Source organism: Pistacia vera, unplaced genomic scaffold (genome assembly GCF_008641045.1).
Source record: "Pistacia vera cultivar Batoury unplaced genomic scaffold, PisVer_v2 Contig860, whole genome shotgun sequence".
In the NCBI taxonomy this organism is placed as follows: domain Eukaryota; kingdom Viridiplantae; phylum Streptophyta; class Magnoliopsida; order Sapindales; family Anacardiaceae; genus Pistacia; species Pistacia vera.
Window position 1 is genome coordinate 54,712 of NW_022196735.1, and position 72,089 is coordinate 126,800.

The 72,089-nt window shown below is 36.8% G+C and overlaps 3 non-coding genes across 3 annotated transcripts; 2 read left to right on the forward strand and 1 right to left on the reverse strand.

Moving 5' to 3' along the window:
• The first annotated feature begins 26,590 nt into the window (after positions 1-26,590).
• LOC116118868 lies at positions 26,591-26,697 on the forward strand. The gene has a single exon (XR_004126233.1). It is a non-coding gene; the product is annotated as a small nucleolar RNA R71 (small nucleolar RNA).
• Positions 26,698-36,695: 9,998 nt separating this feature from the next.
• LOC116118865 lies at positions 36,696-36,802 on the reverse strand. The gene has a single exon (XR_004126230.1). It is a non-coding gene; the product is annotated as a small nucleolar RNA R71 (small nucleolar RNA).
• Positions 36,803-44,918: 8,116 nt separating this feature from the next.
• LOC116118869 lies at positions 44,919-45,025 on the forward strand. Its single transcript, XR_004126234.1, has one exon. It is a non-coding gene; the product is annotated as a small nucleolar RNA R71 (small nucleolar RNA).
• Positions 45,026-72,089: the final 27,064 nt, after the last annotated feature.

A 72,089-nucleotide genomic window follows, 5' to 3' on the forward strand; every position in this document is an offset into this window, starting at 1 on the left:
TAGAGTTTTCCATGATTGCTTGGATAAGTTCCTGGTGGTTTTTATATGTGACATCCTGGTCTATTCCAAGACAGAAGAAGAACACAAAGGGCATTTAAGATTCGTGTTACAGAGATTAAGGGAGAAGAAGTTGTATGCCAAATTCTCCAAATGTGAATTTTGGTTAGATCATGTGGCATTCTTGGAGCATGTGATTTCATAAGAAGGTATCCCCGTAGACCCTAGCAAGACTGAAGCAGTTATGGAATGTACGAGACCGAAGACTATAAGGGAAGTCAGAAATTTCCTTGGGTTAGCAGGGTATTATAGAAAATTTGTGAAAAGCTTTGCTAAACTGGCTTCTCTACTCATAGCTTTGACAAAGAAAGAAACCCCATTTAGATGGAATGAAACCTGTGAAAAGAGCTTCCAAGGATTGAAGAGCAGATTGACTACTACTACTCCTATCTTAGCCCTTCCAGAAGATAGAGTAGATTATGATATTTATATTAATGCTTCTTATAATAGTTTGAGGGTGATATTGATGAAAAAAGGCAAAGTGATTTCTTATGCCTCTCGTCAGTTGAAAGATTATGAGAAGAGGTATCCCACTCATGATCTCGAGTTACCAGCTGTTGTTTTTGCTTTGAAGATCTGGAGACATTATCTCTATGGGGTGAAATGCAATATATACACATATCATAAGAGTTTAAAGTACTTCTTCACTCAGAAGAAGTTAAATATGAGATAGAGAAGATGGCTTGAACTAGTGAAGGACTACGAGTGTGACACTATGTATTAACCAGAAAAAGCTAATGTGGTTGCAGACGCCCTCAGTAGAAAAGTCTCCTTAGCCTAGTTAACATTTCAAAAGCATCTATAGTGGGAAATCATAAATGAAGGGTTAGAATTGGTGATTGAAAGACTATCTAGTATTGAAGTTCGGTCTACACTATTGGAGGAAATTAAAGAAAAACAAGCAAATGATGAATTTTGCAAAGGAATTGAGCAGCAAATGAAAGATGGCAAAGAATCAAAATTCAAATGGGTAAATGAGATCCTGAACTTCATAAACAGAGTGTATGTTCCCCAGAATAAAGAAACAAGAAAGAAAATTCTAGAGGAAGCTCATAGTACACTTTACTCTGCTCATCCTGGAGGTATAAAAATGTATCAGGATTTGAAGAAAGGGTCTTGGTGGCAGGGATGAAGAAGGATGTAGCTGACTATGTAACCAGATGCTTAGTGTGTCAGCAAGTTAAGATGGAGCATCAACGTCCGTCAGGGTTGTTGCAGCCACTCAGTATTCCTTTGTGGAAGTGGGAGGATATTTCTATGGATTTTATCATTGGTCTTCCCAAAGTACAAAAAGGTTATAATGCCATATAGGTGGTTATTGATAGACTAACTAAGTCTACTCATTTCATTCTAGTGTCAGATAAGATTTCCTCTGACTAGTTGGGTCGATTATATGTTAAAGAGATAGTGAGATTACATGGAGTACCCAGTACTATTGTCTCAGACAGGGATGCCAAATTTATGTTAGCATTTTGGTGTAGCATGCATAAGACATTGGGTACTAAAATTAGCTTCAGCATAGCCTATCATCCTTAGACTATAATGCCTCCATTCTCATAAAAACATGCATAGTAAGAGTACATGTAAAAATAACATAAAAAGTTGGGCCCAAAGTTTTCTTTTATTGAACATATGTATTCTTTATACAAATATATACAAGATTTGTATCATATGCAAAACTATCAAAATAGGGTGGATAGTGTAGCCATTTCTCTTCGTGTGCCGATGTCCATCCGACTGTGTCCTCATCTAGAACCTGCAAAAACATAGGGAACAACTGGATGAGCACAAAACAATGCTTAGTAAGTAAACCCATTTACTCAAATATCCCTGTAACTTTCTCTCTAATTCTTTCCCTACCATTTCTATTGACTCTTTCTCTTATACAACTATCTATTTTCTCTTTCTCATAACTCTTTTATACTAACTCTCTTTCTAGTAAGTCACGGCCCCATCTTATTTTAGGCATGTCTGGGACTCGCTCCCACTCCCTGTGACTTCTACTCATTCTAGCCGATCGGACTTGGTTATGCATGGATTCGGAACCTTTGGCCATGTGAGTGCATAGAATCTCTCGGGTAAACTCGGGTATAGCCCTTATCCGCATGTACTCTACGGGCTACACCACTTCTCTCTCTGATACTCTTGCCGCTCTCTCTATGTGGCGTACATGCGGGAATACTCTAACCGTACTCACAGGTTCCCCATCGCACAACCTACTCTATTCTCTTATTTAGCACTACACTAGCTTTTACTCTATAGTGCTCATTCTCTCTTTCTCTTTACTCTCTTTTCTAGTGCATAGATAAGGCATAGTTAATGCACATAAATGACTCCTACTCATTAATGCATTTATGAAAAGCAACTATGACATGCAGCAACAATTAAGGCTTTCTACTCTTATTTATGCTTCTCTTGAGCATTTTATCATTCAACTCATGTGCATAAACAACTCTACTCTAACTCTAACTTTTCTCTTTTCTTTAATCATCCAAATGGGAGGAAACTCCCTCATAAACTCTAAATTTCCTGTCAAAAGAAAAACACTTCCATAAGCTTGCTCAAAACTTCCTCCAACTTCAATCAAACTCAACCCAACATCAAGCAAATAAAACACTTCTCATAACTCAATTTATGGGTATTACTCATTCATAACTACTAATCTCATTCATCTCATACAACAAATTTAATGAATACACACATATATATAACTCTACTCAAAAGAGTTCTTAACTCTCAACTTAGGTTGAATTTACTTACCTTATGGGGAAATAGCTTCTTTAACACTTCTTCTTTCCTTTGGGATCTTGCCTTTTCTCTACAACTTATCCAACAACCACAACATGAGACTCTAATCAAAACATAATAAAACTCTCATTTAAAGCAAGAATCCTTACCTTAGGATGCTTTAGATTAAAACCCTACTAAAAGTTACTCAAAAAGGCTCTTGGAAATCCTTGGAAGATTGAAGCAATTTGAGAGAATTTGGAGAATGGAGGAGGCGGTGGAATGGGAAAATGAAGAGTTCTCAAAGACTAAACCCCCTTAAATATCTCTTAACAACTCATTCTTCCCATTTTGCCCTTGCTCTTTCTTGGAAATTCCATCCATATCCTTTGATTCCTTACAAACACACCCGTATACTAACATATTCTCCATGAAATTTCCTTACATTTTACCCCCCACTTTTCCTACTAATTAGGGGTAAAATGGTAAAATAGTACCCAAGGGAAAAAATATCTAAAACTTAATAAACTTTTCAACCGGCACGTCGCTGCGGCGAAGAATCTTCCTTCGCCGCGGCGACAAGTATCCTTCGCCCCGGCGAGCCCTGTAACATCAAAAACCTTCTAACTTTGACTAAATCCAAGGCAAAAACTCAACATATCAACACAACCTAAGACCAACCAACCACTATTCACAAAAACCGACTCAATTAAGAGCGAAGAAAGAAACATTAGCAACGTACCTCAAGTGGGGCGTTACATAGACTGACGGGCAAACAGAAAAGACGAATCAGATATTGGAGGATATGTTACGGGCTTGTTGCATGGATTACCAAGTAAGTTGGTGCAACATTCTTCCATTGGTTGAATTTGCCTATAATAATATTATTCAAGCAACCATTAAAATGGCACCATATGAAACCTTGTATGGAAGGAAATGTAGATCTCTATTACATTGGGACGAAATAAGAGAAAAGAATGCATTAGCTCAAGCTCTCGGTCCAAAAATGACACAAAAGATGATAGAAGATGCAGAGTTAATCCGAGAGAGAATGAAGCAGGCCCAAGACAGACAGACAGACAGAAGAGCTATGCAAACCCGAAAAGAAAGGATATAGAGTTCCAAGTAGGAAACAAAGTGTTTGTGAAAATCTCTCCTTATAAGAGGGTGATGAGATTTGGAAGAAAAGGGAAACTTGCTCCTAGATATATCGGTCCATATGAGGTATTAGAGAAAGTGGGCAAAGTAGCTTATAGACTTGCCTTACTAGCTAGTATGGACCAGATCCATAATGTTGTCCATGTTTCCCTATTGCAAAAGTATGTTAGTGATCCTTCGCATATACTACAAGCAAATGAAGTGAAGTTAAAAGATGAACTAGTTTATGAAGAACGTCCAGTTCAGGTTCTAGATAGAAGAATTGAAGAGCTTCGAAATAAGAAGGTGTCGCTTGTTAAAATACTGTGGAGGAATCATAATGTAGAAGAAGCGACATGAGAGGTTGAGCAAGATATGAAGGAAAGATATCCAGACCTCTTCAACTGAATTTCATGGACGAAATTCTTATAAGGGGGGATGATTGTAAACCCCGCATTATTATTCCAATGCCCTAAGGTATTAAATTCTACCCTTTCAGGTAATTTTCTTTTTTTGAATGGAAGGGTAAAATGGTCCATTTGCATGAATTTCGAGATGTGGCCATTATAAAGTGTAAGGGGTTATGTCATTGAAGAAAAATGAGGGTAGAATGGTCATAAAGTAGATTGATAGGGTTAAATGGCTTAAACAGTAACTAAGGGTATAATGGTCTTTTCACACAAATCCATATGAATTAAGTATCTATAAAAGTTTAGCAAGGGTAAATTAGTCATTTACCTAATGGGATTTCTTAATTACCAAGTGTTTAAAAGAAGTCAAATGACATTAAATGAGTGCTAATCATTATGTTGTGGTGGAAATGACCAAAAAGCCCTTATATGAAAAATTTATGCCAAATGACCCTTATATCTAACTTTTAATGACCAATCACAATAGAGTAGTAATAAAATAAATATCTATAAGGTTTTAAGAGAGAGGAGTCGGCCTTGTACACCGCAAATGCATCATCTTCTTCTTCCTCTCTCAAATCCACCATAAAAGACACTAATCCAAGCACTTTCTTCTAAATTTTTCTTAGGGTTCCAAGCAAATTCTTGAAGGAGATCAAGATTCACCATTAGGAGATTCAATTTGAAGGGTTAAGGTAATCCCTAAAACCCTAGCTTGATGAGTTTGAATGTATTAAAGCAATTACATGAGTGTTAATGCTTGTTATAGGTGAAGGTGTTTATTTGGAGCCAATGAAGAGTGTTTCTTTTTCAGTTTTGATTGCCAAGGTAAGGGGAAAACCTTCTTGTTAGGAAATGATCAAACATGGCAGCGGAAAAACAAAAACATTTACAACAACGGATCGTTCCTTAGAACCAAGATCAAGGTACAATTTTACAGTTTATATTTTAAATAAGAATCTGCAGATTTTAGTTTAAAGTTTAAGAAATCATACGCTCGTTTGGAGGCTCCTCCAACTTGTCTCTGAACGTATTTCGCTATCGACCCAAGTGTAGGATCGAACCGATGTAGTCCACATGAAGATAACCTCAAGGAACTAGAGAGGGATTTGCTAGATCCTCTTTAGCCTTTAAAAACCAAGAAGAAATCAAAGTGTATTTGATTTTTAGCAAAAAGCAAAACTGTTGTGAGAGAATGTTAAAGGGGCTGGAACTTTAGTTTAATATCATTGAAATGAATAATCTTTTTTATTTCACAAAGTGTGCACTTATATAGTGCACACTTTAACCTATTCCATCATGGAATGGGCTTGGGCTCCAACCCAAACACCCCTTGCATCCAAACATCCCTTTAAGATATTTTAATTCTAAGTTATATGATCTCAATTAAATTCAATATATTATATATATATATATATATATATATATATATATATATATATATATATTAACATTTGACAATAATGATAATTTATTAAATATATGCGAACACTATTTAAACGTAATCTCACTTATTTGATTTTAACATCAAATTAATAAAGGCTACGACCTCAGAAAATTAATTGCACTGTGAAATTACCAAAATACCTTTTGCCTAAAAAGACGAAAACGCCCTTCTTCTAAAGGTTCTTGAATTATTCTTTAGTATCGCGATTAACACCAATTAATCGTCTCACTAATACACAGACCAAGATTGGCCCCTAGCAAGGCATCATGGCCACCCGATAGATTCAGATTCAACGAAATAGCTACCTGTCAACGATATGGTTACCGTACAATCCAATCCTTTCATCATCCATTATCTCGATGAGATCGAGGCATAGAAATAGTGTCAACCTTTGGTTACTCTCGATATTGTGTATTCAGATACTAGACCAATGACCTGTATTATAAACTGGATAAAGCAAAAACTTAATCCCACTGTGGCCATAGTTTTAGTGTCATTGCCATTTACTAAATTGCGCCGTGAGATAACTTCTCCCATACCCAGGAGTGATGAATCCTTTGTCTATCCACCATAGTCTTGATACACTCCTTGATGCAGGCAATCACTATCGTATTGACAGCTCTGAATAGAACTGCGTTAGGCTAGTGTCAAACTACACCAATCGGTGCACAAGGCGCTCCGGTGATCTCAAGTCTAAGGATCACATGCACCGCCATTCGTTAGAGGATTTTTTCCATGGGCACTGGGGTTACCATCCATATGGAATCCTTTGGTGGGTCAGTCAGTGAACTTGACTACACCAAGCACCTATGTGTTGCACTAGGTTGTCACCAAACAATCTTGACAAGTGAGATTAGTCACTATCTTTCAACAGGGTCGTTCAACACTATGATAGCCTTGCCGTATTATCTGTGCCCTTTACTTCAGAATAATACTAGGGCTACGGACGTTTCTAGAATGGCCCACCATATGTGCTCATAGGGTTCTCACTATCAAGATTTGAAACACTTGGTACCTCATCATGGTTCTACCGTTCTAAGGACATATACCAATACATACAATGATGATTTACGTGATATAGTATAAAATGCCTTTTATTGATCAATGAACATTATTACAAAGAGTCAATTCTACAATAATTGATTGGCTCTACGGCATCTACTCTAACACTCCTTTAAACTATGTTATCAACACCTAGGGTTAGTAAACCTTAATTTTTGTTATGTTAAGTTGATGTATAAAGTTATGGTTTGTTTATGTATTGTGTGAATTGGTGTTGGTTGAGGTTTATGTTGGGAAAGGAAGAGGATATTACCACTTAAGAGATTTGTAGTTGGACGATGGTTGGCACGTGTTTGAAAGTGAAAGGGAGAGTCTTATGTGACTTTTATGACTTGGTTTGTGTTTGGGAAATGCTTGAATGATAATTGAATAATAGGCATGCAAAAGAATGCGGCATCAACCTTCCAAATAAAAAAAAAATTCCGAATTTCTTTGGAAATTCGGTTAAGGCACTAAATAAATCCTATAGCCTAACATGAACAAGAACGGTAAAAGACACATAGTGAAATTCCTAATGTATCATGAAATTTTAAGCGAATTAAGAAAATGAGAAATATTAAGAAAATATTCATGACAAGGAATTTCACTCAATTGACTAAAGATTTATGAAAGTGGTCATGGGTATATGCTAGATGAATGAACGTTATGAATGAGCGTGCCCATAACTTAGCTATAAATGACATGTATGATGAATGCATATGTAATGTTTATGCATGTTAAAAGGAGATGTTATCTCTTATGAATGCATTCTAAATGATAACATATATAGCCTAGTTTAGTTGACTTATAGAGGATTTACGAAATGTTAAAGAAAGGTTTCCATGAGTCTCTTAAAGCAAAAGGCCAAGATTAGAGTAATGGTATATGAGTTCCATGAGTCTCTTGAGGCGTAAGGCCAAGACCAAAGTAATGGTATATGAGTTCCATGAGTCTCTTAAGGCATAAGGCCAAGACCAGAGATATGGTATATGAATTCAATGAGTCTCTTGAGGTGTGAAACCAAGATCAGAGTAATGGAAATTTTATGAAAACCATGAGTCCTTTGAGGTGGTAATTAGGAACAAGGTAATGGTTCAAATGAATCTGATCGGTTTGTAAAGATAAACGAAATGTCAAATACCTAGATAAAAGAAATAGGCATGTCATGTTTGTAAATGTTGCATGAGTCATATATGTTTAGTGTTTTAGGATGTTTTAAATATACTATGACTTATGTGTATAAGAAATTCAATGTGAATATCATGACTATGATTTATGACATTGACAATGAATAATATGTTGTGAATTTATGAACGTTTTGTATGTGTAAGAAATCCATGAAACTTAGAATAGCCATATCCCCTTACTGAGCGGTTAGTGCTCACCCCACGATGTTTATATGTTTTGCAGGTAAGGATTAAGGCATGAAGCTGGGAGAGGATTCCGAGGGACGCTATGAGCATGAAGGGATATTTTGATGATGACTATTGAATGATTTTGCTAGTATTTAGTGTAGTAATTATGTTCATATTTCATAATGTACTAAATACGTCCTTGTTCTATAATGGAGTAAATATGTTTGTGTTAATAAAGGAAATCAAATTGCTAGTATAGTTTGTAAAAGTGTGTATGTTCTAGTAATTATTACTATGGATTTCATAATTTACTCTAAGAAAGGAAACTATATTATTTGACTTGTACAATGAACTTATTATAGTTTAGAAATTAAAAAAAAAAAAAAAATTTTAAACTACAAGTTTATTTTTTAAATAGGATTTTAAAATAAACTTCTTTCCTAGGCGTGCGTTTTCTAGGTTCTCAATGGCCAAGGGATACTTAGGAAATACCCAGCTAGGGAGGGGTGTTACATGCAAGTTGCAAAGGTCCATTTATGGACTCAAGCGAGCTTCAAGGAGTTGGAACATTCATTTCAATGAAACCGTAAAGGAATTCAGTTTTATCAAGAACGAAGATGAGCCCTATGTTTACAAGAAAGTAAGTGGGAGCACAATGACATTCCTAGTGTTGTATGCTGATGACATACTTCTGATCGGGAATAATATATCAAACTTGTAGTCGGTAAAGACTTGGTTATCCTAGTGCTTCTCCATGAAGGACTTAGGAGAAGCAACCTGCATCCTTGGAATAAGGATATACCAAGATAGATTGCATAGGTTGCTCGACCTGAAGTCAGAGTACACATATAGACAAGGTACTGAAGAGATTTGTACGTAAATCGATAAGGTAAATGTAGTGAAAAATGAAAAATTTTCCCATCAATTACTTGATGAACTCCAGATCAGGGTTTGATATGTATATATTTTACATGCTTAAATTGAAATAACACAAAACCATACAAGGATCATATCATACCAATGTTTGGAGGCTCCATCAATATCTCTGGATGTGATCTCACTACCGATCCAATTGTAGGATCGAACTCACATTGTCCACACGAAGACAGTACAACAGAGACCAGAGATTGGTTTTGCTAGAACCAATCCTTGGCTTTAAGGAATTAAGGTTTGGAAGGATGAAGTGAAGAAGAAAGGAAGAGAGGAAAAAAAAAAAAATTCTCTTAAAGTTTTTCACTCCACGACTGAATAATGAATTCTCTCAATGAAAACCTATTTTGCTTTTCTTTATATAGAAAAGGCAAATATAATTCCACCCCCAAAGTTTAGCAACAACCAAAACTTAGGTGGAATCGCACAGAGGTCCTTGTTTAATTATTTAGTTAAATATTAATATTAACTTCAATAACTAAATTCATAATTTTGCTAAATTATTCCAATAAAGTTGGATACAGGCTACAACCTCAGTAAATTTAATTACACAGCAAAATTACCAATATTTCATTTTGTCCAAAAGACAAAAATACCCTTCCATAGTTAACCATCCTTAAACTATCTCCTTAGTGTGTGACCCATAGGCTCCTCATCATACTGATAATGATTAGTAACGTGATTGACACCAATCAATTGTCTCACTATACACAGACCAAGATTAGCCCCTAGCAAGGCATCATGGCCATGTTAGAATAGATACCCTAGAACCAATCAATTATTGTAGAATTGACTCTTTGTAATAATGTTCATTAATCAATAATAAGAGGCATTTTATTCTATATTGCGTAAATCATTATTATTGCAATATGTATTGATATATGTCCTTACAGTGTTGAATGACCCTGTTGAAAGGTAGTGACTGATCTCACTTGTCAAGGTTGTTTGGTGACAACCTAGTGCAACACATGGGTGCTTGCTGTAGGCCGATACACCGCAGCAAGTTCACTAGACTGACCCACCAGAGGATTCCATATGGATGGTAACCCCAGTGTCTATGGAATAAATCCTCTAACGAATGGTGGTGCATGTGATCCTTAGACTTGAGATTACCGAACCGCCTTGTGCATCGATTGGTGTAGTTTGACACTAGCCTAACACAGTTCTTTTCAGAGTTGTCAATACGGTGGTGATTGGCTGCATCAAGGAGTGTATTAAGACTATGGTGGATAGATAGAGGATTCATCTCTCCCGGGTACGGGAGAAGTTATCTCTCGGCGCAATTCAGTATATGACAATGACACTAAAACTGTGGCCATAGTAGGATTGAGTTGTTGCTCTATCTAGTTTATAATACAGGTCATTGGTCCAGTAACTGAATACACAATATCGAGAGTAACCGTAGGTTGATACTATTTCTATGCCTCGATCTCATCGAGATAACATATGATGAAAGGATCGAATTGTACGGTAACCATATCATTGACAGGTAGCTACTTTACTGAATTCGAATGTATTGGGTAGCCATGATGTTAGTAAATGATCCATATACGCAGCGGAAACAAAAAACTATAATACGAGGATCGTTTACATGAGCCAAGATCAAGGTTATAATTTTACAATTCATATTAAAGTAAAATCTGTACAAAAAAAGGTTAATAATGAGTTAAGAGAATCATACGCAAGTTTGGAGGCTCCACCATGTTTGTCTTTGAAAGTTTTTGCTACCAACCTAAGTGTAGGATCGAACCGACGTAGGCCACACGAAGACAATCACAAAGAACCAAAGAGGAATTTGCTTGATCCTCTTTGGCTTTAAGATTAAAGAAGAATGAAATCAAAATGAATTGATTTTAGGCAAAATCGGTTTCTGCCGTGGGAGAGAAATGGGGCTACAGTGTTTGTGTTTTTCAAGAGAATGAAATAATGAAAAGTCTCATCATTTTACAAAGAAACAATTTTCTTTTATGGTAAAAATTAGTTACCCTATTCCAATATGGAATAGGCTTGGGCTCCAACCCAAACACCCCATGTTACCAAACACTCCCAATTAGATATTTAATTTTTATTTCATCATTATCTCAATTAAAATAAATTAATATATATTTAATCTATATATTAACATTTAACAATAATGATGATTTAATTAAATATATGTGAACACATATGTAAACGTAATTTCACTTATTTAATTTTTCTAATTAAATAAAGGCTACGACCTTCAACAAATTTAATTGCACTGTAAAATTACCAAAATACCCTTTTGCCTTAAAAAGCCGAAAACGCCCTTCCTTCTTCTTGGATCTTAAATTATCTTCTATGTGTGTGACCTATAGGCTCCTCATCATACCGGTAGTGTATAGTATCGAGATTAACACCAATTAATCGTCTCACTGTACAAAGACCAAGATTGGCCCCTAGACAGACATCATGGCCAACCGATAGATTCGGATTCAGCAAAGTAGGTAACTATCAACGATATGGTTACCGTACAATTTGATCCTTTCATCATCCGTTATCTCGACGAGACAAAGGCATAGAAATAGTGTCAACCTTCGGTTACTCTCGATATTATGTATTCAGTTTCTAGACCAATGACCTATATTATAAACTGGATAGAGCAACAACTCAATCCCACTGTGGCCACAGTTTTAGTGTCATTACCATATACTGAATTATGCCATGAGATAACTTCTCCCGTACCTGAGAGTGATGAATCCTCTGTCTATCCACCATAGTGTTGATACACTCCTTGATGCAACCAATCACCACCGTACTGATAGCTTTAAATAAAACTGCATTAGGCTAGTGTCAAACTACACCAATCGGTGCACAAGGTGCTCCAGTGATCTCAAGTCTAAGGATCACATGCACCACCATTCGTTAGAGGATTTGTTCCATAGACACTGGGTTACCATCCATATGGAATCCTCTGGTGGCTCAGTTCAGTGAACTTGCTGCGGTGTATTCACCTACAGCAAGCACCCATGTGTTGCACCAAGTTGTCACCAAACAACCTTGACAAGTGAGATCAGTCATTGCCTTTGGACAAGGTCATTCAACACTATGATAGCCTTACCGTATTATCTGTGCCCTTACTTCAGAATAATACTGGGGCTATGGACGTTTCTAAAATGGCCACCATATGTGCTCATAGGGTTCTCACTATCAAGATTTGAAACACTTGATACCCTCGTCACGGTTCTACCATTCTAAGGACATATATCAATACATATTGCAATAATAATGATTTACGCGATATAGAATAAAATGTCTTTTATTATTGATTAATGAACATTATTACAAAGAGTCAATTCTACAATAATTGATTGGCTCTAGGGCATCTACTCTAACACATGATGCCTTGCTAGGGACCAATCTTGGTCTGTGTATAGTGAGAAGATTAATTGGTGTTAATCGTGATACTACACACTACCGGTATGATGAAGAGCTTATGGGTCACACACATAGAAGATAATTTAAGAGCCCGAAAGTTAGAAAGGCGTTTTCATCTTTTTTGGTGAAAGGGTATTTTGGTAATTTCACAGTGCAATTAAATTTGCTGAGGTTGTAGCCTTTATTTAATTTGTTAAAAAAAAATAAATAAGTGAAATTATGTTTAAATATGTGTTAGCATATATTTAAATAAATTATCATTATTGTTAAATGTTATTATATATATATATATATTAAATATATATTAATTGATTTTAATTGAGATAATGATGAATTAAGATAAATATCTAATTGGGAGTGTTTGGAAACAAGGGGTGTTTAGGTTAGAGCCCAAGCCTATTCCATATGGGAATAGGGCAATTAAACTTTACTATAAAAGAAAAAGGTTAATTGAAAAAGTTAAGAGATTATTCATTTCACTCATTCATTGAAAAGGAGAAAAACCTCCAGCCCCTTAAACACTCTCCCACATCAGAATGGTTTTTGCTTAAAATCAAATTTCTTTGATTTTTCTTCTTTGCTCTTAAGGCTAAAGAGGATCTAGCAAATCCCTCTTTAGTTCCTTGTGATTGTCTTCATGTGGACTACATTGGTTCGATCCTACACTCGGGTCAATAGCAAAATACATTCAGAGACAACTTGGAGGAGCCTCCAAACGTGCGTATGATTTCTTAAACTCTATATTAGTTTTCTGCCTATTCTTATTTTAATACAAATTGTAGATTTGTACCCTAATCTTGGTTCTATGGAACGATTCGTATTGTTAAAAGTTTTTGTTTTCCGCTGCGTAAATGGATCGCTTCCTAACAGGCCACTTGATAGATTTGGATTCAGCGAAATAGCTACCTGTCAACAATATGGTTACCGTACAATCAAATCCTTTCATCATTTATTATCTCATCGAGACTGAGGCATAGAAATACTGTCAACCTTAGTTATCCTCAATATATTTGTATTCAGTTACTAGAAAAATGACCAAAATAATAAATTAGATTGAGCAACAAATCAATCCCACTGTGATCACAGATTTACTGTCATTGTCATTAATTGAATTGCGCCATGAGATAACTTCTCCCATACTCGAGAGTGATGAATACTCTGTCGATCCACCATAGTCTTGATACACTCCTCGATGTAGCCAATCACTATCGTATTGACAGCTCTAATTAGAACTGCATTGGACTAGTGTCAAACTACACCAATCAGTGCACAAGGCGCTTTAGTGATCTCAAGTCTAAGGATCACATGCACCACCATTCGTTAAAGGATTTGTTCCATAGACACTGAGGATACCATCTATATGGAATCATCTGGTGGGTTAGTCTAGTGAACTTGCCTACTGCAAGCACCCATGTGTTGCACTAGGTTGTCGACAAACAACCTTGACAAGTGAGATCAGTCACTATCTTTCTACAGGGTTGTCCAACACTATGATAGCCTTACTGTATTATCTGTATCCTTGGTCAGAATAATACTTGGGCTACGAACATATCTAGAATGGCCACCATATGTGCTTATAAGGTTCTTACTATTAAGATTTGAAACACTTGATACCCTGGTGTGCTATCGTAGGCAACCAAGATTAAAACCTAAAAACACATGTAGTAATGTGAGTCAAGATCATTCCCACGGAGAGTGTCTAGCCGAATTTAATGTTATGTGAACCAGTATGGGGGGGTTTTGATATAAATAGAAATAATTTCAGGAAAACAACAATTCAAATTAATCAATCAATCAAAATAACAAACCTTGGTCTAAGTCAACATCCACCATCGGAATCTTACAACTGATCATCGATGCAAAAATAAATCAATTCATACTTTGAGTATTCACCGTTAGAACTATTTTCCTATCTCTCCTTAGTTGTAGGAACAAGCGATCTAATTAATCTTACTACTAAACAACCCTAGACAAGCGCTAAAGATTTAATCTAGTGGCAGCCTTAAGACCTAGAGAGATTGATGAAGCTAAACAACACAAACACAAGCGGTTGTATTTAATTCAATCAAATGTTTCTTCTTAAGACTTAACAAGTCCTGACGCAGCAAATTCTTAAACCCTAATTGCTTCACAAGTTAAAGGGATCAAACAATTACGGATTTGATATCTAACTTAGTAGTAGATTGCAACAAATAATAAACTAGTAGGCCTCCTAGTAATTAAATGCAACAATCATGACAATATGCATAGAAGAACATCCAATACTCAAAACATAAATTGAACACTAAAAAATTAGATTAGATCTCACAGTTTTATTGACTCCGAGGTCTCCGTTTCCTTCGACCAAGTTCTAAAGGTTTAGCCGCTCATGGCCATAATCAAAACTCAAAGGAAAAACAAATTCCAGAAGAGAGAAGAGAGAGGCGTGTGTGATATATCCCAATCTGATCTTACTTTAAAAATACCTAAATTCGAATTCTAATTCTACTCAATCTCCTCAAAATATTCTAATATCCTAAAGTAACATTTATCCTAATCTGATTAATTGGAAATAAAATAATAAAGTCCTAAAATAAAATAGGAAAGTGGTGTTTTCTAGCTGTAATTTGCGTGCAACAGGTCTTCAAATCTTCCAATAATAAACTGCCTCTTTATTGCATGACAAGGCGGAATGTTCCAGAACGTCGGCAGTGCAGGTGCGTAAATTTCAAGCCCGATTACAACCTTGATGCTGCACGTATCTCTCCAAACTAAAAAAATAACATTGTGGATCTCTTTCTTAGGGTTCCACAGCATTTTGAATCATCTCAATCGGAGCTCGGATGAGAGAGTTATGCCCAGATTATGAAGCGATGTCAAAACTGTCCGAATTCACCTAATTATTTCCGTTTTGCATTTAACGCCTCCATTTGCATCCTAAATCAAAATAGAATAATAATGAGTACATTTAGGCAACAAATAAGTATAAAATACTAGAAATTAAGGGGAGTAAATATGACATTTTTCATTCTCATCATACCCTCATCACGGTTCTACCGTCCTAAGGACATATATCAATACATACAACTATGATTTACATGATATAGTAGATAATGTCTTTTATTGATTAATAAACATTATTAACAAAAGTCAATTCCACAATAATTGATTAGCTCTAGGGCACCTACTCCAACAATCTCCCACTTGCACTATTGCCAATCATCCATGTATATAACATCGAATGACCCAAGTGCCCATCATACTTCTACTGCAACAGAAACTTCAATAGTGGGTTAGTACGTATTCTGCAAATCTGCACATTCTCTTTCTGATCGATCTCATAGATCAAATTAATCAACTAAGTAAGTGTTTGGATTACTGGTGAGACCGTGATTCCTCAACCATAACAATGGCTCCATTGTTATCGCAGTAGAACTTTACAGGATCAGCAATGCTTGGAACCACATCAAGTTCAGTAATTAACTTCTTGATCCAAACCGCTTACACGGCTACATTAAATAATGTGATATACATAGCATCAGTTCTAGAATCTGTTACAGTACTCTAATTTGAGCTCTTTTAGCTCATTGCAACTCTATTGAGACAAAATTTCAGTGAAAATCATTTTATCCATTTGGAAAATACCATCACAATATCTTCTTACAGTGAGCTCATCTTCCTCTCCATGATCCAAGAACATATCCTTAGTCCTCTTTAGGTATTTAAGGATGTTAATTGACACTCATCCAGTGTCACTCACTTGGATCTAATTGATATCTTCTACAAGTGCTAAATGCGTATAAGAGATCAATCTGAGTACATATCATCACATTGCTTCTTGGATCCGATTAATATCTTTTGCAAGTGTTTAGTGCACATGAGATATCAGTCTGAGCATACAACATGGTATCGCTCAGTTGGATCTGACGGATATCCACTACAAGTGCTTAATGCACATTAGACATCAATCCAAGCATATAACATGGCATTGCTCACCTGAATCCGATTGATATTCACTACAAGTGCTTGATGAACATGAGACATCAATCTGAGCATACAACATGGCATTGGTCATTTGGATTCAATTGATATCCACTACAAGTGCTTAATGTACATTAGAAATCAATCTGAGCGTACAAGATAGATCCACTTGCTGAAGCATGTGGGAACCTCTTCATTCTATCTCACTTATTGTGTGGTTTAGGGCACATATCCTTAGAGAGATAGACACCATGTACCATAAGAAGAAATCCCTTCTTGGATTCTTCCATACTGAATTTGTTTAGTACCTTGTCTATGTACTTTGACTTAGGCTAAGCAACCTACCCGATCTACCATGATAGATCTTTATTCCTAGAATGTAAGTTGCTTCTCTTAAGTCCTTCATGGAAAAGCAATTGGATAACCAAGTCTTTACCAACTACAAGTTCGATATATCATTCCCGATCAGAAGTATGTCATTGACATATAACACTAGGAATACCACTACGCTCCCACTTACCTTCTTGTAAACACAAGCCTCATCTTCGTTCTTGATGAAAAACCAAAGTATTTTATGGCTTCATCAAAATAAATGTTCCAGATCCTTAAAGCTTGCTTGAGTCCATATATGGACCTCTGCAACTTGCATATCTTATTAGTTTGCCTATCAAGAGCGAAACCATCGGGTTGTGTCATGTACACATCCTTTTCAAGGTTTCTGTTCAAGAAAGCCACTTGACATTCATTTGCCAAATCTTATTATCATTAGTTTGTCCATCGAGTTGTGCCGTATACACATCCTCTTCAAGGTTTCCATTCAAGAAATCCATTTTGACATCCATTTGCCAAATTTTACAGTCATGATATGCAGCAATCATAAGCATAATCTAGATGGATTTAATTATGGCAACCAACAAAAGGTTTCTTCATAGTCAATGCCATGAATTTGTATGAAACCTTTAGGAATCAATCATGCCTTATAGGTATGCACCTTGCCATCCATGTTAGTCTTCTTCTTGAAGACCTATTTACACCCTATGGATTTTACCCCTTTAAGTGAATCCACCAGAAACCATGACTGGTTCTGGTACATGGAGTCCATCTCAAATTTTATGGCTTTAAGCCATTTAACGAAATTTGGATCCGAGACAACTTCATCGCAGGATCTGGGTTCATTGTCTTGGTAGACCAGTAAGTCACCATGCTAAGTCATAAGAAAACCATCTTTCAAGCTCACAATGTACTTTTCCAGATCTATGTAGCTCCTGTGCTACCTAAGGTGGTTCACTTTGATCCAAAAATTGTTGAGTAACCTCCTCCCAATGCTTAACCACCTCATGTGGCACATCATCCCGTCCTTTGTCTAATGTATCTTGTGGTTCTAGAACTTCATCGAGTTCTACTTTTCTTCTACTAGTACTTCTAGAACTTCATCGAGTTCTACTTTTCTTCTACTAGTACTTCTTAGAAAATTCATTTTCTAAGAAGACACCAATACTAGCGACAAAATGTTTTGTGCTCTTATGGATGGTAAAAATAGTATCCTTTGGTCTCTTCAGGATACCCCACAAATATACATTTGCAGGATTTCGGGACTAGCTTGTTCGAAGTCAATTTCTTGACATAAGCTTCGTAACCCCAAATCCTTAGATAAGACAACTAGGCTTTCACCAACTTCATTGTTCATATGGAGTCTTATCTACAAACCCTAATGGCACACTGTTCAGTACGTGAGTGGCAGTCTCTAGGGCATAACCCATAACTATGTGGGTAGACCACAAAAAACTCATCATGGACCTAATCATTTCATGTAAGGTCCTATTCCTCCTTTCAGATGCACCATTATGTTGGGGTGTACATGGTGATGCATTGATTTTACAATATGCAATATGTAGCAAGTGCACTAGTCGCAACAAGTAATAGAATGATGAGTAAAGTATTGTTCCCACGAGGATTGCATGTCAAGTACTAATTTTCCTAATTTGTATCAAGTTGGAGCAAACGAAAAATGGTTGGATTTGCAGGAGACAATGAAGTTGAAGTTAAAAAAAAAACTCACAACGTAATTTAAAATCTAACTAATGAAATCAATATCAATTCAAGAAAATATCAATTAAGACAAAGTGGTTAGGGTTTTGACTTCACTAGGATTTTATGATTTAATCTACAAATTTTGTTGCTTCCAAGTTCACATGCAAGGATTATAAATCGGACACCTTAACCTGTAAAACGTACATTCTCAGGCTATGTTTTCCTACTTATCCCTATTAAACTTCCGCACCTAACAAAATGAAGGTTAATAGTTCTAAGACTGTTAAGCTAAGTGGAATCCTAAATTGATTTCATGGATCTTCGAACCTATCTCTAGCGTTAAATCAATCAATGGTATTTACTCTAAAAGGCTAATGCATGATTCACTTCTCGGTCTCATCATGCTCAACAATTAATTTTCAATTAGAACAAAAATAAATACACAGTCCATGCAATAGAATATGAAAGCAACATCAATTTATTGATTAGACATTAAAATCCCAATTACATCAAAACCCTAACCCAAAAGTGAGTTAGTTCATACTAAAAATAAAGCAAATCAAAATAAAAGCTGTAAAAACAGAGTTTAACATGATGGAATAACGAAAAGAGAGTAAATCTTCCCTATTTGATGAACCCAAAAGGCTTCCAAGCATCAATTTCTCTCCTTTTTCTCCAAACATTGTCGAACCCTTTACAAAATAACTAAGTCTCTCTTAAATAGTCGACCCCTAAACCCTAAGACTCATCCCATACAATTAAAACACACAGTTTTAATAAATTGAGCATCGAGTTGGATTTAATTTCACTATCTGACCCGAGACTTTATCGCCGTAGCGAAGAATAAACTTCACCGTGGCAAACTTTTCTGAACTATTATGAAATTATGAAACTACCCTCGGTTTGCTTCTTTGCTTGAATCTTCAATCTTAGTGATCTCCAATAGGAACAAGCTTCATAGTGCTTCAAATCCTCATTAGAACTTTCCCAATTCTTGAAATTCGCTTAATTCTAGGTCCAAAAACTCAATTCCGCTCAGTGTTTGCTTTACTTGCACGTTTTGGCCTGAACATAAAATATATGAAATAAAGTTGCAATTCAAGCACAAACTTAAGAAGAAGTATCCAAAATCCAGCCAAAAAGCATAGATAAAACAATATAATCCTAGGATTATCAAATACCCCCAAACTTAAGGCATGCTCGTCCTTGAGCATGAGGCACACAATTCGACTGAAGAAGGACAACTAACAAACAGAAAAAGACAACAAAATTGAAAATGAAATGAGAGAATTTAGAATCAAAATCAAACACAAAGAAATGGCTAGAATTGATACAAGTCTAAAAAATTGTTGAAACATTATCACGAGAAAATGCTTAACACTCCAAGAAGTTATAAGTTGATTGACAGTCTTTCTCTATCGGCCTCCTAAGTAGGTAATCCCCATTTCAGTCCACCTTTCGACTCCCCGAATTATTTTATGCAGAAATGCAAAGTTTATCAAATGGTGGTAGACTCCATAAGCCTACGTATCAAACTACTCTCCATTAATGTGGACTAGACATCATTAAGGATCAAAAGGTCTTTGCAAGCTTGTAACATTAGGCTCGGTTAGTGGGCTCCAAGGAAAAGGATAAGACAAACAAAGTAAGAGAACTTGGTTTTCTTCATGTAAACACTAAGAGCTACATCAATCTCCGCTTTCTTTCTCAACCACCAATCAAGGTTTCAACCATTTTATAACCCTCAAACATATGCATTTCTTAATTTTGATTCTGAATTGAAACTCTCAAATTTCAATTTTTTTTTTTTTTGAAAGCAACATCAATTTATTGAGGTCAATTACCCCTTCTTCCTGCCCTTTTTGCGACCCCCAAACTTAAGATTTTGGTTCTTCAAATTATCACACAACTCTCCAAGCTCTTTTGTGGCATACATTAGGTCCAGAATTCTCTTAAAGGGTATGAAACATGTTTAAGGTGAGAGGATTGGGCATTTTTGGTTGCACAAGATGAATAGGACAGTGATAATCTCATAAGGCTCAAATGGGTGACTACGGAAAAATTTATTCATGGTCGGCTGGAAAGGCTCAAACGTTCCGAAAAATTGCCTAAATCATTTCCTCAATAATGTCCATTCCTAGAATTTCGCCTCAAGCACTTCTCAACTAGGTTCTAGAGTCCACCAACATTATCAAGACTTCACCTAACCACATAAAATGTTTATAAGTATGCCAAAATAATGAAAATGGTGGTTGAACCACTCAACAAGCCTCTAGAAAAGAAAAGTTAATCAACCAACCTAAACTTGAAGCAATGCTTAACATTTTCCATAAATAAAATCTCAACAATCCTATTCTGATCATAGACTTATGCAATTCATCATTGGCAACAACAATACAAAACACAAAAACAAACTAAACACAAAATTTTTCAAATTTTCCTACCCCCAAACTTAAAATGACATTGTCCCCAATGTCACACCATGCACATCTCAGGAATAGAAAAATAGAATGAAAGGGTACGAGATATTTCCCTGATTAATTTTTAAGGCTGATTTTCATTCAACATCATGCACATCCATTCCTTGGCTTCCTCATCATCATCACCATCTATAAAACAAATGAACATCTTGCCCACCTCGGATTCACCCTTGATTTCGCCAATTTTTGCCCAAATTGAAAGATCCCCAATTTTTAGTAAACCTAGGGTTTCCACGAATTCCTGCACAATCCTTGAAAAATTGAGATGATTTAGTGTTTATGAGGGTAAAGGAGTGGGGTAGTGGGAATAATCTTGGTTGGAAACAATCTGGATTTAAGGTGGAAGTGTTTGGTTCTTGGAAAATTTTGGGAGCTCTCACAAAAAATGAAGAGTTAACGCGCATTTATATAGAAAGCAGTTTTTGCCGCGATGAAGTTAATGAATCATTTGTGCAAGATGCTCGATGTCGCGGCAAAGTCTGGCAGTGAGTACAATGTTGCGGTGAAGAATAAACTTCGCCTCGGTGAAATCTTGAATTTCTTTAAGTCTAACTTTGGCAGTGTGTATGATGCCGCGACGAAGAATAAACTTCACCACTGCGAAATTTGGAGTTCCATGAGCACTCATTTGGTAGTGTATACAATGCTGCAGCGAAGTTTGGAAAATCCAAATTCTTGCCACATTTTGATCATTCAGCTGAAACACCAAAAGACAAATGAAATTAAGCTCTTTCCCAAGTCATAAAACATATAAACAAATTCAAAACAACTAGAAACGAGAACACTTGGGTTGCCTCCCAAGAAGCACTTGTTTATAGTTGGAAGCTCGACTTTCTCAAGTCCTCATTCCGGAATGTCGAGTTTGATGGGTAGTGACTTGCAACTCAATGCCCCATCAATGTATGGCTTTAATCGCTACCCATTAACCTTAAATGTACCTTTTTCTTCATGTGAAATCTCCATAGCCCCGTATCGGTAGACTTTTATAACTATGAAGGGTCCGGACCATCTAGACTTAAGTTTTTCGGGAAAGAGCCTAAGTGTAGAATTGTACAACAATACTTTCTGACCCACTTCAAAGTTTTTCTTCGTGATATGCTTGTCATGCCACATCTTGGTCTTTTGTTTGTAAATACGGGCATTCTCATAAGCTTCATGATGAAACTCATCAAGTTCATTCAATTTCAGCATCTTTTCCTCCCCAACAACTTGTAAATCCATGTTTAACTGCTTGACTTCCCAATATGCCTTATGCTCGAGTTCCACCGACAAGTGACATGCCTTCCCATATACCAATTGGAATGGAGACATACCAATTAGAATCTTAAACGCAGTGCAGTATGCCCATAATGCATCATCTAACTTCCTGACTAGTCCTTCCTGGATATGTTAACTATCTTCTCTAAAATTCTTTTCAGCTCTCTATTTGACAGTTCCACTTGCCCATTGGTCTGAGGATGGTAAGGTGTAGCCACTCTATGTTTCACTCCATATTTTCCCAAGAGAGCGTCAAATTTTCTATTGCAAAAATGAGTTCCCATTCTCAAATCATTGCCCGTGGTACTCCAAATCTTGAGAAAATGTTCTTCCTCACAAAGTTAACCTCCACTTTGGCATCATTAGATGGTAATGCAACTGCTTCCACCCATTTTGACACATAGTCAATAGCCACCAAGATGTACACATTTCCATATGAATTCGGGAAAGTGCCCATGTAGTTAATATCACCCCCCCCCCCCACACGCACACATAAAAAAGTTCAACAACTAGAATGTTACTCATTGACATTTTACCTCTCCTTGAAATATTTCCACTCCGTTGACATTGGTCACATTCCTGAACCACCTGGAAAGCATCCTTGAATAGAGTTGGCCAATAAAATCCAGATTGAAAGACCTTGGCTGCTGTTCTAGTCCCTCCAAAGTGACCACCAACTTCCTTCTCATGGCAATGCCTTAAAATACTCTCCATCTCCTGTTCTAGGACGCACCTACGTATCATCTGATCTGTACAGTGTTCTTCCCAGCAATAGAACTTTAAGTCAGAGAAAAATTTTCTCTTCTGCTGGAAAGTCATGCCATTTGGGAGCACTTTCGATGACAAGTAATTTGCAATATCTGCATACCAAGGCACTTCTTCAACTCTCATCAGTTTCTCATCCGGGAATGTCTTCTTGATTTGAGTTTCCTCTTCACTTCCATAGTTTGGTCGTTCAATCCTTGATAGATGATCTGCCACAACATTTTTTGACCCCTTTTTGTCTCGGATCTCCAATTCAAACTCTTGTAGTAGTAGGATCCATCTTATTAGCCTTGGTTTTGTCTCTTACTTTGCCAACAGATGCTTGAGCGCTGAGTGGTCCGTGTAGACTATCACCTTAGCACCTAGCAAATAAGAGCAAAATTTGTCAAATGCAAAAAAAAATAAAAAAAAATGGCTAACAGCTCTTTTTCAGTAGTGGTCTAATTCAATTGTGCATCGGTTAGTGTCTTGCTAGCATACTGAATTACATACAAAATTTTGTTCTTCCTTTGTCCTAAAACTACTCCTAATGCAAAATCACTAGCATCACGCATCAATTCAAAGGAGAGTTCCCAATTAGGAACTACAATAATGGGTGCAGACACTAATAAATTCTTAAGAGTTTGAAAAGCATGCATGCATTCATCATCAAAATCAAAAGAGGCATCCTTAATCAATAAATTGCAAAGGGGTTTAAATTTTTTGGAGAAATCCTTTATAAACCATCTATAAACCCCGCATGCCCTAGGAAACTCCAAACTACCTTAACGTTTACAGGTGGTGGCAGCTTCTCAATCACTTCCGTTTTGGCTCGATCCACTTCATGCCATCCTTTGAAATTCCATGATCGAGTACTATTCCTTCTTGAACCATGAAGTGACATTTCTCCCAGTTGAGCACCAAATTTGTATCTTGACATCGCTGCAAAACAAATGAAAGGTTAGACAGGCAATTATCAAAAGAAGAACCGAAAATAGAGAAGTCATCCATGAAGACTTTTATGAACCGCTCCACCGTATCACCAAAAATTGACATCATGCATCGCTAGAATGTGACCGATGCATTGCACAACCCAAAAGGCATCCTTCTATAAGCAAAGGTACCATAAGGACAAGTGAATGTCATCTTCTTTTGATCTTCAGGAGCAATGGCAATCTGATTATAACCTGAAAAGCCATCCAGGAAACAATAATAAGCATGCCCTACCAGTCTTTCCAACATTTGATTGATAAAAGAAAGTGGAAAATGATCCTTCCTAGTTGCTTCATTCAATTTTATGTAGTCGATGCACACTATCCAACCCGTGACTATCCTAGTTGGTATCAATTCATTGTTGTCATTCTTTATTACCGTAATACCTCCTTTCTTTGGAACCACTTGCACCGAGCTCACCCATGGACTATCTAAAATAAGGCAGATCATGCTTGCATCTAAAAGTTTCACCACTTCCTTCATAGAAGGATTCAATCTCTATTGCAGCTGCACCCTAGGCTTGACATCATCTTCCATGAGTATCTTGTGCATACAAAAAGATGGAGAGATGCCTTTAATGTCCGATATGGTCCATCTAATTGCTAATTTATGCTCTCTTAACACCCAAATCAACTGCTCTTCCTCCAATTTACTCAACCTTGCATTGATGATCACTAAAAAGATTTCTGATTCACCAAGATATACATATTTGAGGTGAGATGGTAAGGGCTTAAGTTCAAGTTTTGGAGGTTCTTTCGCTCTTGCCTTTTCCTTCTTTTTTTCTATGTCAAAATCTTCAAATTTTGGATCTTGGCTTGTGTTTATCGATTGAAATGCTTCCAAAAGCCTAGCACACTCATTCTTCATCGGCTCATCTACGTCAGTGGTTTTTGATTGGGCAATGCAAGCTTCTAAAGGTAGTTAAGGGGTGTTCTCTTCGATAGCATCTGCTACTAGTCTATCCACCAAGTCTACACTAAAGCATGAATCTAACTCTGATGGAAATTTCATAGCCTCAAAGATATTGAATGCCACCATTCATTTTGGACCCTTAAAAGCAATTTCCCTTTTGTACATCAATTAAGGCTCTTTTGGTGGCAAGAAATGGTCGCCCTAAAATTACAGGCATTTCCTTGTCCTCTTTCATATCCAACACGACAAAGTCTACAGGAAAGATAACTTTATCCACCTTAACCAATACATCTTCAACCATGCCCCTCGGATGCTTGATGGATCTATCTGCAAGTTGCAATGATATGGTTGTTGGTTTCCCTTCACCAATCCCTAGTCTCCTGAAAACAGAAAAAGGCATTAGATTAATGCTTGCACCTAGATCACATAAAACTCTATCAGATGTAATATCTCTTATAACACAAGGGATAGTGAAACTCCCTGGATCCTTGAGTTTTGGAGGAAGCTTCTTCTATAGAATGGCACTGCACTCCTCTGTAAGCATCACTGTTTCCTCCTCTTCCAACTTCCTTTTGTTTGACAGAATTTCCTTGAGGAATTTTGCGTAGCTCAGCATCTGCAAAAGGAATGTTAATATGCAGTTTTTTAAATACCTCAAGGAATTTTGTGAACAGCTTATCCTGATTTTTCTTTCTAAGCCTATAAGGAAAAGGAATAAGAGGAGTATGATGTGCCAACTCCGGTGGTATCTTAGGAAATGGCAATTTTTCTTTCTTTTGCCTTGGCCTCTCTTCCATCTTCGGTTGTTCTTCTTTGGAACTAGTTGTCTTCTCTTCAACCATGATTTCTTCCTCGATTTCTTCATTGAATTCTTCCTTCGCTTTACTTGGTGTGTTCTCATCCTTCCATTTTTGTTCAACCCCTTCCAAAACTGTTCTACTTCGTAAAGTTATAGTATTTGCTTGTTCTCATGGATTTATCACTATGTTCCTTGGTAGGGAACCCTGTGGTCGCTCATTCAACTTTTTGGCTGTTTGCCCCATTTGTACCTCCAAGTTTTGAATGGATGCCCCTTGGTTTCTGAAATTTGCCCTTGTCTCACTCATGAAACCTGTGGTCTCTTGCATGAATTTCCTGAACATATCCTCCAATTTCAACAATCTTTGATCCCCTGGTTGATGATTCATCACAACTTGATTGTTTGGTGCATTTCTTTGGTTCCATTGATTATTCTGATTGCCCCAAGATAGATTTGCATGATTTCTCCAACCAGGATTATATGTGTTGGAGAAAAGGTTGTTCTATTCTCTCTTATTCCCTGCCAAATAGTTGACTTGTTCTGATGATGATGGAGCTAAAGCAAAGGTGTTCCCCACTTGGCATTCATTACTCGCATGGTTACATGCACAAAAATCACATGTCATTTGAGGTGTTTGAATAGAATTTACCTGTAGACCTCTTAATTTCTTCTGAAGTGCTGTAAGTTAGGCTGAAATGGTCGTGTAAGCATCAACTTCATGAATACCCATAGACTTCTTCAAATGCATTCTCTCATTGGGTCTCTGATAGTTGTTACTTGTCAAGACTTCAAGTAGCTCATAAGCTTTTTTAGGTGTCTTGTTTTGCAATGCTCATTCAGATGCTGCATCCACCATCATTTGCACATTTATCATTAACCTATTATAGAACGTTTGGACTTGCATCCAAACCGACAAACCATGGTGTGGACACTTTCTCAGCAGTTCCTTATATCTTTCCCAAGCTTCATAAAGTGAATCATTCTTTTCCTGCACAAATGATGTGATGTCGTTTCTCATCCTTGTAGATTTCGCTAGTGGGAAATATTTAGTCAGGAACTTTTGTGCCAATTCATTCCAAGTTGTGATTGTTCCTACTGGTAGTGCCATTAACCATCCCTTTGTTTTATCCCTTACTGAAAAAGGAAATAATCTTAATCTGATGGCATCATCTGACACTCCATTTGAATTGAAGGTGTCGCAGATCTCTAAGAAGCTTGCAATGTGTAAATTTGGGTCTTCCTTTGGATCTCCCCCAAATTGCACCGACTGTTGGATTATTTGGATGATTGTCAGCTTTATTTCAAAGTTGTTGGCTTGCACCGGTGGCCTAGTTATACTTGGACCACTACCATCAACCGAGGGTACTGAGAATTCCCTCAACATTCTATTTTCAGCCATCTCAATGACTATCGCCTCTCGTTCTCTTCTCTCTCTGTTAAGTCTTCTTGTGGTTCTTTCAATCTCCAGATCAATAGGAACCACTAGATGACGTCTAGCTCTTCGCATAAACTACACTGATAGAAAGAGAGCGTGAGATCACAAGCTAACAAAAAAGAAACAACACAATTAAACTAGAAAACAATTAAAACTAAAATTAAACTCCAATCTAGCTAAAACAAGAAAAATTCAATATGAACACAAAATCAATCCCTGGCAACGGTGCCAAAAACTTGATTCATTGATTTTACAATATGCAATATGTAGCAAGTGCACTAGTCGCAACAAGCAATAGAATGATGAGTAAAGTATCGTTCCCACGAGGATTGCGTGTCAAGTACTAATTTTCCTAATTTGTATCAAATTTGAGCAAACAAAAAATGGTTGGATTTGCGGGAGACAATTAAGCTGAAGCTAAAACAAAACTCACAATGTAAGTTAAAATCTAACTAATGAAAGCAATATCAATTCAAGAAAATATCAATTAAGACAAAGCAGTTAGGGTTTTGACTTCACTAGGATTTTATGATTTAATCTACAATTTCTGTTGCTTCCAAGTTCACATGCAAGGATTATAAATCGGACACCCTAACCTGTAAAACATTCCTTCTCAGGCTATTTTTTCCTACTTATCCCTATTAAACTTCCGCACCCAACAAAATGAAGGTTAATGGTTTTAAGTCCGTTAAGCTAAGTGGAATCCTAAATTGATTTCATGGATCTTCAAACCTATCTCTAGCATTCAATCAATCAATGGTATTTACTCTAAGAGGCTAATGCATGATCCACTTCTCAATCTCATCATGCTCAAAAATTAATTTTCAATTAGAACAAGAATAAATACACAATCCAAGCAATAGAATATGAAAGCAACATCAATTTATTGATTAGACATTAAAATCCCAATTACATCAAAACCCTAACCCAAAAGTGAGTTAGTTCATACTAAAAATAAAGCAAATCAAAATAAAAGCTGTAAAAACAGAGTTTAACATGATGGAATAACGAAAAGAGAGTAAATCTTCCCTATTTGATGAACCCAAAAGGCTTCCAATCATCAATTTCTCTCCTTTTGCTCCAAACAATGTCGAACCCTTTACAAAATAACTAAGTCTCTCTTAAATAGTCGACCCCTAAACCCTAAGACTCATCCCATTCAATTAAAATGCACAGTTTTAATAAATTTAAAATTGCCGTTTTCATCGTGGCGAAGAATAAACTTCGCCGCGACATCGAGTTGGATTTAATTTCACTATCTGACCCTATACTTTATCATCGCGGTGAAGAATAAACTTCACCGTGGTGAACTTTTTTGAACTATTATGAAATTATGAAACTGCCCTCCGCTTGCTTCTTTGCTTGAATCTTCAATCTTAGTGATCTCCAATAGGAACAAGCTTCATAATGCTTCGAATCTGCATTAGAACTTTCCCAATTCCTGAAATTCGCTTAATTCTGGGTCTAGAAACTCAATTCCGCTCAGTGTTTGCTCTAACTGCACGTTTTGGCCTAATCGTAAAATATATGAAATTAAGTTGCAATTCAGGCACAAACTTATGAAAAAGTATCCAAAATCCAGCCAAAAAGCATAAATAAAACAGTATGATCCTAGGATTATGACACGGAGAGGCTAGTTTTAATACTATCCTACATTCCTTCTGGTATGTTTAACTCAACTTGCCTCAGTTGTCATAGTTGTCATTTTGAGATTATCCTTATTGTCTATCTTAAGAACATATTATTATGAAACAGTTCCACAAAGAATATTATTTACACTCAAGGACAACAATCCATTAGTAAAGTAATATTCTCATTTGTCCTATGTGAACACAAAAATATAATTTCTAGAAACTGAAGAAATATCATAATAATCAACAAGTTCCAAGAAACAAGCCCATAGGCAAAATCAGATGATAAGATCCTACAGCAAATGCAACAACACGTGCTTCATTTCCAACTGATAGGTCCACCTCTCCCTCGGTGAGTAATCTACTATGCCATAGTCCCTGCGCATTAGTCAAATGTGAGTACCACATCTTGTGTCAATGATCCAAGATGTTGACGGTGGAAGTTAATCTCAAGAACGTACCTGATGAAGAAGTAATATTCTTCTTCCTTTTTGCTAGGAAGGCATTGCAATGTTTTCTCCAGTGGTTGGGATTCCCACAGTGAGGACAAACACCCAACCTATCTGCTACATTTCTTTCCAATGACTTCTGAGCCATTTCCTTCTCACTTGAGCTGGCTTTAACCAACGTCAACATTTTTGATATTTTCATGCTTGACTCAGTAGCCTTCAACATATCCAGAAGCTCAGAAAATGTATTCTTCTTATCATCCTCAATGAAGTCATAGACAAGTTGAGAGTAAAAATCTGGCAAAGACTGTAATATTAGGTCTATCGCTGAACCCTCATTAAGTCTCCATCCCAAAATCTCAAGCCTGTTCATGTAATAATTCTTTCTAGCTAGTATACTTTGAGAAATATAATATGAAGTCACTAAATATACCATAGAAAATATATATGTATTTAAGTACAAAATAGTGGGCCCAAAAATTTTCTTTACTTTTATATACTAAATTTTTTACAATAACAAAAATATCATATACATAATCTCAAAATACGGTGGATAGTAGTTCCATTCCCCTCTGCTTCTCGACGTTCCATCCGACAGCTTCTCACCTATTTCCTACAAAAACAGAGAAATCCATGGAGTGAGCACTAATTGCTCAGTAAGTAAATCCGTTATGATACCCTTCTCTCTCCCCGTTACTCATATTCTGAATTTCTTTCCTTACATCACAATTCTCTGTTCTTCTCTATTCTTTCTCTATTCTTTCTTTATTCTTTCTCTATTCTTCCTCTATTCTTTTTCTATCCTTTTTCTATTCTTTCTCTATTCTTTCTCTATCCTTTCTCTGTTCTTTCTCTATCCTTTCTTTATTCTTGTTTCTCACTTACTAACATGTAAGCTCAAACAGAGAAACTAATTCTGAATAATGGAAATGGCATAATGCATATGCACAAATGCATAAAAGATTCATTTTTTTCTGTTTTCTCTCTCTCTTTTTTTCTGTGCTTTCTTTCTTTCTTTCTGTTCTTTCTTTTCTTTCTTTTCTTTCTATTCTCTCTTTTCTTTCTATTTGTTTCATTCTTTCTTCTGTTCTATTTTTTCTTTCATCTTTTTTATTTTTTCTTTCTTTTCTTTTCTTGTTTTCTTGTTTTCTATTCTTTCTTTATGTTCTTTCTTTCTTTTCTTTCTTCTTTTCTATTCTTTCTTTCTATTTGTTCTTCTTTCTTCTTTTCTATTCTTTCTTTCTTTTCTTTCTTCTTATTTGTCGATCGGACTCAATTGAGGCATGGATTCGAAACCCTGGCCGTGTGAGTGAGTACAGTCCTCATCTACATGCACTCTTACAGACTGTACAAATTCTTCTTCTTATTCTTAGGCCACTCACTGAAGGTGGTGTGCATGTAGGTATATTCTTCTGGGTACAGTCCTTATCCACATGCACTCTTACGGATTGTACAAATTCTTTTTCTTATTCTTAGGCTGCTCACTAAAGGCGACGTGCATGTGGGAATATTCTTCTTCTTGTCACTCAAGGGTTCCCCATCGCAACAACCTTCTTTTCTCTTATCTTTCTTTTAGAAATTAGTATTCAATTTCTTTTCTTTTCTTTAGTACTTTTCTTTCTTTCTCTTTGTTCTTTAGTGCTTTTCTTTCTTTCTCTTTGTTCTTTAGTGCTTATATGCATGTATGCATGTAGATGGGCTTTTCTTGTTATTCTTTTAAATTCAAATGTTTAAATGCATGAATGCAATATGGCATGTAGACATGTCATTCTCTACTTTCTCTACCATCTACACACTCTTCTCAAGATAATATACTATCATAACCATACATGCACTTCACTTTGAAATTCCATCAAACAAGTGGTATGCACAAACAATCACTAGATTAGCTACACTTCTATCTCTTTTTCTAGATACCAAAATTTGGAGCACAATTCTCTACAATCAACCTCAAACCTGGCCAGGAAATTCACACTTCAAAATTCTATTCCAACTCTTTCATAACTTCTTCAAACTTCCACCAATTCATCTCAAACTAAACACTACTTCTCATGGTAGAGTTCTAACCAACACTCAACATCAATTTCATCAACAATTCTCAACATTAAAGTACATAAATGTATATCAAAATTTCTCTACACAATTCCTTGCACAATTCTTGCCCAAATCATGACTTAGGTTGGATTTACTTACCTTGAACTTGAGTAGTTCCACATTAGAATCTCTCTCCTTGGTAGACTTCCTCTTCTTCTTAAACCCTAAGCATATAAACTATAAGAATTCAACACTTTAAAAATTAATCTCACATCTTATTGAAAGAATTCTTACTTTTGGATGCTTAGGATTGAAATTCTACCAAAATCCAACCAAAAATCCTCTAAATTGCCTTGGAAATTTGATGAAGAAATTGAGAGAATTTGGGGATGAAAGTGGCGTGTGAGGGAGTAGAGAATGGTAGGGTTTCAATTCTTGAACCCTTAATATCTCATTTATTACTTATACTTTCCCATTTTGCCCTTATACTTTCTATGAAATTCCATCTTTGCCCTTTATTCAATTACAAAAATACCCTCATAGCCATTGCATTCTCCATGAAATTCTTCTACTTTTCACTCCCCACATTTTCAACTAATTATGGGTGGACTGACCAATTTCCCCTTAAGGAAGTTTTCTAGAATTTTCTCAAAAATTCCAACAAGTTCTTTGCCCTGGCGAAGCTTTTTCTTCGCCTCAGCGAGAAATTCCAAAGCATACATTGTTGCGGCGAACTTCTTTCCTTGTCGCGGCAAAGACTGCAATTCTAAGAACACGATTTGGGCAATGCATACAATGTCACGGCAGCAAAACTCCTTTGCCATGATGAAGTTTACAAATTCTAATTTTCTCAATCTTTCACCTTGAAATAAGCAAAAATAAGGGTAGTAAAGCATAAATAAGTTATGTACCTCAATATGGGCGTTACAGTTCATATACTCGGTTAACTTGAGTATATGATCACCAATTTGGTACCTTCTTCCATCCTAATCTGAATAACGATCAAGACACCATATGCTTCTCATTTCTTTAAAGAAAATGAAGAATAGAAGCCAAATCCATTTTCTGGCACTATTATCGCAATAATGGTGTCATTGATGCAAGCACAATATATCTAGTCATTTCTGCTTTTGCATCATGTGTATGCTTCACATATACATACCCAGTCTCATGGATAGAACTATCAGCAGGCTCTGGTGACAAAGCCTACTTAATGGTGTATAATCTATCGCTTGACTGAAGTTGTAATGCCCCACTTGAGGTATGTAGCTAATGTTTCTTATTTTGCTCTTATTTGAGTCGGTTTATTATTAATATTGTTTGGTTGGCCCTTAGCTAAATGGAGGTAGTGGTTTGGTTAAGTGTTTGCCCTGGAAATTATGAAGAATTGGCGAAATTTTGGGGTTACAGGCTTCGCCGCGGCGAAGTGGTGTTTTAGCCCGCGGTGAGCTGCTGGAGTGTTTCGCCGCGGCGATGGAATTGTCTTCGCCACGGCAATGGGTCGGCTGAGAAATTTATAGAAGTTTAGATATTTTCTTCCCTAAGGGCAATTTGACCATCCTACCCCTAATTAGTGGGAAAAGTGGGGAGTAAAATGTAAGGAAATTTCATGGAAAATATGTTGGTGTGGGAGTGTGATTGTAATGACTTAAAGGATATAGATGGAATTCCCAAGGAAGAGTAAGGGCAATATGGAATGCTTGCCCATAAGTTAAGTTAAAAGGATTTAAGTCATTGCAAACCTTTCATTCTTCTTCTCCACCGCCATTCTCCTTTCCTACTTCCTCTCAACTCCTCTTTCATTAGTTCAAGGATTTTTAGAGGGCTTTTTGGAGTGATTGGTGTAGAAAATCAAGCTAAGGCATCCTAAGGTAAGGATTCTTGCTTTGGATGTGAGGTTTTGTGTATATTTGTATATTAAAGTTGTATGGTTTTATTGTTTAAAGGGAAGAGAAAAGTCAAGCAATCAAAGGAAAAGAAATTACTAGTGAGAGTTCTCCATTACAAGGTAAGTAAATCCCAACCTAAGTTGAGATTTGAGAATTCTCTTGAGTAGAGATTTAGTAGAAATGATGTATGCATGTTATATGTATGTTATTGAGAAATTGAGTAGAGATATATGTCTACTTGTTGAGAAAATAAGTTGAGAATGAGTATTCATGTTGTGTTGTTGGGTATATTTTCTTTATAAGAAGTGTTGATGTGTGATGAGTTGAGATGAAGTTAGATGAGATTGAGTATATATTTTGGGAGTGTTCCTCTATGATTGGGGTTATGCCCATGGAAGGGAGTTTATTCCCATTTTTGGATGGTTAAAAAGAGAAATAGAGTTGTAGTTAGAGAAGAGTTGTTAGATGCACATGAGTTGTTTGATGAAATGCCTAAGAGAAGCATGAGAATGAGTTATGAACCTTACTTACTGCAACATTGCATATTGGCATTTCCTAAGTGCATTAATGAGCATGAATCATCCATATGCATTAATTGTGCATTTGAGAAGTAGCTTGAGAAAGAGTAGAGAACTTTGTGACTAACCTACTCTAAGCATTAAGCTACACTATGAATCTAGTTTGAGAAAGAGTAGAGAACTGTGTGAATGCACTACTCTAAGAGTAGAGAGAACAAGAAAAGCACTAAGAACGGGTTGGTGCTTTGTGATCTCCACCCGATAGGTATCAGAACGGGTTGGTGCTTTGTGATCTCCACCTGATAGGTATGAGAATGGGTTGGTGCTTTGTGATCTCCACCCGGAAGTTGTGAAAAGTGGGTTGGTGCTTTGTGATCTCCACCTGAAAGTCACGAAGTCACGAAGAGTGGGATGGTGCTATGTGAACTCCACCCAGCCGTGCCTCCGGTAAGATAAGGCCGTGACATACAGCAGCAGTTAAGTAGAGAAAGCTGTGTGAAAGATGAGTACTGTAAGGAAAGAATTAGAGAGAGAGTTATGGGGACAGTCGAGTAGAGGATTTACTTACTGAGCATTATTTCGTGCTCACCCCATTGTTTTTCTTTGTGGTTGCAGGATCTAGGTGAGAACGTGGTTGGATGGGCGTTGGCAAGCGAAGAGTAATAGCTACACTGTCCACTGTTTTAATACCTTTTTGTAAATGATACTCTGTTTTGTATAAATAATGTTTATATGTAATAAAAGAAAACTTTGGGCCCATTTACTTTTGCTACTATACATATATTCTACTTGATATATTTCTACAAGTATCCTCATGTAAAGCAGTCATTACAGAAGTATATTATTAATACTTCTATACCAATCAACGAAATTCTCACCATTCCATTTCTCTCCCAGTTCGATGATTTGTCATAGTGATGTTGGGATCATTTTGCTCAATTTTGAATGAATCTACAAGTACAGAATAAGTAACCGTTATTACAATGTTTATTATTATTATTATTTAATAAGGCCTTCTATTAAATAATCACTCCCACTATTTTCCTCAAGTTAATAGCCCTCACTATTAACTCGGGAAAGCCCGTTGGCTTTCCTAGTGGACTGAGACCCCATCTAGCCCATTTCAAACCCTTGCTTTTGATAATCCGAGGATTATGCTATTCGATTCAAGCTTTTAGGCCAGATTTTAGATACTTCTTAGTCTATTTTTGCCTGAATGATACTTAATTCCTTACATTTTTTGTTTCAGGTTAAAATGGAAATTTTGAGCGAATAAAGGCAGATTTGGAGTTTTTGGACTCAGAAGCAAACGGAGGGCAATTCTGGAATTTCAGAATCCTTCAAGAAGCTTCGCCGCGGCAAAGTGGGCCAGTGACGCATTAGATTCAGCTCCTTTGTCACCGCGGCAAGAATCCTTCTTCGCCGCGGCAAAGTTTGTGTACTCCACTTTTTGTAAAATGCACAGTTTCGTTTTTAGGCTAACTTGTAAGATTTTGGGCGAGGTATAAAAGAAATACTTAGTCTTTTTGTTGAGGGCATTTGTGGAGAGATAGACAGCAGTTTTTACATTTTCTTAGATTGATTTTGAGTGATTTTGGATTAACAAAGTGTGAAGATTCGAGGTGAAATCAGTGGATTCATCAATTGGGAAGATTCTTTTCCTTTTCTCTTGTTTCCATGATGTTGAACTTGGAGTTTTCCGTTTCTTTTAATTATTTGATTGAACTAACCTTTTTAGGGTTAGGGTTTTGATGTAGTTCAGATTCTAATGGGGTAGAAAGTTGATGATTATTAATTTCATATGATTTTTCTTTGATTGTGTGATTATTCTGTATTTATTGTTTGTATGTGATGAACATGATGAGATTGAGAGATAATTCGTGTTAAGCTTATTGGGTAATCACCATTGTATTATTGGATGCTAGAGATAGATTTAAGAACCAATGAAATCAATCTAGGATTCTTGTGCTTAATGAGCTTAGATTTATTAACTTTCAATTTGTTGGGTGCGGAAGGTTAATATGGAAGATTAGGATAACATAGCCTTATAAGGTATGTTGGACACCTTAGAGAGTTCGATTTACAATCAATGCATGTGACTATGATTTTAGTTTAATTCTTTAGGTTTAACCCATAGAGTCTGAATGAAGTCAAAACCCTACCCGTTTGTTTGAATTGATTTTGTCCTGTCTTAAATCTAGCTTCATAGTTTAATTTTAGTTTAGTAAAATTTTGTTTTAGTTATAGTTTAAACTGCTCCCTTTAATCCAAAAGAATTCGATTGCTTCAACTTGAAAACGGTAGAAAACTTAGTGCTTAGCAACAATCCTCGTGGGAACCATACTCACTCATCACTCTATTACTTGTACGACTAGTATACTTGCTACATATTGAATGTTGTAGGAAATGCGCATCAAGTTTTTGGCGATGCTGCCGGGGATTGAGTTTTAAGTTAACATTGAGTTTTTCCATAGTTAGCTAGATTGAAGTGTTAATTTTTGTTTTCAATTTTCAGATGGTTTGTGATTTCACTTTCTTTCGTTAATTCTATGGAGTTTATGCGAAGAGCAAGACGTCAGCCAATGGTTCCTGTTGATCTTGAGATTGAGAGAACCGCCAGACGACTTAGAGAGAAGAGAAAGAGAGGATTTAGTGGTTGAAACAGAAGAAATAGTTGTTGAAATGGCAAAACCAGAAAACAGGACACTAAGGGAATTCTCAGTTCCCATGGTTAATGGCAGTGGGTCGAGTATTACTAGGCCTATGGTCCAAGCCAACAACTTTGAGATTAAGCCGGCAATCATTTAGATGATCCAGCAATCGGTACGGTTTAATGGTGATTTGAAGGAAGATCTGAATCACCATATTGCGAACTTGGAAATTTGTGACACCTTCAAGTCGAACGGAGTGTCAAATGATGCCATTAGGTTGAGGTTATTCCCATTCTCATTGGGGGATAAAGCTAAGGGTTGGTTAATGGCACTACCAGCATGGACTATTACAACTTGGAATGATCTAGCATAGAAGTCTCTGACCAAGTTTTTTCCTCCAGCAAAATTAGCAAAACTGAGAAATGATATCACATCATTTCTACAAGATGAATCCGAGTCATTGTATAAGGCTTGGGAGAGGTACAAGGAATTGATGAGCAAATGTCCACACCATGGGTTGCCAGTTTGGCTTCAAGTCCAAACTTTCTACAATGGATCGATGGGTAACGTGCAAACCATGGTGGATGCAGCATCGAGAGGAGCTTTGCAGAATAAGACACTAGAGGAGGCTTATGAGTTGCTTGAGTTTTTGGCAAGCAAAAACTATCAAAGACCAAATGAGAGAGCAATACCAAGAAAATCTATGAGTCTTCATGAAGTTGATGCCTTCACAGCCATCTCAGCCCAACTCACGGCACTTTAGAAACAATTGGGAAGTATGCAGGTAAACTCTATTCAAGCACCTCAACTAACTTGTGATTTTTGTGTAGGAAACCATGTGAGTAGCGAGTGTCAAGTGGGGAACACATTTGCTTCGTCATCTTCATCATCGGAGCAAGTGAACTACTTGATAGGAAATCAGAGGCAACCAAACAACCCGTACTCCAACACATACAATTCGGGGTGGAGAAATCATCCAAATCTGGCTTGGGGCAATCAGAACCAGCAAAATAATCAATGGAACCAAAGGACTTTGCCGAATAACAAACCAGGGGTGAATAATCAACTGGGAGATCCAAGAGTGACAAAGTTGGAGGACATGTTTGGGAAATTTATGCAGGAGACCACAAGATTTATGAATGAGACAAGGATGAATTTCAGAAATCAAGGGGCGTCCATTTGGAATCTTGAGGTACAGATAGGCCAATTGGTCGAGAAGCTAAATGAGAGACCGTAGGGTTCCTTACCAAGCAATACAATGATTAACCCACGTGAGCAAGCAAATGCCATAATTTTGAGGAGTGGGACAGTTTTGGAAGAGGTTGAACAAGCTAGAAAGAAAGAATCTGAAAAGGAAGAATCTGAAGAGGAAGTTGATGAAGAGATTGTAGTTGATGAGGAACCAAGCGGTTTGGAGGAAGAGAATAAGAAGAAAGATGAAAGGCAAAAGAAGAAGGAGAAATTACCATTCCTCGAGATACCACCAGAGTTGGCACATCACACTCCACCCGTGCCTTTTCCTCAGAGACTGAAGAAAAAGAATCAGGATAAGCAGTTTTCAAAATTTATTGAAATTTTTAAAAAATTGCATATTAACATTCCTTTTGTAGATGCATTGCAGCAGATGCCGAGCTACGCGAAGTTCCTTAAGGAAATCCTATTGAACAAAAGGAAGTTAAAAGATGAGGAAACGATGATGCTTACGGAGGAGTGCAGTGTCATTCTCCATAAGAAGTTACCCTCGAAGCTCAAAGATCCAGAGAGTTTTACTATTCCTTGCATCATAGGAGATATTATGTTTGATCGTGTTTTATGTGATTTAGGTGCTAGTATTAATTTAATGCCCTTCTCTGTGAACTGAAGCCAACGACCATGTCGTTGCAACTAGCAGATAGGTCCATAAAACATCCGAGAGGGATAGTGGAAGATGTGTTGGTGAAGGTGGATAAGATAATTTTTCCAGCTGATTTTGTGGTTCTGGATATGGAAGAGGATAAGGAAATTCCTCTCATTTTGGGCCGACCATTCTTGGCCACGGGGAGAGCACTAATAGATGTGCAAGAAGGAAAGTTACTGTTGAGAGTTCAAGATGAAACAGTAACTTTCAATGTCTTTAAAGAGATAAAGTTTCCATTCGAATCAGATTCGTGTTTTAGTGTCGATGTGGTGGATAAATTGGTGGTAGAATCTATTGAAGAAAACACCGCACAATTACCTCTAGAAGTGTGTGTAGCCAAATCCAAAATAGTAGAGGTAAATGATTCGGCAAGTAATGAATGTGCTAGGTTGTTAGAAGTACTTCAACTGATTGATGAGAGTCAAGATTTAGAATTTGAGGAGTTTGATTTTGAAAAAGAGAAGGAAAAGGAAAAAAATGGAGAACCTCCAAAGCTTGAGTTGAAACCTTTACCTTCCCACCTCAAATATGTATATCTTGGGGACTCAGAAACCTTCCCAGTGATCATTAGTTCAGGATTGAGTAAATTGGAGGAAGAGTGGTTGATTAGGGTGTTAAGGGAACATAGACTAGCAATTGGATGGACGATTTCGGACATTAGAGGCATCTTGCCATCATTTTGCATGCATAAGATACTCATGGAGGATGATATTAAGCCTAGGGTGCAACCACAACGAAGATTGAATCCTTCGATGAAGGAGGTGGTGAAACTCTTAGATGCAGGGATTATCTATCCTATTTCCGACAGTCCATGGGTGAGCCCGGTACAAGTGGTTCTGAAAAAGGGAGGTATCACGGTAGTAAGGAATGAGAGTACTGAATTGATACCAACTAGGACAGTGACGGGCTGGAGAGTGTCCATTGATTACCGAAAATTGAATGAGGCGACAAGGAAGGATCATTTCCACTACCTTTCATTGATCAGATGTTGGAGAGGTTGGCAGGACATGTTTATTATTGTTTCTTGGATGGGTATTCAGGATACAACCAGATTGCCATTGCTCCTGAGGATCAAGAGAAAACGACCTTTACTTGCCCCTATGGCACCTTTGCTTACCGAAGAATGCCTTTTGGGTTGTGTAATGCACCAGCAACATTCCAGAGATGCATGATGTCGATCTTTGGAGACATGGTGGAACGGTTCATAGAAGTCTTCATGGATGACTTCTCAGTTTTTGGTTCATCTTTTGATAGTTGTCTAACAAATCTTTCTCTTGTTTTGTAGCGATGTAAAGAGACAAACCTGGTGCTCAATTGGGAGAAGTGTCATTTCATGGTCCAGGAGGGAATAGTGCTTGGTCATAGGATTTCAAAGGATGGAATAGAAGTTGATCGAGCAAAGACTGAAGTGATAAAGAAGCTGCCACCACCATCGAATGTCAAAGTGGTCTGAAGTTTCTTGGGGAATGCTGGGTTTTACAGACGATTCATCAAGGATTTTTCTAAGATTTCTAAACCCTTTGCAATTTATTGAATAAAGATGTTTTGTTTGATTTTAATGATGAATGCATGCATGCCTTTCTAACTCTTAAAAAATTATTAGTATCTGCACCTATTATTGCAGTTCTCGATTGGGGACTGCCATTTGAATTAATGTGTGATACTAGTGATTTTGCTTTAGGGGTAGTGTTAGGACAGAGGAAAAACAAAGTGTTGCATGTAATTCAATATGCTAGCAAAACACTCACTAATGCACAATTGAATTACAACACCACTGAAAAAGAATTGTTGGCTGTGGTTTTTGCTTTTGACAAGTTCCGTTTGTATTTGTTAGGTGTAAAGGTGATCGTCTACACGCACCATTCAGCACTTAGGCACCTATTGGCAAAGCAAGAAGCGAAACCTCGGCTCAAAAGATGGATCCTATTGCTTCAAGAGTTTGAGTTAGAAATTCGCGATAAGAAGGGGTCAAAAAATGTGGTGGCAAATCACTTGTCGAGAATTGAGAGACCACTTCAGGGAAATGTTGAGGAAATCCCAATCGGAGAAACCTTTTCGGATGAGAAGTTGATAAGAGTGGATGAAGCACCGTGGTATGCAGATTTTGCAAATTATTTGTCATCAAGGGTGCTCCCAAGTGGTATGACGTTCCAACCAAAGAGAAATTTCTTCTCAGATTTGAAGTACTACTTTTGGGAAGAGCCATTTCTATACAGACATTGTGCTGACCAAGTGATACGGAGATGTGTCCCAGAGGAGGAGATGAAAAGCATTCTACGGCATTATCACGAGAAGGAAGTAGGTGGCCATTTTGGAGGAACTAGGACAGCAGACAAGGTTCTACAATCGGGGTTTTATTGGTCAACCCTCTTTAAGGATTCTTTCCGGATGATTCAGGAGTGCGACCAGTGTCAATGGATGGTAATATTTCAAAAAGAGATGAGATGTCGTTGAACAACATCCTGGTGGTTGAGCTTTTTGATGTGTGGGGGATTGATTTCATGGGTCCCTTCCCAAATTCTTTTGGGAACACATATATCTTGGTAGCGGTGGATTACATGTCAAAGTGGGTTGAAGCAGTTGCATTGCCGACTAATGATTCTAGGGTAGTGATTAACTTTGTGAGAAAACATATTTTCTCAAGGTTTGGGGTACCACGGGCAATTATTAGTGATGGAGGTTCCCACTTTTGCAATAGGCAATTGGATGCACTATTGGGTAAAAATGGAGTGACACGTAGAGTTGCAACGCCTTACCATCCAAAAACGAGCAGGCAAGTGGAACTGTCTAATAGAGAGCTTAAAGGCATTTTAGAAAAGAAAGTTAATGCATCTAGGAAGGATTGGTCACAGAAATTGGATGATGCATTATGGGCCTACCGAACTACATTTAAGAATCCGATTGGTATGTCCTCCTTTAGGATGGTTTATGGGAAAGCATGTCACTTACCGGTGAAACTTGAGCATAAAGCATACTGGGCGGTCAAACAGGTAAATATGGATTTAAGAGCTGCTAGGGAGGAAAGGATGCTGACTTTGAACGAACTCGATGAGTTCCGTCTCGAAGCATATGAAAATGCTCGAATTTACAAGGAAAAGACAAAAAGGTGGCATGACAAGCATATCAGGAAGAAGAATTTTGAAGTGGGGCAAAAAGTGTTGTTGTTCAATTCTAGACTTAGGATATTCCCCGGAAAACTTAAGTCTAGATGGTCCGGACCATTCACGATTACAAGAATTCACTCATCCGAAGCAGTGGAAGTTACACATGAAGAGAATGACACTTTTACAATCAATGGACAGAGATTGAAGCCATAAATTGATGGGGTGATGAGTTGCAAATCCATCGCAATACGGCTTGACATTCCGACGTGAAAAATTGAGAGAGTCGAGCTTACCAACTATAAACAAGCGCTTCTTAGGAGGCAACCCAAGTGTTTTAAATTTGTGTTCTTCTATTTTTTTATTTCAGTGTGTTTGAATGTTTTTGATGTAAAGCTCTCTGGGTTGTGGTCTTCCTCATTGGTTCGCCTTGACTTGACCATGCATCCTTTAATTGACAAATGAGGATCATTAAGTTAGGAAGTTTCAATTGCGGACTGCCCACCGAATCAATTTTGAAACATGACTCTCGCTTTGGTGGAGCTTTCAGAGATTCAAGGACATTGAATGTCACTTTCCCATATTGCATCCTCATGATCAACTTCCCCTCTTGAACATCAATTAACGCTCTTCTGGTTGCCAGGAATGGTCGTCCCAGGATGAGAGGAATCTCCTTATCTTCTTCCATATCCAACACAAAGAAATCTGCTGGAAAAATAAATTTGTCCACCTTGACCAGCACATCTTCAACGATGCCCCTAGGATGCTTTATGGATCTATCTGCAAGCTACAAGCATATGGTTGTTGGCTTCACTTCACCAATTCCTAATTTCCTGAAAACAGAAAAAAAAAAAAAAAACATAAGACTTATGCTTGCACCTAAATCATATAAAACTCAATGAAAAGTAATATCTCTTACAATGCAAGGAATAGTAAAACTCCCTGGATCTTTGAGTTTCAGGGGTAGCTTCTTCTAGAGAATGGCACTACACTCCTCCGTAAGCATCACTGTTTCCTTATCCTCTAACTTCCTTTTGTTTGATAAGATCTCATTGAGAAATTTCACGTAGCTCGGAATCTATTGCAATGCATCCACAAAAGGAATGTTAATATGCAATTTTTTAAATATATCAAGAAATTTAATGAACTGCTTATCTTGTTTTTCTTTTATGAGCCTATGAGGAAAAGGCACGGGTGGAGTGTGGAGTTTTGTCGTAGGCACCCAGAATTAAAACCCTAAAAAATACACATAGTAGTGTGAGTAGGGATCGTTCCCATGAAGAGTGTCTAGCCGAGTTTAATGTTACGTAAACAAGGCTGGGGGGTTTTGAGTAAAACATAAATAATTTCAGGAAAAACAATTCAAATTAAACTATCGAAATCAATCAAATAACGAAACTTGGCCTAGGTCAACATCCATCATCGGAATCTTACAACTGATCATCAATACAAAAATAAATCAATTCATACCCTGAATATTCACCGTTGGAACTATTTTCCTATCTCTCCTTAGTTGTAATTAATTAAGAAACAAGCGATCTAATTAACCTTACTACTAAACAACGCTAGACAAGCGCTAAAGATTTAATCTAGTGGCAGCCTTAAGACCTAGAGAGATCGATGAAGCTAAACAACACAAACTCAAGCGGTTGCATTTGATTCAGTCAAATGTTCTTCTTAAGACTTAGTAACTCCTAACACAGCAAATTCTTAAACCCTGATTACTTCACAAGTTAGAGGGATCAAACAATTAAGGATTTGATATCTAACTTAGCAGTAGATTGTAACAATTAGTAAACTAGTAGGCCTCCTAGTAATTAAACGCAACAATCATGAAAATATGCATAGTAGAACTTCCAATACTCAAACATAAATTGAACACTTAAAGAAAAAAAAACCAGATTGATCTCACAGTTTATTGATTCCGAGGTCTTGTTTCCTTCAACCAAGTTATAAAAATTAGCCACTCATGGCCATCATGAAAATTCAAAGGAAAATTTGTAGAAGATCAAAGGGAGAGACGTGTGTGATATCTCTCAATCTGATCTCTCTCCCCTTTTAAACATATCCCATTCAAATTGAAGTATTTGAATTCTACTAAATCTCCTCAAAATATTCTAATATCCTAAAATAACATTTACCCTAATCTGATTCTAATTAATTGAAAATAAAATAATAAAGTCCTAAAATAAAATAGGAAAATGGTGTGTCCAGATATAACTTGCGTGCAATAGGTCTTTAAAACTTCTTGTAAAAATCTACCCATTTGAATTGCATGATAAGGCGGAATGTTCTAGAACTTCAATAGTGCAGGTTCATCAAATTCAAGCCCGATTATAACCTTGATGCAGCGAGTATCTCTCCAAACTCAAAACATGAAAGTTGTATATATTTTTCTTCTAGTTCCAAGAATTTTGAATCGTCTCAATCAGAGCTCTAATGTGAGAGTTATGCCCAGATTACGAAGCGATGTCAAAACTGTCCGAATTCACCTAATTAGTTCCGTTTTGCATTTAACACCTCCATTTGCATCCTAAATCAAAATAGAATAATAATGAGGACATTTAGGCAAAAATTAAGTATAAAAGACTAGACATTAAGGGGGGTAAATATGACATTTTGTATTCTCATCAGAGTGTGATGTGCCAATTCTAGTGGTATCTCGGGAAATGGCAATTTCTCTTTCCTTCTCTTTTGCCTCTCTTCCCGCTTCTGCTCATCCTCCCTAGGACTAGGTGGTTTCTCTTCAGCAATGATTTCTTCATCAACTTCCTCATCAGATTCTTCATTTTTCCTTGATGGGGTTTTCTCTTTCCTTGATTGTTCCACCTCTTCCAAGACTGTCCCACTTTTCAAGGTTATTACGTTCACTTGCTCTTGTGGGTTAGTCACTGTGTTGCTCGGTAAAGACCCCTGTGCTCTCTCATTTAGCTTTTTAGCTAACTGCCCCATTGTACCTCCAAGTTTCGAATGGACGCCCCTTGATTTTTGAAATTAGTTCTTGTCTTATTCATAAAACCTATAGTCTCTTGCATAAATTTCCCAAACATGTCCTCCAGTTTTGTCACTCTTGGGTCTCCTTGTTGGTTGTTCACCCCTGTTTGGTTGTTTGGAAATGCTCGTTGATTCCATTGATTGTTTTGCTGATTCTGTTGGTTTTGATTGCCCCAAGACAGGTTCGGGTGATTCCTCCAACTAGGATTATATGTGTTGGAGTACTGATTGTTCGGTTGCCTTTAACTTCCAGCCAAGTAGTTAACTTGCTCCGATGATGACAATGCTGAGGCAAATGTGTTCCCTACTTGAGTCACTGCTCACGTGATTATCTGCACAAAAATCACAAGTTAGTTGAGGAGCTTGAATGGAATTTACCTGCATACTTCCCAACTGTTTCTAAAGTGCTGTTAGTTGGGCTGAAATGGCTGTATATGCATCAACTTCATGAAGACCAATAAATTTCTTTGGTTGTACCCTCTCATTAGGTCTTTGATAATTGTTGCTTGCCAGAACCTCAAGCAACTCGTGAGCTTCTTCCGGAGTCTTATTCTGTAGTGCTCCTCTCGAGGCTGCATCCACCATAGTTTGCACATTCACCATTAATCCATTATAAAATGTTTAGACTTGCATCCAAACAGGCAACCCATGATGTGGACACCTTCTTAATAATTCTTTGTATCTCTCCCAAGCCTCATACAATGATTCTGACTCTTCTTGAGTGAATGACGTGATATCATTTCTCAACTTTCCCGACTTTGCTGGAGGAAAGAATTTGGTCAGGAACTTCTGTGCTAAATCATTCCATGTGGTGATTGTTCCTGATGGTACTGCCAGTAACCATCCCTTAGCTTCATCCTTCAATGAAAATAGGAATAGTCTCAATCTGATTTCATCATCTGACACTCTGTTTGACTTGAACGTATCACAAATTTCCAAAAAATTTGCAATGTGTAGATTCGGATCTTCCTTCAAATCACCCCTGAACTAAACCGACTGTTGGATCATCTGGATGATTGCCAGCTTTATCTCGAAGTTGTTGGCTTATACCGCTGGTCTAGTAATACTTGACCCACTGCTTTCAACTGTGGGAACTAAGAATTTCCTTAGTGTTCTATTCTCTGCCATCTCTACAACTATGACTTCTGGTTCAACTCTGGCTTCTCGTTCTCTTCTCTCTCTGTTTAGTCTTCTGGTGGTTCTTTCAATCTCAGGATCAATAGGAACCACTGGCTGACGTCTTGCTCTTCGCATAAACTACACAGAAAAATAGAAAGAGTGAGATCACACCAACCTAAAAGACTAACGAAAATTAAATAACAACAATTAAGTAAAAATAACATTCCAATCTAGCTAACACAAGAAAATTTTAATGTTAACACAAAACTCAATCCCCGACAACGGCGCCAAAAACTTGATGCATTGTTACTACAACACGCATAAATAGCAAGTGCACTAGTCGCACAAAGTAATAAAGTGATGAGTGAGTATTGTTCCCACAAGGATTGGTTGCTAAGCACTAAGTTTTCTACTGTTTTCAAGTTGGAGCAATCGAAATTGTTTGGATTAATGGGAGAAAATTAAACTTAAAACTAAAACAAAAAATTCTAAATATTCAAAACTAAATTATGAAAGCGAGATTAAAACAAGGTAATATCAATTTAAAACAACGGGTAGGGTTTTGATTTCATTCGGCTTCTATGGATTAAACCTACAGATTATGCTATTTCCATATTCACATGCATTGATTGTAAATCAAATTCTCTAAATTGTAAACATACCTTCTCAGGCTATGTTTTCTTACTTTTCCTTATTAAACTTCCGCACCCAACAAATTGAAGATTAATAGTTCTAAGATCATTAAGCACCTAGAATCCTAGATTGATTTCATTGATTCTTAAATCTATCTCTAGCATTTAATACTACAATGGTGATTACCCAAGAAGCTTAACATGACTCATTTCTCAATCTCATCATGTTCATCAATTAATAGCATTAAAAACAGAATAACCCTACAATCATTGCAATAGCATATGAAAATAATAAAAATCAATCGCTTAATCCATGAGAATCCAAACTATATCAAAACCCTAACCCAAAATGGGTTAGTTCATAGCTAAATCAATACAATAAGCAAGAAAAACGATAAACACAAAGTTCAACATGATAAAATGAGAGAAAAGACAAGAGATCTCCCCTAGTTGCAAAATCCACAAGAGTTAATCCCAATTCTTCTCACTTTTTCAACACAAATTCGTCAAATCTAAAACTAAGAAGATGAAAAGGCTGCTCTAGACTAAGCAAAACACGACTCCCTCTCAAAATGGTAAAGTTTCGCTTTTATACCTCGCTCAAAAACCTAAAACTTTGCCTAAAAATGAAAATGTGCATTTTACAAAAAGTGGGATTTGCAGACTTCGCCGCGCGAAGAAGAAATCTCGCTGCGGCGATGAAGTGAAATGGATTCTCGTGCGTGAATCATTTCGTCGTGGCGAAGAACAAACTTCACCGCGATGAACTTCCATGAAGAATTTTGAAATTACAGAATTGCCTTCTGCTTGCTTCTTTGCTTGAATTTTCAATCTTCGGTGTTCTCCCATGGGAACAAGCTTCATAGTGCTTCACTCTGCTTCAGAACTCTCCCAAATTCTGAGATCCGCTTACTTCTGAGTCTAGAAACTCCAATTCGCTCATTATTTGCTCAAAATGTCCATTTTAACCTGAAACACGAAATGTAAAGAAATAAGTAGCAATTCAGGCATAAATGAACTAAGAAGTATCTAAAATCCAGCCTAAAAGCTTAATAAAAACAGTGTAATTCTCGGATTATCAACCGTCTCAAATGAGGGTGTATTAGTGGATCCAAGTAAGGTAAAAGCAATTCTGGAATGGCAAAAGTCGAAGACAGTAAAGGAAGTTAGAAGTTTCTTAGGGCTAGCCGACTATTATAGGCGGTTTGTAGTAGGGTTTGCTCAGTTGGCTAAATCGCTTACAGCTCTCACCAAACAGATAACTCATTTCATTTGGTTGAATGCTTGTGAAGAAAGTTTTCAAGAGTTAAAAAGAGGATTGACCACAACTCCTATTCTTGTGTTACCATAGGAGGGTGTAGATCATGACATTTATGCATATGCCTGATTTCAGGGACTTGGTGCAGTATTGATGCAGTTGGGTAGAGTAATGGCCTATGCTTTACTTCAGTTAAAAGAGTATGAGACGAGATACCCTACACATGATCTAGAGTTGGCTGCTGTAGTTTTTGCACTAAAAATATGGAGGCATTTTTTGTATGGAGCAAAGAGTAATATTTATACAGATCATAAAAGCTTGAAGTATTTCTTCACCCAAAGAGAGCTAAATATGAGACAGAGGAGATGGTTAGAGACGGTTAAAGTTTATGACTGTGAAATTAAGTATCAGCCGAGGAAAGCCAATGTAGTAGTCGACGCCTTGAGTAGAAAAGCTTACTTGTCCCGACTCACAAGGCAAAAAGAATTAATAGAAGAATTGTGTAACATACTAGGAAGAATTGCCAAGTTAGAGGTTCAGTCTACTTGATTGGAAGAAATCAGAGGAAAGCAAGCTGCCGATGAGTGGTGCAGAAAATAAGTCAACGAGTACTTAAGGGTAAGATACCAAAGTTCCATCTGTTAGATGGTGTCCTCCGTTTCAGAAGTCGTTTGTGCATTCCTCAAGATAATGAGTTAAAGAAGAGAATTCTTACGGAGGCTCATGACATACCATACACTGTTTATCCTAGAGCAACCAAGATGTATCAAGACTTAAAAAAAGGCTATTGGTGGCCAAGTATGAAGAAGGATATTGGAGATTTTGTAGCTAAGTGCCTCGTTTGTCAACAAGTGAAAGCAGAACACCAAAGGCCATCAGGGTTGCTCAGCCGCTTAGTATTCCTGAATGCAAATGGGAGAGTATTTCGATGGATTTTATTACAAGTCTCTCTATATTACAGAAAGGGTTTAATGCTATATGGGTAATAGTAGACAGATTAACCAAGTCAGCCCATTTTCTTCTAGTAAAGGAGAGCACTACTTCAGATCAATTGGCCTAGATTTACATTAAAGAAATAGTGAGACTGCATGGAGTACCCAAGACAATAGTTTCAGATAGAGATTCCAGATTGGTCTCAGCTCTCTGGACTAGTTCACAGAGGAACTTGGGTACCAGATTGGCTTTTGGTACCGCCTACCATCCTCAAACAGATGGCCAGACAGAGAGAACGAATAAGATACTTGAGGATATGTTGAGGGCTTGTTGCACGGATTACAGAATGTCCTAGCATGAGATGTTACCCTTGGTGGAGTTTGCTTATAATAATAGCTATCAGTCTACGATTAAGATGGCTCCTTATGAGGCCTTGTATGGTAAACGTTGTAGATCTCCACTACATTGGGATGAGATAGGCGAGAAAGATGAGTTGAATACAACTCTTGGGCCAGAACTAACTCAGAAAATGATAGAAGATGTCAAGTTAATCAGAAGTAGAATGAAACAAGCCCAAGATAGGCAGAAAATCTATGTAGACTTGAAGAGGAAAGATGTTAAATTCGAAGTGGGTGATAAAGTGTTTCTAAGAGTTTCCCCCTACAAACGGGTGATGCGTTTCGGTAGCAAGGGAAAGTTAGCACCGAGATACATTGGTTCATTTGAAGTATTACAGCAAGTGGGAAAGGTAGCCTATAGGTTGGCTCTACCATCTAGCATGGATAGAGTACACAATGTATTTCATGTCTCAATGCTTCAGAAATATGTAAGTGATCCCTCCCATATATTAAGTGTAGAGGATGTGGACTTAGAAGAAAATCTTGTGTATGGGAGCGTCCAGTTCAGATATTAGACAGAAAGATTGAAGAGCTCCGAAATAAGAGTATCCATTTAGTGAAAGTCCTCTGGAGAAATCATAAAGTTGAAGAAGCTGCATGGGAGGTGGAGCAAGATATGCAGAACCATTACCCGGAGTTGTTTGTTTGAATTTCGGGGACGAAATTCTTATAAGAGGTGGAGAATTGTAACACCCACATGGAGGTACATAATTTAATTTATGCTCTTATACCTTTAGTTGATTTTTGCTAAGGTTATTTTAAAGAAAATGTGAAGAAAATGCCTTAAACTTGCATTAAGGGTAAAATGGTCTTTTCACTCAAAATTAGTTGAAAAAGTGGGGAGTGAAAAGAGATAGAATTTCACGGAGAATGCAATAAAAATAAACGCAGTATGGTAATTGACTAAGGGACATAGATGAAATTTTAAAGAAAGTGCAAGGGCAAAATAGGAAACTATATATAATTTTATGTTATATCAAGGATTGAAGAGTGAAACCCTAGCCACTCTTCAACCCATTTCACGCCACTTCTCCAAATCCTCTCAATTTCTTCACTTCTTTTTCAAAAGAAATTCATAGATTTTGGGTATTTTTGAGTGGATTTTCAATCCCAAGCATCTATAGGTAAGATCCTTACACTACGAAGTGATTTTTAATTTTTAATGTGTTGATTTTGATGGTTTACGCTCATAGGATTTAAGAAGAAGAGAGTTTGATCAAAGAAGATTCTTAAAGGGTTGAATTTGCTCATATCAAAAGTAAGTAAATCCTACCCTAAGTATGATTTAAGTTATGTTGTGTAGAGAATTTTCTTTATGCATATATATGTGTTATATGTAGAATTGTTAATGGATTTGTTGTTGAATAATAATTAGAACCTATCCATGAGAAGTTGTGTTGGTGTATTTGATACTTGATGAATGTTTGGATGAGATTTGGAAGAATTGAAGTGAAAATTTTGAAGTGTGTATTTTGCGCAGATTTGGTGTTTATATTTTTGGTGGCCTAAAAGAGAGATAGAAGTGTAGCCAAATTAGTGTTAATTTGTGCACATGAATTGTTTGATGAAATGTCAAAGAGAAGTGCATGTATGAGTATGATTATGTGTTACTTTGGGATGAATTTGTAGATGGTAAACAATGACATGTTGGCATTCCATAATACATAATTGCATTTAAACATGTGAAATTAGAAAGAATTATAAGCATGAAACCATCTGCATGCATACATATTTATAAGTGCATGAAAAAGCACTAAAATATGTTAAAGAGAAAATAGAAAGAAATGAAAATATTAAATATATTCAAATCTGAATTTTTACTTAAAGAAGTGTAAAAAGAAGAAAAGAAGAAAAGGTTGTTACGATGGGAAGCCTGTGAGTGACATAGTCCCACATGCATGCCGCCTTTAGTGAGCAGCCTCAGAATTCAGAAAGAAGAATTGTCCAGTCCGTTAGAAGTGCGTGTGGATGAGGATTGTATCCAGAATTAGAGAATTTACTCACACGGCCAAGGCTCCAAATCCATGCTACAACTGAGTCCAATCGGCAAGAAAAGAATAGAAAGAGAGAAAGAAAGAAAAAAAAAAGAATACAAAAGAAAGAAAGAATAGAAAGAAAGAAAAGAAAGAATAGAATAGAATAGAAAGAAAGAATAGAAAAGAAAGAAAGAATAGAAAGAAAAACTAGAAAAGAAATAAAGAAATAAAGAAAAAGAAAAAGAAAACAGAATAAGAAAAATAGAAAAGAAAATGCATAATTTATGCATTTGTGCATTTGCATCATGAATATGCATAATACCATGCTCATTATCATGAGTAGTGAAAAATTAGAAAATTGAGAGAAAAACAGAGAGCAAAATAGAGAAAGAATGAGAAACAATAGAGGAAGAACAAGAAAGAACAGAGAAAGAATAGAGAATAATCGGGAAATGAGATGTAAGGAAAGAAAATTTAGAATTTAAGCAACGAAGATGGAAGGGTAGCATAGCAGGTTTACTTACTGAGCAATTAGTGCTTACTCCGTTGTTTTCAATGTTTTTACAAGTAATAGGTGAGTTGCGGTTGCTCAGAACGTCACACAGTGGAAGGGTTGGGCTACACTGTCAAGTTGCTATTTTTGAGTATATTTTGAGTATATTTGTATATAAAGAAAAAAAAAATATAGGCCCATACTTTATTACTCGTTTATATGTGTATTTTTATATATATATTTTTAATGAGTTTTAATGATTATTTTATGAGTATACTAGCCAGAAAGAAAGTATTACAACACTCACACGGCCAGGGTTCTGAATCCATGCCTCAACTGAGTCCAATCGGCAAAGAATAGAAAAGAAAAGAAAGAAAGAATAGAAAAGAAAAGAAAGAAAGAAAAGAATAGAATAGAAAAAGCAAGAAAGAATAGAAAAGCAAGAAAAACAGAAAAGAAAGAATAGAAAAAGAAAAAGAAAGAAACGTAGAAAAAAAAAGAAAAACAGAAAAGAAAGAATAGAAACAGAAAAAGAAAGAAAGGTAGAAAAAAAAGAAAAATAGAAAAACAGAAAAGAAAATGCATTACATTGAAAAAGTTTATTCATATGTACATATGCATCATGTCATTTCTACTATCCCGAGTTAGTTTTCCTATTTGTGCTTACATATCGGTAAGTGAGAAACTAGAATCATAGAAAACAGAGAAGAATAGAGAAGCTTGGTGTAAGGAAAAAAAATTCAAAATCTGCGTAACGGAGAAAGAATAGAAGTGTTGTGGGTTTACTTACTGAGCAATTAGTGCTCACCCCGTTGATTTCACTGTTTTTGCAGGTAGTAGATGAGATGTGTTCAGATGGGACGTCAAGTAGCGGAGGAGAAAGGCAACACTGTCGGACTGTATTTTTGAGTTTATTTTTCTGACTATGGTACTTGATGTAGAGATTTTTGTATAAAAGTAATGCTATTTTTGGGCCCACTACCTTATACTTGTATCATGAGTATCCTCCATCAATTCCCACCATATACGGGCATCACCTGTAAATAAAAAACTAGCATACTAAATCTTCTCCTGATCTGTCATAGGGAAAAGTGTCGTCGTACGCTCCACTGATATGAACCACTCATCAGCCACTAGTGGGTCCACAGTACCCCTAAATTCTGATGGCCGGTGTTGACTAGGCAACCCATAAATTGGCTCAATACGATTCTGCTCTACTGAGGGTACCGGCCTTTCTCTCTCTTCTCTGGGGGTCAATACAATAACCGGGGTCTCAACTCGCTCTGGTACGGAGCCTCCCCGATTTTCTGCCAAGACTTGCTATATAATATTACGATTCCTTGCTTCATTGAGGACAGGGGGATTAGATTCTAGAGGGTTGGAAGGTTCATCCGTGCTCATTTCCTTCCTACTGCTTCCTTGAGTTCTACATCTCATCTACATAAACCAACACTTTTAGTCAACTCAATTAACTCATCTACTACAAGTAAGGAAAGAAATAACTTACAACAGTTAGCTATGGAACATCAACATGGCAAGAGGGGCACATTGTCAAATCCCAAAACCTTTGCTTTGATACTAAAAATGTAATACTTCCTTTCTAGCTAGTATACTTATAAAATAATCATTAAAACTCATTAAAAATATATATAAAAATACACATATAAACAAGTAATAAAGTATAGGCCCATATTTAATTTTTCTTTATATACAAATATTTACAAAATATACTCAAAAATAGCAACTTGACAATGTACCCCAACCCTTCCACTACGTGACGTTCCGAGCGACTACAACTCACATAGTACCTGCAAAAACATTGAAAACAATGGAGTGAGAACTAATTGCTCAGTAATAAACCCGCTATGCTACCCTTCTATCTCCGTTGCTTAAATTCAGAATTTTCTTTCCTTACATCTCATTTCCTGATTATTCTCTATTCTTTCTCTGTTCTTCTCTCTGTTCTTTCTCTATTCTTCCTCTATTCTTTCTCATTCTTTCTCTATTTTGCTCTCTGTTTTTCTCTCAATTTTCTAATTTTTCACTACTCATGATAATGAGCATAGTATTATGCATATTCATGATGCAAATGCACAAATCATAAATTATGCATTTTCTTTTCTATTTCTTTCTTTCTTTTCTAGTTTTTCTATCTATTCTTTCTTTTCTTTTCATTCTTTCTTTTCTATTCTCTCTCTTTCTTTCTATTCTATTCTTTCTTTCTATTCTATTCTTTCTTTCTTTCTTTTCTATTCTTTCTTTCTCTCTTTCTATTCTTTTCTTGCCGATTGGACTCGGTTGTGGCATGGATTTGGAGCCTTGGCCGTGTGAGTGAATTCTCTAATTCTGGGTACAGTCCTCATCCATACGCACTTCTAACGAACTTTACAATTCTTCTTTCTAAATTCTAAGGCCGCTCACTAAAAGCGGCGTGCATGTGGGACTATGTCACTCACAGGCTCCCCATCGCAACAACCTTCTCTTCTTTTTATATTTTTACACTTCTTTAAGTAAAAATTCAGATTTGAATATCTTTAATATTCTCATTTCATTCTATTTTCTCTTTAACATATTTTAGTGTTTTTTCATGCTCTTATAAATATGTATGCATGCAGATGGTTTCATGCTTATAATTCTTTCTAATTTCATATGTTTAAATGCAATTATGCATTATGGAATGCAAACATGTCATTCTCTACCATCTACAAACTCATCCCAAACTAACACATAATCATACTCATACAGGCACTTCTCTTTAACATTTCATCAAACAATTCATGTGCACAAATTAATATTAATTTGGCTACACTTCTATCTCTCTTTTAGGCCACAAAATATTTGGCATAAATTCCTCCCTAATTAACACCAAATCTGCCCAAAATACACACTTCAAAATTTTTCACTTTAGTTCTTCCAAATCTCATCCAAACATTCATCAAATAACAACTACACCAACACAACTTCTCATGGATAGGTTCTAATCATTATTCAATACCAATTTCATCATCAATTTTATATATAACACATTTATATTCATAAAGAAATTTCTTTACATAACATAACTTAAATCATACTTAGGGTAGGATTTACTTACCTTTGATATGAGCAAATTCAACCCTTTAAGAATCTTCTTTGATCAAACTCTCTTCTTCTTAAATCCTATGAGCGTAAACCATCAAAATCAACACTTTAAAAATTAAAAATCACTTCGTAGTGTAACGATCTTACCTATAGATGCTTGGGATTGAAAATCCACTCAAAAATACCCAAAATCTATGAATTTCTTTTGAAAAAGAAGTGAAGAAATTGAGAGGATTTGGAGGAGAAGTGGCATGAAATGGGTTGAAGAGTGGCTAGGGTTTCACTCTTCAATCCTTGATATAACATGGAGGTACGTAATTTAATTTATGCTCTTATACCTTTAGTTGATTTTTGCTAAGGTTATTTTAAGGAAAATGTGAAGAAAATGCCTTAAACTTGCATTAAGGGTAAAATGGTCTTTTCAATCAAAATTAGTTGAAAAAGAGTGAAAAGAGATAGAATTTCATGGAGAATACAATAAAAATGAGGGCATTATGGTAATTGACTAAGAGACATAGATGGAATTTTAAAGAAAGTGCAAGGGCAAAATGGGAAACTACATATAATTTTAGTGTTAAAGTTGGAGGAGCCTCCAAACATGGGTATGGTTTCTTAACTTTAAATTGATTTTTTGCAGATTCTAATATATGTTGTATAAATTGTAAATTTGTGCACTGATCTTGGTTCTAGGGAACAGTCCATGTAGTTTATGTTTTTTTGTTTCCGTTGCCATAACTTGATTGTTTCCTAACATACAAATCTCTACATCAATTAATAAGTCACAAAAATAACTCAAAAATACAGTCAGACAGCGTTGCCTTTCTCTTCTGCTACTTGATGTTCCTTGTAATGACTGCTTTATACTAGGATACTCATAGCAATATATTAAGTAAAATACAGTTATAATAGTAAAAGTATATGGACCCAAATTTTCTTTTATTACATATAAACATTCTTTATACAAAATAGAATATCATTTACAAAATGCCATTAAAACAGTGGACAGTGTAGCTATTGCTCCTCGCTTGCTAACGCCCATCCGACCGCATTCTCACCTAGATCCTGTAACCACAAAGAAAACAATGGGGTGAGCATAAAATAATGCTCAGTAAGTAAATCCTCTACTCAACTGTCCCCGTAACTCTTTCTCTTAATTCTTTCCTTACACTCTTCTTATCTCATTTATTATTTTCTCTTCCACACAGCTCTCGTTACTTAACTTTTGCTATATGTCACGGCCTCATCTTACTGGAGGCACGGCCGGGTGGAGTTCACATAGCGCTAACCCACTCTTCGTGACTTTTGGGTGGAGATCACAAAACACCAACCCGTTTTTAGTATTTTCTCATGGTCTCTACTCTTAGAGTAGTTCATAAACAAAGTTCTTTACTCTTTCTCAAGCCACTTCTCAATGCACAATTAATGCATATGGATGGTTCTTCTCCACTAATGCACTCATGAAATGCAACATGCAATGTTGCAAGAATTAAGGTTTACTACTCATGATTCTCTTAGGCATTTCATCAAACAACTAGTGTACATACATAAACTCTACTTTATCTATGGTTCTATCCCTCTCTTGAACCATCCAAAATGGGAGAAAACTCCCTCACCGAGCTATAATTCCTGTCATAACATAACACTTCCAAAAAGATTTCTCAATCCCCTCCAATTTCATCTCAACTACATTCTCATCACACATCACACTTCTCATAATTGAAGTGTATTTGACAACCACAAAGCAATTATTCATCTCCATCTCAATTCTCAATAACATATCATCTAACATGCATACACAAATTCTATTAAATCTCTACTCAAAAGAGTTCTCAAATATCAACTTGGATTGGGATTTACTTACCTTGTAATGGAGAGATCTCACTAGCACTTTCCTTTACAATGTTTGTCTCTTCTCTACCCTTTAAACAATAACACCATAAAATTTTAATATACAAATATATGCAAAACTTCACATCTAAAGCAAGAATCCTTACCTTAGGATGCCTTAGATTAATTTTCTACCCCAAACTACTCAAAAAGCCCTTTAAAAGTCTTAAAAGATTGAAGAGAAAGTTGAGAGGAAATGGAGAATGGAAGAGGCGGTGGAAAATGAAGAATGCAGGGTTTACTAAGCTTAACCCCTTTTTAGCTCAAAATATCTTCATTCATTCCCATATTGCCCTTGATCTTTCTTGAAAACTCCATCCTTGTCCTTTAAATCATTACAATCACACCCCCACTCTAACATATTCTCCATAAAATTTCCGTACAATTCACTCCCCACTCTTCCTGCTAATTAAGGGTAGAAAGGTCATTTTACCCCTGTGGAGAATTCTCTAGAAACCTCAATAAACTTTTCTGCCATCCCGTTGCCGTGGCGAAGAAAGTTCCGTCGCCCTGGCGAAAAATTACAGAGCCAACACCGCAATTACAAAGTCAACTTCGCCACGGCGAAGACTATTCTTCGCCCCGACGAAGACTGAAATTCCAAACTTCGCCAAAACTCAACCAAAATCAGGGTAAAACTCGACCAAACCAACTAAGGGCCAACCAACTGAAAATAACGACATACAAGCTCAAATGAGAACAAAGCAATAAACATTCAAACATACAACATAATTGACCACGTACCTCAAGTAGGGCATTACATTCCTCCTGACCGCATCCCATCTACTACCTGCAAAAACAATGAAATCAACGGAGTGAGCACTAATTGCTCAGTAAGTACACCCACAATACTTCTATTCTTTCTCCATTACTCAGATCTTGGATTTTCTTTCCTTACACCAAACTTCTCAATTCTTCTCTGCTCTTTCTAAGATTCTAGTTTCTCACTTACCGATATGTAAGCACAAATAGGGAAACTAACTCGGGATAGTAGAAATGGCATTATGCGTATGCACAAATGCATAAACGTTTTCTATGCAATATTGTAATATTCTTTCTAGCTAGTATACTTGGGAGGTATAAAATGAAAACTCACTAAATATATCATAAAAAAACATATGCGGATAAAATGTAGGCGTTACAAGTATATTCTCAAATTCTTTCTTGGGTACAATCCTCATCCACATGCACTTCTTACGGACTGTACAAATTCTTCTTTCTTATTCTGAGGCTAGTCACTAAAGGCGGCGTGCATGCGGGGTTATTCTTCTCTGTCACTCACGGGCTCCCCATCGCAACAGTCTTCTCTTCTCTTATCTTTTTATATTTCTTTAAGTAAAATTTCAGATTCGAATTGTTCTTTAATTATATTTCTTAAAACAATAATTCTACATTTAAATGCTTTTCTTTCTTTCTCTTTATTCTTTAATGTTCTCATACATGTATATGTGCATGTAAATATGCTCATTCTTTGCTATTCTTTCTAAATGCAAATGCTCAAATGTAAGAATGCATTATGGCATATAAAGATATCATTATGGAACTAGTATTCTCTACCAACAACATTTCCATAACAAAGTAATAATCCAACATACTCATATATGTACTTCACTTTGAAATTTCATCAAACACCTTACATGCAAATACAAATCCTGAAATTGGTTACACTTTCACATATCTCTCAAGTCACCAAAATTGGAGCAAACAACTCCCTAAAGTGAACAATCAACCTAGCCGAATTCCATCCTCCACCTTTCCACATCCATTCTTTCATTTTTCATCCAAAATCCCATCAACTCAACACATACAAATACATCACTTCTCATCACACACCAATAAATCAATTCTCATCACATACTAATAAATCAGTTCTCATCACATACTAATAAGCCACTTCTCATCACATACCAATAAATTACTTCTCATCACATATAATAAATTACTTCTCATCACATATAATAAATTACTTCTCATGGCCATGAAATTCACATATCAAACAACCTCAATTTTCAATCCATGATTCTCATCATCCAAATACACATAAAACAAATAAAAATTTCTCTACACAGGAATTTATCCAATCAAAGCTAAAGTTGGATTTACTTACCTTGAATTTGAGCAACTCCAACACTATAATCTCTCTTTGGTAGAATTCCCTTTCCTTTTAAACCCTAAGCATATAAACCATAAGAATTCAAAACTTTAAAATTTAATCTCACATCTTGGTGCAAGAATCTTACCTTTGGATGCTTAGGATTGAAAATCTATCAAAATAAAATCCTATGAATTTCCTTGAAATATCGATTAAACAAAGTGGTTAGGGTTTTGACTTCACTAGGATTTTATGAATTAATCTACGAATTCTATTACTTCTACACTCACATGCACGGATTATAAATCAGACACTCTCATGTCTAAAACATACCTTCTCAAGCTATGTTTTCCTACTTATCTCTATTAAGCTTCCGCGCCCAACAAATTGAAGGTTAATAGTTCCAAGTTCGTTAAGCTAAATGGAATCCTAAATTGATTTCATTGATTCTCAAACCTATCTCTAGCGTTTAATAAAACAATGGCAATTACCCTAAGAAGCTAATACATGATTCACTTCTCAGTCTCATCATGCTTAACAAGTAATTTCAATAAAAACAAGAGTAATCACACAATCCATGCAATAGAATGTAAAAGCAACATCAATCTATTGATTAAACATTAGAATCCCAATTACATCAAAACCCTAACCCAAAAGTGGGTTAGTTCATACTGAAATTAACACAAATTGAAATAAAAGCTGTAAACAATGCATTCAACATGATGGAATAAAGAAAAGAGAACAAAATCTTCCCTATTTGATGAATCCAAAGAGTTTTAATCTCGAATCTTCTCTTCTTTCTCCCAAACAAAGTCGAGTCCCTTCTAAAATGACTAAGTCTCCTTTATATAGTCGGTCCAAAAAAACCTAAAACTCTCACCTAAAATAAAACGCATAGTTTTGAAAAACTGAAACTTTCAGACTTCGCCGCGGTGAACAAAGAACTTTGTCGTAGCAACGAGTTGGTTTACAATTCTTTATTTGTCCTAAGAGTTTATCATCGCGGCAAACTTTTCTGAACAATTCTGAAATTATGAAACTGCCCTCCGCTTGCTTCCTTGCTTGAATCTTCAATCTTTGGTGCTCTCCAATAGGAATAAGCTTCATAGTGCTTTAAATCTGCTTCAAAACTTCCTCGAATCCTAAGATTCGCTTGCTTCTGGGTCCAGAAACTCAATTCCGCTTAGTATTTGCTCTAATTGCATGTTTTGGCCGAAAACATAAAATATATGAAATTCAGTTGCAATTTAGGCACAAACAAAATAAGAAGTATCCAAAATCCGACCAAAAAGCCTAGATAAAACAGTATAATCCTAGGATTATCAAATACCCCCAAACTTAAGGCATGCTCGTCCCTGAGCATCAGGTACAAAATTCGACTAAAAGAGAACAACTAACAAACAGAAAAAGACAACAAAATTGAAAATGAAATGAGAGAAATTTGAATCAAAATCAAACACAAAGAACTACCTAGAATTTATACAAGTCTCAAAAATTGTTGAAACATTATCACTGGAAAATGCTTAACATTCCAAGAAGTTATAAGTTGATTGACTATTTTTCTCTATCGGCCTCTTGAGTAGGTAATCCCCACTTCAGTCCACTTTCCGACTTCCCAGATTATTTTATGCAGAAATGTAAAGTTTATCAAATGGTGGTAGAATCCATAAGTCTAAGTATCAAACTATTCTATACTAATGAGGACTAGACATCACTAAGGATCAAAAGTTCTTTACAGGCTTGTTATGTTAGGCTCAGTTAATGGGCTCCAAAGAAAAGGATTAGATAAACAAAGTAAGAAAGCTCGGTTTCCTATAAGCAAACACTAAGAGTTACATCAATCTCCGCTTTCTTTCTCAACCATTGATCAAGGTGTCAACCATTTTATAAACCTCAAACATGTGCAATTCTGATTTTTGATTCTGAGATGAAACTCTCAAATTTCTATTTCTTTTTATCTTAATTTTTTTTTTTTTTTTACATCAATTTATTGAGTCAATTACCCCTTCTTCTTGCCCTTCTTGCGACCCCCAAACTTATTATTTTGGTTCGTCAAAATCTCACACAACTCTCCAAGCTTTTTTGTGTCTGCATTAGGTTCAGAATTCTTTTAAAGGTTGTGAAACATGTTTAGGGTGAAATGTTTGGGCATTTTTGGTTGTACAAGAAAAATAGGACAGTGATAATCTCATAAGGCTCAAATGGGTGACTAGGGAAAGATTCATTCATGGTCGGTTGGAAAGGCTCAAACGTTCCGAAAAACTACCTAAATCACTTCCTCAATAATGTATATTCCTAGAATTTCGCCTCAAGCACTTCTCAACTAGGTTCTAGAATCCACCCACATTATCAAGACTTCACCTAACCACATAAAATGTTTCTAAGCATGCCGAAATAATGAAAATGGTGGTTGAACCACTCAACAAACCTCTAGAAAGGAAAAAATAATCAACCAACCTAAACTTGAAACAATGCTTAACATTTTCCATAAATAAAATCTCAACAATCCTATTCTCATCATAGACTTATGCAATTCATTATTGGCAACAACAATACAAAACATAAAAACAACTAAACACAAAACAAAATTTCAAATTTTCCTACCCCCAAACTGATATTGACATTGTCCCCAATGTCACATCATGCACATCCCAGGAATAGAAAAACATAATTAAAAGGGTATGAGATAGTTCCCTGATTAATCTGTGAAGGTTGATTTTCGTTCAACATCATGCACACCATTCCTTGGCTTCCTTATCATCATCATCTATAAAACAAATGCAATTCTATGGTGCCCACTATGTTAGAAATTTCCACGGAATAATATGAAAAAATTACAACCTAATCTCACCCTTACAAACTAAACTAGAAAATTCAAGCAACAATGAACAATCTAAAAAGAAAAGAAAAATTAGTTCCAATGTACAAAACAAAAACAAGACAAATGAAAACAGAAATACAAAAACAAGTGTTTAGGCTTCATTCATTGTCTTCCTCTTCTCCTTCGGTGTCATCATCTTCTTCCATGGAGTCATCTTCTTCCTCTTCTTGCCAATCTTGCCATTGGAAGTTTGAAACATCAATGCCTAGATTGGTGTAGTTGTATTGCATCTCGTACAACATTCGGGTCTGCCCTGCTATCCAATCTTGACGTCATTCCATCCTGTTCACCCTGTCCAAAATTTGTTGCAACAGCTCATTTGTTGTGGATGTTGAACTAGATATTGTGGCCGTTGTTATGGTTCTTTGTCTTTTCGATCCAGAGCTGGGTCTTTCATTGGGAGGATGATCTAAGAGCTTGTAATAATAGGTGTGATCGAGGGGTGGGGCAGGATGAAGAAGTGGTTCATCATCTGCCTTCTTTACTTCTGCTCGAGTTCAAAGCTTAGTGATGAGATGGGGGAAGGCAAAGCTCCCTTGCCTTGGTTTAGCTGCATGCTGTATACTCTGCATTATTATATTCCCCACATCCATTTTCTTTCCAGTGGCAATGGAATAAAGTAACATTGCTCGCTCAAAAACCATTGTACTATAATGCGTTTCTGGGACCATTGATGTGTTGAAACTACAACATGCAATATAGCAAGTGCACTAGTCGCACAAAGTAATAAAGTGATGAGTGAGTATCGTTCCCACGAGGATTGGTTGCTAAGCACTGATTTTCCTACTTGTTTTCAAGTTGGAGAAACCGAAAGTGTTTGGATTTATGGGAAAATCTAAACTAATTTGAAAGCAAAATTTACTATGTAATTAAAAAGCTAATTAATGAAAGCAAGATTAAAGTAAGAGTAATATCAAATTAAGCAAATGGGTAGGGTTTTGATTTCATTAGGACTCTATGGATTAATTCTATGAATTATGCTACTTCTACATTCACATGCATGGATTGTAACTCGAATTCCCTAAATTGTAAAACATACATTCTCAAGCTATGAATTCCTACTTTTCCCTATTAAGCTTCCACACCCAACAATTTAAAGATTAATAGATCCAAGTTCATTAAGCTAATGGAATCCTAGATTGAATTCATTGATTCTCAAACTTATCTCTAGCGTTCAATACAACAATGGTGATTATCCAAGAAGCTCAACATGATTCATTTCTCAATCTCATTATGTTCAACAATTAAAATCAATCAAAATCAGAATAATCACACAATCCATGCAATAAAATGTAAAAGTAACAATAATCTATTGATTACCCATATAAATCTTAATTACATCAAAACCCTAACCCAAAGTGAGTTAGTTCATAATGAAATTAACACAAATAGCAAGAAAAACAGTAAACACAGCAGTCAACATGTTGAAACAAAGAGAAAAAAGTAAAAAGATCTCCTCTAGTTATGAATCCACAAGGTTAAATCTCCAATCTTCTCTTCTTTTCTCCCAAAATGTCAAAAACTCTCTCAGCCAAGATGAACCCCTCTCAAAATGTCTAAGTTTTTCTTATATAGTCTGTCCAAAAACCTAAAAACTTTCCTAAAATAAACTGTGCATTTTAATGAAGAACTAGAAATTGCAGACTTCGTCGCGGCAATGAATTCCCCAGAGTTTATCACCGCAGCGAACCTTGCTAAACACTTCTGAAATTACAGAATTGCCCTCCACTTGCTTGAATCTTCGATCTTCGATGCTTTCCAATGGGAACAAGCTTCTTAGTGTTTCCAATCCGCTTTAGAACTTCTCCGAATTCTGAGATTCGCTCACTTCTTGGAACTCGATTCTGCTCATCATATGCTCAAAGTGCACGTTTTGGCCTGCAACATAAAACATATGAAATTAAGTTGCAATTCAGGCAAAAATGACATAAGAAGAATTCAAAATCTGGCCAAAAAGCCTAAATAAAATAGTATAATCTTCGGATGATCAAATACCCCCAAACTAAACACATGCTCATCCTCGAGCATCAAGTGCAAACACGACTGAAATGTTAAGAAACGACCCAATTGCGCAACAGAAAAACCAAAATTTTACAACAATGGATCGTTCCTTAGAACCCAAAATCAGGGCACAGAAATAACAATTTATATATATTACAAGAATCTATAAAAAATAAATCTAAAGTTTAGATTCATACCCACTTTGGAGGCTCCACCAATATTGTCTCTGAACGTGTTTGCTACCGATCCAAGTGTAGGATCAAACCCAAGAAGTCCACACGAAGATAATCACAAGGAACCAAGGAGGAATTTGCTAGATCCTCCTTGGCCTTAAGAAATCAAGAAGAAAACTTTGATTTTGGCACAAACCAAAATGGCGTGGGAGAGTGTTTTTCTTTGTGTTGTATGTGTTTTCTTTTCTCTCAAAAGGAAAATTAAAATCACACAACTTTTTCTTTTATAGGNCTCCCCCTAATTGATGAATCCACAAGGTTAAATCTCCAATCTTCTCTTCTTTTCTCCCAAAATGTCAAAGCTCTCTCAACCAAGACGAACCCCTCTCAAAATGTCTCAGTTTTTCTTATATAGTCCGTCTAAAAACCTAAAAACTTTCCTAAAATAAAACTGTGCGTTTTAATGAAAAACTGAAAAATCGCAGACTTCGCCGCGGCTACGAATTCCCAAGAGTTTATCGCCGCGGCAAAGAAAGTACTTCGCTGTGGCGAACCTTGCTGAGCACTTCTAAAATTATGGAATTGCCCTCCGCTTGCTTCCTTGCTTGAATCTTCGATCTTTGATGCCTTCCAATGGGAACAAGCTTCATAGTGCTTCAAATCCGCTTTAGAACTTCTTTAAATTCTAAGATTCGCTCGCTTCTGGATCCTGGAACTCGATTCTGCTCATTATTTGTTGAAAGTGCACGTTTTGGCCTGAAACATAAAACATATGAAATTAAGTTGCAATTCAGGCAAAAATGATATAAGAAGTATCCAAAATCCAGCCAAGAAGCCTAAATAAAATAGTATAATCCTCGGATTATCAAATACCCCCAAACTTAAGACATGCTCGTCCCCGAGCATCAAGTACAAAACACAACAAAAAGAAAAACATCAAACAAACAAAAACACAAAACAAAAAAAATTAAAAATGAAATGAGAAAAAAATTAGACTCAAATTCAAACACAACGAACTGCCTAGAATTTATACAAGTCTAAAAAATTGTTGAAAAATTATTACTAGAAAATGCTCAACACTCCATGAAGTTATAAGTTGCATCGACTATCTTTCTCTATTGATCCCCCGAGTAGGTGATCCTCACTTCAGTCCACATTCTGACTTCCTAGATTATTTTATGCAGAAATGCAAAGTTTATCAAATGGTGGTAGACTCTATAAGCCTAAGTATCAAACTACTCTCCACTAATAAGGATTAGACATCACTAAGGATCAAAAGGTCTTTACAGGCTTGTAACGTTAGGCTCGGTTAATGGGCTCTAAAGAAAAGGAAAAAGTAAACAAAGCAAGAGAACTCGGTTTCCTTTAAGCAAACACTAAGAACTACATCAATTTCCACTTTCCGCTCAAGGTGTCAACCATTTTATAACCCTCAAATATGTGCACTTCTTATTTTTGCTTCTGAAATGCAACTCTCAAAATCTTTTTTTTTTTTTTTTAAAGTAACAATAAACTTATTGAGGTTAATTACCCCTTTATTCTTCTTGCCCTTCTCACGACCCCCAAATTAATCTTTTAGTTCATTAGCATCTCGCACAACTCTCCAAGATCTTTGTGTTTGCATTAGGTTCAAAATTCTCTTAAGGGTTGTGAAACATGTTTAGGGTGAAGGGTTTTATTGGTTGTACAAGAAAACAAATTAGGACAATGCTGATTTCATAAGGCACAAATGGGTGACTAGGGATAAATTTCCATGGTCGGCTGGAAAGGCTCAAATGTTTGAAAAACTGCCTAAATCACTTCCTCAATAATGTATATTCCTAGAATTTCGCCTCAAGCATTTCTCAACTAGGTTTTAGAGTCCACCAACATTATCAAGACTTCACCTATCCACATAAAATGAATCTAAGCATGCCGAAATAATGAAAATGGTGGTTGAACCACTCAACAAACCTCAAGTTAAATCAAGTCAACAAACCTAAACTTGAAGCAATGCTTAACATTTTTCAACAATAAAATCCCAACAATCCTATTCTCATCATAGACTTATGCAATTCATCATTGGCGCAACAAAAGAAAACATGAAAACACTAAACACAAATCAAAATTTTTTTCGAAATTTTCCTACCCCCAAACTAAAGATGACATTGTCCCCAATGTCACATTATGCACAATTTAGGAATAGAAAAACATAATTTACAAAGGTACGAGATAGTTCCTTGATTAATTCGTGAAGTCTAAGTTTCATTCAACAGCATGCACTCCCGTTCCTTAGCTTTCTCATCACCATAATCTGTAAAACAATTAAAGTTCTGTGGTGTCCACTGTGTTAGAAAATGTCACTGACTAATATGAAAATATTACAACCTAATCTCGCCCTTACATCTACTAGGAAGTTCAAACAAAAATTAACAATCTAAAACAAGAAGAAAATTAGGTTCAATGTACAAAATAAAAGACAATGACAATTAACACAAAAAATAAACTACAAAACAGGTGCTCAGGTTTCATCCTTCAGCCTCCTCCTTTCCTTCGATGTTGTCATCTTCTGTTTCGCAGCCCATCCATTCCTCGGAACCCCAATTTTCCCATTGGAAGCTTGAAGTATCAATGTCTAGCTTGGTGCAGTAGTTGTGTTGCATATCATACAGCATCCGAGTTTGCTCTACCAGCCAACCTTGACGTCGTTCCATCCGTTTCATCTTGCCCAAAATCTACTGTAGCAGCTCCTTTGTTGTGGATGTTGAATTGGATGATGTGGCAGTGCCTTCTGTGGCTCTCTGTCTTTTTGTTCTGGATATGGGTCCTTCACTAGGTGGATGCTCAAGATGCTTGTTAAAGTAGTTGGTGTCGAGGACTGGGGCAGGATGGATAAGTGGTTTATCATCTGCCTTCTCGACTGCCGCTCGAGTGCACAGCTCAGTGATGAGATGTGGGAAGGGGAAGCTCCCCCGCCCTGGTTTGGCTGCATTCTATATACTAGTCATGATAATGTTCCCCACATCCATTTTCTTTTCGGTGGCAATGGAGTAAAGCAACAATGCCTTCTCAAAAGTCACTGTACTATAGTGCGTCTCCAGCATCATTCTTGCACACACAAAGTACTGCCACAACCTAGCCATAGGTATCAAATTAGTTCCCTTAATGCTCTTCCTTCCCTTCTTCGAAATCTCCCAAGAGGTGTCCAGCTTTGCTACCTTTAGAGTCTCATCCTTCTTAAACCGTCTCTTCTTAAATTCCAGATACTCATCACGATCAATATGAGGCAGTCCGTAGAAATCATTGATCACCTTTGCATCGATGGGCACATCGATACCCCTCACAAATACATGCCTAGGATTACACTCAAGAATTAAAGTTGGCGTAGAATTCTCTCACTATCGGTTCTATGGTTAAATGATCAGGGTCACTCATGAATATGTCCCACTTTCTCCCTCGACTCCACTCTTTTGCCTGGGTAGTGTTCATTCCACGCTCGGTAATAAACCCCTTATCTTTTCTTTTGATTGCACCTTCATACCATTGCCGAGCCTTGTCACTAACAAACCTATTGTCTACTTGTTTCCCTTTTCCTTTACCCTTGGAAGCTATTTTGATCGGCATGTTCGGTTTTCACTGTGAATACCCAAATTGTAATATCCCACTTGAGGTACGTATTTAAGATTTGTTGTATTAGTTAAAAGTTTATTGTTTCAACTTAAATTGAGTTTGTATGTTGAGTTGGTTGAATTGTTGCCTTGAAATGGGTTGAGTTTTGGTGAAGTTGGAAATTTAAACTTCGCCGGGGCGAAGAAGAAACTTCGCCGCGGCGAGGAGGAGAAGTGGCACTACGGGTAGATTCTGCCTTATTTCGCCGAGGCGANGGCGCAACAAAACAAAACATGAAAACACTAAACACAAATCAAAATTTTTTTCGAAATTTTCCTACCCCCAAACTAAAGATGACATTGTCCCCAATGTCACATTATGCACAATTTAGGAATAGAAAAACAGAATTTACAAAGGTACGAGATAGTTCCTTGATTAATCCGTGAAGTCTAAGTTTCGTTCAACAGCATGCACACCCGTTCCTTAGCTTTCTCATCACCATAATCTGTAAAACAATTAAAGTTCTGTGGTGTCCACTGTGTTAGAAAATGTCACTGACTAATATGAAAATATTACAACCTAATCTTGCCCTTACAACTACTAGGAAGTTCAAACAAAAATTAACAATCTAAAACAAAAAGAAAATTAGGTTCAATGTACAAAATAAAAGACAATGACAATTAACACAAAAAATAAACTACAAAAAAGGTGCTCAGGTTTCATCCTTCGGCCTCCTCCTTTCCTTCGATGTTGTCATCTTCTGTTTTGGAGCCCATCCATTCCTCAGAATCCCAATTTTCCCATTGGAAGCTCGAAGTATCAATGTCTAGGTTGGTGTAGCAGCTGTGTTGCATATCATATAGCATCCGGGTTTGCTTTACCAGCCAACCTTGACATCGTTCCATCCGTTTCATCTTGCCCAAAATCTACTGTAGCAGCTCCTTTGTTATGGATGTTGAACTGGATGATGTGGCAGTGCCTTCTGTGGTTCTCTGTCTTTTTGTTCTGGATCTGGGTCCTTCACTAGGTGGATGCTCAAGATGCTTCTAAAAGTAGTTGGTGTCGAGGACTGGGGCAGGATGGATAAGTGGTTCATCATCTGCCTTCTCGACTCATGCTCGAGTGCACAGCTCAGTGATGAGATGTGGGAAGGGGAAGCTCCCTCGCCTTGGTTTGGCTGCATTCTGTATACTCGTCATGATAATGTTCCCACATCCATTTTCTTTCCGGTGGCAATGGAGTAAAGCAACAATGCCTTCTCAAAAGTCACTGTACTATAATGTGTCTCCGACATCATTCTCGCACACACAAAGTACTGCCACAACCTAGCCATAGGTATCAAATTAGTTCCCTTAATGCTCTTCCTTCCCTTCTTCGAAATCTCCCAAGGGGTGTCCAGCTTTGCTACCTTTAGAATCTCATCCTCCTTAAACTGTCTCTTCTTAAATTCTAGATACTCATCACGATCAATTTGAGGCAGTCCATAGAAATCATTGATCACCTTTGCATCGATGGGCACATTGATACCCCTCACAAATACATGCCTAGGATTACACTCAAGAAAGTTGGCGTAGAATTCTCTCACTATCGGTTCTATGGTTAAATGATCAAGGTCACTCATGAATATGTCCCACTTTCTCCCTCGACTCCACTCTTTTGCATGGGTAGTGGTCAATCCACGCTCGGCAATAAACCCCTTATCTTTTCTTTTGATTGCACCTACATACCGTTGCCGAGCCTTGTCACTAACAAACCTATTGTCTACTTGTTTTCCTTTTCCTTTACCCTTGGAAGCTATTTTGATCGGCATGCTCGGTTTTCACTGCGAATACCCAAATGTACCCCCAAACTAAGGATTCAACCAGACAAATCAATGCTAAGTACCCTTACTACTGACCACAATCTCTCCTGCAAAAACACCAAAGTTTCAAAAAATTGCACCTAGACCCCCAAACTCACTATTCTTCCAAACTCAACAAAACACTCCCAAATCGCAAACCTAACTTCTTCAACACAATACAAAGCAAAATCTACACTCCTTTAATCAAATATCAAATCACAAACTTCACCAAAATTCAACAACTCAACACATTCAAACAATATTTCAAACTTAAAGCACTACAATCAAAATTGAGCAATCTAGATGTTGGAGAACTCAAAATCTTACCCTTCTCATGCTGAATGCACCACCAATTTCACCAATTTTGGCTTAGATTGCAAAATCCCCAATTTTTTAAAACCAAGGGTTTCCAAAATCTTCTTCAATTTTCGCAAAAAATCCTTGCTAAAATGAGTTGTTTTGGTGTTTGTGAGGGTTAAGGAGTTAGGTAAAGGGATGGAAATTCACTGGAGAAGATCTGGATTGAAGGTGGAAGTGTTTGGCTCTGGGATGCGTTTTGAAGTTTTTCATGAAAAATGAAGAGTCGCATGGGTTTTTATATAAAACAGTTTTCGCCGCGGCGAAGTTCTTAATTCCCAGTCGATGCCGCAGTGAAGAACAAACTTCGCCCCAGCGAAAATTCCTTAGCACAATTTCGCAATACCTTCTATGTCGCGGCAAAGAAAGTTGTCTCACCGCGGCAAAAAATTCCAGAGAAAACAACGCCCCGACGAATAACTTGTTTCGTCGTGGCAAAGTCTGGATTTATCGACTTCCATTTTGTGCAAAACATACATCGCTGCAGCGAAAACTGGAAAATTCCCTTTTTCGCCTGAATTTGATAATTCACCTGAAACACCCAAAAACACACAAAATGTCAATTATCCTAAACCGTAAAACAACTAAACAAATTCAAAAGCAATACACAAACAAATGAAAATGAAAACACTTGGGTTGCCTCCCAAGAAGCGGTTGTTTATAGTCGAAAACTTGACTTTCTCAAGTCCTCATGTCGTGATGTCATGTTGGATGGGAAATGACTTGCAACTCATCACCCCATCAATGTATGGCTTCAATCTCTGTCCGTTGGCCTTTAATGTACCATTTTCTTCATGTGACACCTCCACTACCCCGTATGGGTAAACTCTTGTAACTATGAAAGGTTCGGACCATCTAGACTTAAGTTTTCTAGGGAGAGCCTAAGTCTGAATTATACAACAAAACTTTCTGACCCATTTCAAAGTTCTTCTTCCTGATATGCTTGTCATGCCACTTCTTGGTCTTTTCTTTGTAAATCCGAGCATTCTCATACGCTTCATGACATAACTCATCGAGTTCATTCAATTTCAGTATCTTTCCTCCTCAGCAGCTCAAAATCCATGTTTAGCTGCTTGACTGCCCAATATGCCTATGCTCGAGTTCCACGGCAAGTGGCATGCTTTCCCATATACTAACCTAAATAGAGACATACCAATTGGAGTCTTGAATGCAGTACGGTATGCCCATAATGCATCATCTAATTTCCGTGACCAATCCTTCCTAGATGCATTAACCGTGTTCTCTAAAATTCCCTTAAGTTCTCTGTTCGACAGTTCCACTTGCCCCCTGGTCTGAGAATGGTATGGTGTAGCCACTCTATGTTTCACTCCATATTTTCCTAATAGGGCATCTAATTGCCTATTGCAAAAATGAGACCCCCCATCACTGATGATTGCTCGTGGTACCCCAAATCTTGAGAAAATGTTCTTTCTAACAAAGTTAACCACCACCTTGGCATCGTTGGATGGCAATGCAACTGCTTCCACCCCTACCAAAATGTACATGTTCCCATAAGAATTTGGGAAAGGACCCATGAAGTCAATTCCCCACACATCAAACAACTCAACAACTAGGATGTTATTCAACGGCATCTCATCTTTCCTTGAAATATTTCCACTCCGTTGACATTGGTCGCATTCTTGAACCACCCGGAAGGCATCCTTGAATAGGGTTGGCCAATGAAATCTAGATTGAAGGACCTTGGCTGCTGTCCTAGTTCCTCCAAAATGACCACCCACTTCCTTCTTATGGCAATGTCATAGAATACTCTCCATCTCCTCTTCCAAGACACACCATACGTATCATCTGATCAGCATAGTATTTATATAGAAATGGTTCTTCCTAGAAATAATACTTTAAGTTAGAGAAAAAAATCCTCTTTTGCTAGAAGGTCATGCCAATTATGAGTACTCTCGATGACAAGTAGTTTGCAATATATGCACACCAAGGTGCTTCTTCAACTCTGTGCTTCTTCAACTCTCATCAATTTCTCATCCGGGAAGGTTTTCTTGATTTGGGTTTCGTCTTCACTTCCCTGGGTTGGTCGTTCAATCCTTGACAAATGATCCGCCACCACATTTTCTGACCCCTTTTTATCCCAGATCTCCAGCTCAAACTCTTGTAGTAATACGATCCCTCTTATCAGCCGAGGCTTTGCTTCTTACTTTGCCAACAGATGCTTGAGTGCCGAATGATCCGTGAATACTATTACCTTGGCACCTAGAAAATAAGAACGAAATTTGTCAAATGCAAAAGCCACGGCTAACAACTCTTTTTCAGTAATGGTGTAATTCAACTGTGCATCAGTGAGTGTCTTGCTAGCATACTGAATTACATGCATAACCTTGTTCTTTCTTTGTCCTAAAACTACTCCTAATGCAAAATCACTAGCATCACACATCAATTCAAACGGTAGTCCCCAATCGAGAACTGCAATAATAGGTGTAGACACTAACAATTTCTTAAGAGTTTGAAAAGCATGCATGCATTCATCATTAAAATCAAAAAGAACATCCTTAATCAGTAAATTGCAAAGGGGTTTAGGGATTTTAGAGAAATCCTTGATAAACTGTTTATAGAACCTCGCATGCCCTAAGAAACTCTTAACTGCCTTAACATTTGCAAGTGGTGGCAGCTTCTCAATCACTTATGTTTTTGCCAGATCTACTTCGATGCCATCCTTTGAAATTCTGTGACCGAGTACTATTCCTTCCTGTACCATGAAATGTCATTTCTCCCAGTTGAGCACCAAATTTGTCTCCTGACATCGCTGCAAAACAAATGAGAGATTAGATAAATAATTGTCAAAAGAATAACCAAAAACAGAGAAGTCATCCATGAAGACTTCTATGAACCGCTCCACCATGTCACCAAAGATCGACATCATGCATCGCTGAAATGTGGCTGGTGCATTGCACAACCCGAAAGGCATCCTTCTGTAAGCAAAGGTGCCATAGAGACAACTGAATGTCATATTCTCTTGATCTTCAGGAGCAATGGCAATCTGACTATATCCTGAAAAACCATCCAAGAAACATTAGTAAGCATGCCTTGCCAATCTCTCCAACATTTGATCGATGAAAGGAAGTGGGAAATGATCCTTCC